The sequence below is a fragment of the Crinia signifera genome, chromosome 6 (genome assembly GCF_055691185.1).
Source record: "Crinia signifera chromosome 6, ASM5569118v1, whole genome shotgun sequence".
NCBI classification, from domain to species: domain Eukaryota; kingdom Metazoa; phylum Chordata; class Amphibia; order Anura; family Myobatrachidae; genus Crinia; species Crinia signifera.
The window spans coordinates 102620678-102677224 of NC_139222.1; the positions used below are offsets into that span (position 1 = coordinate 102620678).

The 56547-nt window shown below is 45.1% G+C and overlaps 2 protein-coding genes and 1 long non-coding RNA gene across 4 annotated transcripts; all 3 read left to right on the forward strand.

Moving 5' to 3' along the window:
• The first annotated feature begins 3535 nt into the window (after positions 1-3535).
• On the forward strand, positions 3536-29797 carry LOC146007879 (bactericidal permeability-increasing protein-like). Its single transcript, XM_083146607.1, has 16 exons — positions 3536-3676; positions 7878-8014; positions 11617-11731; positions 12098-12226; positions 12487-12642; positions 13551-13614; positions 13706-13766; positions 15169-15260; positions 15339-15515; positions 16532-16591; positions 16710-16880; positions 17809-17876; positions 19524-19566; positions 20661-20721; positions 20962-21035; positions 29144-29797. Exons 2-16 carry the CDS (start codon positions 7909-7911, stop codon positions 29204-29206), a joined length of 1440 nt encoding a protein of 479 aa, XP_083002733.1. The 5' UTR covers positions 3536-3676; positions 7878-7908; the 3' UTR covers positions 29207-29797.
• Positions 24871-56340, forward strand: COX4I2 (cytochrome c oxidase subunit 4I2). Of its 2 annotated transcripts, none has more exons than XM_083146609.1 (5): positions 24871-24933; positions 51079-51175; positions 54410-54568; positions 55874-56005; positions 56088-56340. In XM_083146609.1, exons 2-5 carry the CDS (start codon positions 51079-51081, stop codon positions 56222-56224), a joined length of 525 nt encoding a protein of 174 aa, XP_083002735.1. In that variant the 5' UTR covers positions 24871-24933; the 3' UTR covers positions 56225-56340. The 2 variants fall into 2 exon arrangements, with proteins under 2 accessions (XP_083002735.1, XP_083002734.1); XM_083146608.1 differs by lacking the exon at positions 24871-24933 and adding an exon at positions 49878-50032.
• On the forward strand, positions 51559-53965 carry LOC146007882 (uncharacterized). The gene is made up of 2 exons (XR_014444415.1): positions 51559-52617; positions 52956-53965. It is a non-coding gene; the product is annotated as an uncharacterized LOC146007882 (long non-coding RNA).
• Positions 56341-56547: the final 207 nt, after the last annotated feature.

Sequence of the window (56547 nt, forward strand, 5' to 3'; positions counted from 1 at the left end):
TGCCACAGTTTTGCTATTAGGAAACGCTAAAAGGTACTTGTGTATTTTGGCGGCGCCCATCGCATCGCATACCATAACGTCTGCGATGCGACGCGATTTCGTGCCATAGTGTGCGATGGCATACAATTTTCAAATTGTATGCCATTGTACATGGCATACAATGCCATACGATGCGATGCGATTAAACATTGTATAAGCACCCTAATGGGTGCTTATACAATGTTAAGCACCCTAATGGGTGCTTACAATGTTAAATGCACCCCCACGCCACCCCCCACTATAAACGTGAACCCGAAGCGTGGCGAGCGCAGCGTGCCCGCAAGGGGCGGCGGTACGCGTCCTACGACCTTTTCATACCCCCACTATCCACGTCGGCGTGGAGTTTAGAATAGAAAGTGTGGCGAGCGCAGCGAGCCACCGAGCCCGAAGCGTGGCGAGCGGACGCGGATACCTTCACAGGTATCCGCGTCCCCTGGCGGGCTTCACAGGTGTCCGCGTGGCGAGCCACGCGAGGGGACGCGGACACCTGTGAAGCCCGCCAGGAGACGCGTATACCTGTGAAGGTATCCGCGTCCCCTCGCGGGGCACGCTGCGCTCGCCACGCTTCGGGCTCGGGGGCTCGCTGCGCTCGCCACACTTTCTATTCTCAACTCCACGCCGACGTGGATAGTGGGGGTATGAAAAGGTCGTAGGACGCGTACCGCCGCCCCTCGCGGGCTCGCAGCGCTCGCCACGCTTCGGGTTCACGTTTATAGTGGGGGGGGGGTGGCGTGGGGGTGCATTTAACATTGTAAGCACCCATTAGGGTGCTCAAAAGCACCCTTTAGGGTGCTTATACGATTTTTCATTGCATAGGGGGTCAAAATCGTATCGCATCGCATGCCATCGGGTACATGGCATGCGATGCGATGCGATGCGTTCATCGCACGATGCTGAAATCGGGCGCCGCCGAAATACACAAGTACCCTCTAAAACTATTGCAAGGCATGCTGGGATGTGTAGATTTACAACAGCTGTAGGGCCATAGTTTGGACATGCCTGCCTTAACGGTACCCAAAGACATGACAACTATCTCTAGTGCGCCGCCGGATGGCTCCATAGGGAAAAGAACTTACAATTTATACTGGTTGACTTATCAGGCATGAAAGCTGTTTAATCAGGACGTACCATTTCTAGGAACTTCCAGAGAATAGTTTGCCACCTGCTTAATGTATCTACACTAAACAAACATTATCAGGATCAAATATCATATACTGGTTCAACACCAGAGAATGTTTGGTTTTGTCGTTGTGCCCTCTTACTTTCAACAAATAAGTTTCTGCTTCCTTGTATGTGCAGTTACTAGGAATGAAGTGAGCCTTGTGCTTCCTAGCTGTATAATACACAACTGAGAACTGCAGACCATAGAATATAATCATCACTATCATCATCATCATCATCATCATCATCACTATAAGTAACACTGGATGAGTAGTAGTTGCCATACTGAGCCTGATTCAGAAATGGATGCAGATCACACAAACACGGCATCTTTGTACAAAGCAGTTGTGTGGTCATATGCTAATTCGCCAGGAAGTAACTAGTGTGAATGGGCGCCCCTTGCTGGCTTCTATTTGGTTACTCAGGATGGCTGCAAAATGTATTCTGCTGAAACCACTGTTGCTGCATCCAAGGAGGAAGCCACTGCCTTCAGCATGCCCACATAACATGGCCGAAATATCCCCATTTTCAGTAATGCTGCCTGATGCCACCCTCAAATGTCAACCTTTTTATGTGTCTACCTTTTTATGATGTCGAACTTTTGCATGTGCCAACATTTGTCAGTGCCGACCTAGTGCATGTCAAACTTTTGTCAATCTCAGCCTAGTGATTGTTGACCTTTTGCTGTCGACTTGTTGACTGTGTCTACCTAGACATTGTGTGTGAGCTAATCTGCACCCCTCACTAACAGTGCACAGCTGCCCAGGAGCAGTTATAATTCTAACACAATTTTGCTGATATGAAACAATCTTGTTTAATACATTTTATTAGATGGCACAAACATTATACATGATTAAAATGGATCCAGTAAACTAAGGCAAGAAAGTATTACTGAGCAATTGTTCCATATGTCAAATCAAGGACCTACAGTAGTAAAGAGAGATATTGCCATGGACAAATCAGGGTACTGTGCCAGGAAACTAGAGAATGCATTTAGGGGAATATTCAGACCTGATAGCACAGCTGCAAATTCGCAGGCCAGACAATAATCGATAAGACTGTGTGTACGGCTCATAGTACGTGTACGCGAGGCCATCCAGCGATAAAATCCTCTTACTCTTTTTATTGCTGACCATAAACAAGTTGATTGACACTGTGTTTCCTAGGCGTGTCAGGGAAATGCAGCTGTGCCCAGGTGTTTGAAGGGACATCATGTGATATCAGCTCCAGCCCTGGTCAGCCTGTTTCTATCGCGGCCGCTGAGTAAGTCCTGGGCAAAGCACAGACTGCACACACTAGAAAAAACATTTGATGTTGAATGATTGCAAATGGTTTTGCAGGCTTGCATTTGGGAGGGATTTCACTCTGGCTGGGTGGTGTATACCCGATCGGGATGCGGTCATTTGGTCTACTGCATTATGGTAGACAGTCATTAGGTCGAATCCATTAGGTCGACATGCTAAAAGGTCGACATGACTCTAGGTCGACATGGGAAAAGGTCGACATGATTCTAGGTCGAAAGGTCATTAGTTCGACAGGTCATTAGTTCGACAAGGTCATTAGTTCGACATTGTCTATGTCGACATTCACAAGGTCGACATGGAGTTTTTCACTGTTTTTTGAGCCAACATGTGCCGACAGGCGGTATTTCATGCCCTACCATCCACTAGGGCGTGGTGGGAGAATAAAATAGTGTGCCGAGCGTAGCGAGGCACCGTGCCCGACGCATTGCGAGCGCAGCGAGCGATGCGAGGGGATGCAGTGCACTTTAAACTGTGTCCATGTCGACTGTGTTGACATTCAGGTAAAAAAACCAGTGAAAAACCCCATGTCGACCTTGTGAATGTCGACATAGACAATGTCGAACTAATGACCTTGTCGAACTAATGACCTGTCGAACTAATGACCTTTCGACCTAGAATCATGTCGACCTTTTCCCATGTCGACCTAGAATCATGTCGACCTTTTAGCATGTCGACCTAATGGATTCGACCTAATGACTTTCTACCATAATGCAATAGACCAAATGATCCCAACCCACCCGATCGCAGGGGTCTGCAAAGTAGCAGCCATGCGATTAGGTCTGAATAACCCCCTGTGATCGTCTGTCTAGCTCCTTTTGGCACTGTGACTGGTTCACCTTGTTGGGGAGAACAAAGCTTCCGAGTTTGTTTCTGTAGCATGACTGGAGAAACATGTGCATACATTATGTCAACAGTATGAGAACATGGTGATATCTTTGTGGGGGGGTAAAACATTTCTGCCAATATTTTTTAGAATTCATTGGCTGAGTCACACCCTTCCCTCAATCACATAACTTCCTTCTTTCATTTTTAGTATACGTTACCCAGTTTCACTCATACTAGGTTATTTTGCTGTGCTATGCTGTAAAGTGAGATACAAATACTGTGATAACTACTTTTGGATGCAAAGAGAGACTGATAAGCGAATGGTTGGCAGACAGCTCCGCAATCAGGTAAATAATGTCATTTATTGATAACTCCTAGAGTCAGTTTAACTCCTTCATGGTGTCTGTGTTGTGACTAGTTCTCGTCTTTCACTATAATTACTATAATTGTGTAAGTGTTAAAAACTGGTTGGATCACATGAGGAATGGAATATAAGGTGACAGGAGGAGGTTTGGTATATATTGAAGAAAACTATATTCAGGGAAAACATACTGTTCTTAAAGTTGCCAGATTACCACAATTCCTAGCACAAGAGGACATGTGATACTGATACCCCTTTCACACTGCACTTGTTAAACGGTATATTGCCGTTGTTTTCCCACTTTAAAACGTTTAAGGCTGCAATGGGAAAGTGCCAGAGTTGATTTAACGGTTAAAGATAACCGGTGTTTCACAACGTTTAAAAAGCAGAGTCCTACACGTTTCAGAGCCGTTTTTTATGCAGTGAGAATAGCTCTGAAACGGTATTTAGTAAAAATCCCCTGCATTCTGCCTTAAAACGTCTTCAGGGGATTAAACGGGTTGACTGATGGGAACGGTACTTAAACCAGGGTTGCCGACTTTGAGATTCTCCTCTCTGGGAGAAGCCCGGAGAGGAGAGATTCAGCAGACACTCAGGGGGCGGGGCTTGCGAGTGACATCACTAAGCCCCGCCCCATGCTGGTAAAGCAGCTAATTCACGGATCTCCGTGGAGGGGGCGGGGCTAAATGACGCGATTTTGCCGTTTTAGCTCCGCCCCCTCCTCTGAGACCCGAGGATTGCGGCATTTTAATGCCGCGATCCGAGGGTCAGCGGGGGTCCCCCCTGAATCCGGGAGGGTTGCCCACCCTTCCGGGGGGCCGGGAGGGGGACCCGATTTTCGGGAGACTCCCGGAAATTCCGGGAGGGTCGGCAACCCTGACTTAAACGGTATTTAAAACGGTAATCTACTGCAATATGAAGGCTCAGACCCGTTTTCAATACCGTTTAAAAATACAGTTTTTAAAAAAAGTTTTGGCAGCGTGAAAGCGGTATGACTTTGTGAAGGGTATGGGTAAAAACCAGACCAGGAAAAGACCCCTGGACAGCCGGACCGGACACCAAAATCTGTAGTCCGGAGCTTGTAGCGTCCGGTCCGGGCGGTGTCCTGTCCGGGGGTGTCCTTTACGGTGTTCGGGGCTGCCTGTCACACCTGTCACCAGGGGGAGGAGGAGGTGGAGAATAAAGCCTCCCTGTATGGTCCGGGCATGTAGCAAAAACCGGACGGTCCGGACCACACGGGAAGGCTGCAATCTCCACTTCCCCATGTCCCTGATGATAGCTATCACAGGAACCCCCCCAGACAAGACACCCCCCGGATGGGACACCCCCCGGACCGGACACTACAAGCCCCGGACTGCAGATTTTGATGTGCGGTCCGGCGGTCTGGGGTTTAGTCCGGGTCTGGTTTTTACATAGTCCCAAAGTGGAACTTTTATAGTCACCATAGTGATGTGCTTTACTGAATTACTGGACTTTATTAGTTAATTTTCTCACACAATGTACGGGTGACTTATTCCATTCTGTCATGTGTGTAGCCTGTTTAGCCTTGACTGATAACCAGAAGCATTGTTGTAAGCATAATAATTGCCTCCATACAAGATTGGTGTAAGGATAAATACAGTAATTGTCTTTACAAGGTCAGTTATACACCCACTCTCCTAATTCCTTCGTTATTACAAGCACTTTTACTCTTCCCTAGTTTTTCTCATTTGAAGCCCTCAGTGTTTCCTAACAGGTCGTGTTTGCAGGATCTTTGTCTGTGGAAGCATTTTGGATAACTATCGACCTAGCACAATATATTAATTCAGGTGTTAAATATGGTACTTGTATACTATCACGGCTCCCATCGCATGCTATATGTAATGGCATGCGATGGCATGCGATTTTACCGGGTTTTTACGTATTTGTGAAAAATTTGCATGTGATCGCATGCGATCGCATCGCATGCAATGTCATTTTTCACAGAAATCATGTGTTCAAATCATGTAAAATGCACCCCAAATGTCATTTTTCATACTGTATCACCCCCACTATCAACGCACACCCGAAGCGTGGCAAGCGCAGCGAGCCCGCGAGGGGCGACGGTACGCGTCCTACGACCTTTTCATACCCCCACTATCCACGTCGCGTGGAGTTGAGAATAGAAAGTGTGGCGAGAGCACGCGGATACCTTCACAGCTATCCGTGTCCCCTCGCGGGCTTCACAGGTATCCGCGTCCCCTCGCAGGGCTCGCTGCGCTCGCCGTGCTTCGGGCTCAGTGGCTCGCTGCGCTCGCCACACTTTCTATTCTCAACACCACGCCGACGTGGATAGTGGGGGTATCAAAGGGTCGTAGGACGTGTACCGCCGCCCCTCGTGGGCTCGCTGCTCTCGCCACGCTTCGGGTTGGCGTTGATAGTGAGGGTGATACAGTGTAAAAAATGACATTTGGGGTGCATTCTACATGATTTGAACACATGTCCATGATTTCTGTGAAAAATGACATTGCATGCGATCGCATCGCATGCGATGCGATTTTTCCCTGTGCGATGCCCATCGTGGGAGCCGTGATAGTATACAAGTACCTTAAATATTAAAGAAATCCACAAAACATGACCTGTTACTTGAAAAAAAGGATGGTTACTGGCGCTGTACCCCATACACAAATGAAAAAAGTCCACAAAGATGGGCACCACTTTTAAGGTAAGAAATCCTTGACGTTCACTGATCTAGTCTGGTCTGTAGATGCAAACACTGGTGACTGTCTCCTACAAGTATAAATACCTGAGCTGGTGAGTTCATGTTTTACACCTTAAAAAAGGGCTCATAGTAGCCCGAAACGCGTTGGTACTGTTTGATGTTGGACCCACCTGACCAATCATGTGGAGTTTTTGCTGATATCCATCTCAAGCTGTACTCTTTGGAGTTCCGCTATCCGGATAAGGGGGTCCCTGAAGCTCTCCAGGAACAGGTGGTGTGCCTCACCCTTTTTATTCTTGTTTTTAACATTGGACTTTTTAATGTGTATGGATTTTTGCCCATTAAAATCTTTTCATGTGGAGCAGTGCATCGCAGTGTTTTTCTTCACCTATATCCTAAGGGAAGGAAGAACCAAAGATACCTTGCAGTGAACATAGGGGATTGTTCCTTAGTGAGTTGTATATATAAGAGATTCTGTTGCAGGGATCCAGAGCCAGATGGGAAACTGACAGATGTACAGTATATATTATATAGAAGAACAAAGTAACCTGTATGTGCACATAGGGCACAGTGAACAGGTCAGTAAGGTCCTTTCTGTGAGGAGCAGTGGCGTAAGTTCGCCCCAGTTGCCCGGAGGCAAGATAAATATTGGTGTTTCCCCCCCCCCAACCAAACACACACAGCACCTTATATAAATATATGTATGCATGTGTGTAATTATGTATGTATGTTATGTTTAAAATAAAGAGAGTGTGATGTCTATGGTCCTACTAGGAGGGGAAGTCAGCCATAGAAGTGATATTTAAGGCTTTCAATTAACTGATTTAAATTAATTTGCAGTGGAGGAGAGGTGCCCCCTTGGGAGCAGGAGCCCGGTGGCAGATGACTCCATTGCCTCCCAGAGTTACGCCTCTGGTGAGGAGTGAGGTTGCATGCACGCACTGGAACTGGTCCCAGGGTGGATATAGAAGATATCACCCTACAAAGAACCCCCTATATGCATATAGGGCTTTGACCTAAGGTCAGTCACCAATGTTTGCATCTACCGACCAGGCTAGAAGATCAGTGAACGCCAAGGATTTCTTACCTGAAAGTGATGCCCATCTTTGTGGACTTTTTTCAACTGTGTATGGGGTACAGTGCCAGTGACCATCCATTGGTTCTCTGGATGTGTGGTACAGGTGCTGTACCACCTGTGGGCAACAGTATCCTGTGGGGGGCAGTTGCGAGACCCCCTGTCACTCCCTACATGGCTCAGCGGAGCAGTGGTTAATAGATGCTGTGTGTATGGTAGTGGCACACAAGGACTGGGGGCATGACAACGGTGAATAGACGCTGCACCCATGGTGAGGGAACACAGGGACTGGAGGCATGCCAGCAGTTCACAGAGTGCTGGCCATGCCCCCATGGTGATGGAAAAGGTTGGGAACTATGGCTATACTGATTACAGTATATCTTCCCAACATTATTCATGTACATTTTTACTTCCTTTCTTGCCTCCGTACAGTTCCATTACTCCAAGAACCTGTGTTCCAGACATGAAGCTGAGTCTGATCTTTCTCACTTTCGGTTTTATCTTTTCTGAAGCCAAAAATGATGACCCTGGAGTTAAAGTGAGAGTGACCCTGAAAGGATTACAATATGGTAAGTGAGTGCGATGATCTATGCTGGATAAGAATTGGTGTCAGGTGATCACGGCAGATGAAATTAATGTTAGGTAATGCCCAGGGGCGTGCGGTGAGGTAAATGAGTCCCTGGCAAGTGCCAGAGCCAGATTTGCATACAATTTATGAACCCTGGGGTACATGTGGGCATTATACACAGGTGCCGCAGCATAAACTGCCTCACTAGACTATTTACTCCAGAGTTTGGACTATAAAAATGATTAGATGATAAAATAATAAAAATAAGATTTTGTTTATGAATTCTTTGTATTTTTAAATACTTTATAAACTCAAAACTCCGGCATATATGATAGTATGACAGGAAGGGCTTCGCCTCACCTGCCTCACCCTAAGTCACGACACTGGTAATGCCCCACACACTAGACAATTCACTGGTATGTGAGTGATATCATTATCAATATTGTCAGCACTCCCAGGCAATATGATAATAGCGCATACATACTGAACTATATCATTATCATTCATATCCTTACATAGTATAAAAGAAAGTCCCCAAAGCTCATCTGTCTGTCTGACCGCGCTAAGCTCGAAAACAGCCTGATGGATTTTTGCGCAGTTTTCACTATTATGTACTGCTGTTCTCGAGGAAGGTTTACATATGTAAACCATTGGCCTATCCCATATGGAAGCAAAGAATAACAATTTTAGCGAAGTCCAAAAAAAATAATTGTTGCAGGTCAGGCAGTGTGTGTGTAAAGACTCGGCGAGGGTGGTGGCCGTGTGATCTGAGGCTGTGTACTTAGATGCTGCCCTCAGATACTCTCTAGTGCGATCAGGAGGGGTACCGGATGACGCTCCGACAGTAGGGATCCGGACAGACCGTATCCCAACGTCGGAGTCCCGACTGTCGGTGCTTCCGACAGGGGGGATGTCGACTCACAGGGGCTGTCCTCCCTCGTGGGGGTCCACGACTCCCATAGAGGGAGAATAGAACCTGTGGTGAGCATAGAGAGCCACCAGGCCCACTGCGTGGCGGCGCAGTGAGCCCGCAAGGGGCTTCTTTGCACTCGCCCCCCTGTCAGAGCACCAGCAGTCGGGATCCCCACTGTTGGAGACCCATACCACACCCATTAGGAGGCATCTGTCGCTTACCAAAACCTTCTGCTGCATTCAAATTTTGAGTAGACGGTATTTCAAAGCTGCTTCCTTACAGCTGTTTAATTTTAATGTTTCCATTCAGTCATGAATGAGGCCCTGTGTGTAAGACAAATTGGATCAGGTTGGTGGTGGCACAATGTTATAGCTACTGACCAATATTTGTGCCTGAGTTTGCAACCAGTTCAGCAACATTCCAGTAACATTCCCTTAACATGCCCATAAGACGGACCATCTTTGTGCAATGGAATAGCCACCTTCCACGCAGGAACACCCAACACATTCCCAGTACATTTCTAATACCGTGTGTCTCAAAATGTTGCCTTTTTTCACAATGCAACTGAAGTTTAAGTGCTCGCACTGGCGCTCATGCACACATTGTCATTTTCTACTCTGAATTAGGCCTTAACTCTGCAAACTAACTGGCTTTATATTTGTGACAATATGTAGGAGTTTTGGCTCAGAGCTGGTACAACCTGGAGCCAATGCTAACTGCTGTCCATGTGCCAAATAGCAAGATAGAGTGCACATTACTAGAATTATTATGTCACTCACTTCAGGTAACTGTGATTGTTTAGGCTGGCTGCTGGCATTGGGGGCATGGCCTGTATTCTTTAACCATTCCCCTTGGTTCCAGCCATGCCAGATCCAGATGGTCTCTGCTCCTGCGGCATCCTCTGAGCATCATCCTCTTGCTGGTGCTTCCTCCTGTTTGGTCACTAATAACCACCATGTTTGTGGAGCCCATCCAAATAACCTAGGGAGGTATGTCTCTCCATCAGACCAGTGTACTACTCCCCCTACTTAAACCCTTCCATCCCACAGCACATGCCAGAATATTTGCATTTGTAATTGACTGCCTGGCTGCTACAGTCTAATACAGGGGTGTCCAAACTTTTTGCGACGAGGGCCAGATTTGGTGAAGTGTAAATACATTCACTGTATGTCCCACAGCCTGCCCCTCCTTTACTGTATGTCCGCCATTCACTGTATGTTCCCCACTCTGCACCCATTCACTCTGTCCCCCAGCCTGCCCCCCTTCCCTTATTGTCCATCAGTGCCTCCATTCATTGTATGTCCCCAAGCCTGACCCTCCTTAACTGTATGACTCCCATTAACTGTATGACCCCCATTCACTATGTACCCCACTCTGCCCCCATTTACTCTATGTCCTCCAGCCTGCCCCTTCACTGAATTTCCCGCAGACTGCCCCCATTCACTGTATGTCCCCCAGCCTGATCCGCCTTCACTGTATGTCCCCAATTCACTGTATGTTCCCCACTCTGCACCCATTCACTCTATTCCCCAGCCTGCCCCCTTCTCTTAATGTCCATCAGTGCCTCCATTCATTGTATGTCCCCAAGCCTGACCCTCCTTCACTGTATAACTCCCATTCACTTTATGACCCCCATTTACTATGTAACCCACTCTACCCCCATTCACTGTATGTCCCCCAGCCTGCCCCTGCTCCCCCTTCTCTGAATGGCCATCACTGCCTCCATTCACTGTATGTCCCCCAGCCTGACCCTCCTTTACTGTATGTCCCCCACTGTGCCCCCTCTCTTCTCTGTATGTTTCCCAGCCCCTTGTGTGAGCCAGAGGAAGGAGAGGCAAAGCAGGCACTGCAAGGACAGGAGATGGAGGACGGGGCCCAACTTTTAGTGTCCTGTGCTGTGCTTCCCACATCTGATGCTCTGCCTGCTGCCAGCTGGAGGCTGCGGGCCGCTTGAAATGACAGCACGGGCCGCATTTGTCCCCTGGGCCTGACTTTGGACATGCCTGGTCTAGTACCTTGGTTACTTTACCTCCTGTGAATACCCTGCTGGACCTCTTTCTCCCTAACAGTGTGTGCCTTCAAGCTGCCTTGTATAGAGATGGTCTAATTATTATTATTATTTTGCCTAAAGAGCAATTTACAGGCTTCTCCAATGCTGCACTCCATGCTAGTTGCATTTGGGGTTGCACTGTGGACAGGCAACCTACAAGGAGCCCAAATTCCCTTTTTTGACTCATAGCACCCTAACTATCAAAAAAAAAAATTCACAGCACCCATGAGTCAAAAGTTTGTTATTGGGAACTTTAGAAAAAATGAATTAAAATTGGGTTTATATGTCTTCCTTAAGATCAGTTAAGTGATGAGAGACAGGATTTGTTTCTGATTGTCCACATGTTTTTTTTATGGGAAGCCATGAACAATAGTTTTGCTTATTACTTTAGCCACAAATAATTTGAATTGTTCCTGGACCACCATCCCAGGGCACCCCTGCAATTGTCCCAAGGTACCCCAGGATGACACGGCACACGGTTTGGGAACCTATGGTATTGGATTTTTTTTATTTATTTAAATGTCTGATGAGATTAGTTTATGGAGTTATGTATTGTGCACTATTGGGTCTCATCATGGGGGAGAATAATTATATATCTATATTGATGGTTATCGCACTAACATATACTTTTCCTCCCTAGGTTGGCAGGTAGGGTTAGAGGAAATGCAGAAGAGACTGTCAACTGTTAAAATCCCCGATGTCAAAGGTTCTATCTCTGTTGCTGTTTTAGGTCCCATATATTATGATGTCTCACGGTAAGTTGTGGAGAAAATACAAAATAAAAGAGTCGCGAACAACACAGATAAACAATCTTTTTTGTAGACATAAATAGTCGTCTCCATTCCCTAAAGTGGTTTCCAATTCCCAGTTTCCGGTAGATTGTGCAAAGTGATCGGACAGGATCATTTGCCACCAGTTATATGTACATGGTGGAATGTATGGTGTCATTATTAACTTCTTCTTCTAAAGATCCATCTAGTAGATTTAACCATATTCTTGTGGCATCGATGGTGCCATTTTGTGCCATCACTAATCTTGTACCATATAAACATTTTTATTCAGGTATATTTTGTACACAATAAGTGAATATACTTTGTCTAAATGCTGTTTTTTTGCTTTAGGTTACAGATAAAGAACTTGGACATCTCCCATTCAAATGTCTCTTTTACCCCGGACACTGGTGTCACAATTTCAGTTGACAATGGGCAGATTTTGGTTACTGGACTTCTTCATGTAAAAACAGTTCTCTTGTAAGTGCCTGAGAGATGTGGGATAGGAGTCACCACTGGTGTCTGAGAATTACTGGGCGTTATGGCAGAAGCTGGAATGTTTTATATATACTGTATTTGCGATCATGGGTCAAATATTTTATGGGGGGTGAGAAGCCATAAAGCATTTTGTTAGCAAGAAGTTTAAATATATATAATTTGCAAAGTGTAATAACTGAAATACTATAGTTAATCAAATTTAGATATGGCTGTGGTCTCATCCTCCTGTACTCTCTAAATAGCTCAGGAAGTTCCTGGCTAGAATTGAGGGTTCAAGGGTTATCTCTAGCTGGAGTTCTTGGTATTACCTGTGATGACACTGGACATGGCGCGGTATGGAATGCAGGTTGCAGCTCCCATGTCGGACACGTGGATCTTGAGTTCCATGGTGGATCTGGGTGAGTAGCTATTTGTATAATTGCTTCTATTACATAGAGATTTTACATAACAAAACATGTGGGTATAGTAGTATTTTCTGATAGTCTCCTAAAGACAGATTACACCAGTGAAAACAGGATTGGTGGAAAGCTGAAGGAGACAAAAGAACACCCTTCAGTACCTTATCATATGCCTCTAGATCTCTCAGAAGCCTATGGTGAATTGACAAGCCTCTACGGTGAATGGACAGGAAAGGAAGACATTGATACCTCAAACTCTCTGCTTTGTAATTCAGCTAGTTTTATGCAGTGAATATAGGGAAATACATTAGTATAATCTGGGTTTGTTTGGTCCATTAGTGCCAGCTGGGATGGGTATGATGAAATATATTTGCAGCAGCATCCCTAACTATTTTGACGCACAGTGGTCTGTGTCTGCATTCTGTGCGGATAAACCCCGCACCAGGAAAAGAGAGGGTGGCCTTGAGGGTAGGGGTATAGTAACCTTGTCGGTTAGGGGAGTGGTCTTGCACCCTGAACCGACGGGTTTTGGTACTGTGGGAGTTCTTGGAATGCAAGATCCAGAGATTGCCTTTGAGCTCATTGACTGGAGCACCATTTAACATATGCATTGATTTATAACAAGAATATAACAAATTGTTAAGTCTGCCCCAGTTGTTTTTGTAAGGAGCTAGTTAACCTAAGCTACAAGTATATTTTTGGAATGTGGGAGGGAACTAGAGTACCAGTAGGACACCTGCATAGGCACGGGGAGAATATACAAACGCCTCACAATTAGGGGCATGGTAGAAATTGAACCCATGACCTCGGTGCTGTGAGGCAGTAATGCTAACCGTTCTAAACTACCTCTTTTATATATGTAAAGTAGTAACATTACTTGTTTTCAAAGATCTATTTTACACTCACAGATGGATCTTCAGCATGTTTAAAAGTGCAATCATGGGACCGTTATACAACGCATTAAATAATGAGGTATGTACAGAACTGGACACTTATAGCAACAGGGTTTTAAAAGGAAGTGAGAATTATAACAACCTCATGTGTTTTTTTTATCTTTCTGTAGATTTGTCCTCAGTTTCAAAATTCAGTGAAACAAATGGAGGAATTACTTAACAGTTTACCAGGTAAATCCTTTCACCATTCCTCTATTTGATTTAACCCATGGAGAATACACAGTATATATACTATAGTCATATAAAGCAGGTGAGGTGCTATGGTGAGAAGACTGCATATCCAATAAAACACATGTTGGTGCGCTGAGGGTTCTCTGACTACATTCTGTAGAGACAAAGAGGGAAATTGTGGGCCTGAGTGGTGGTGGGTGGCCACACCTGCCGGGATGTTTTTCTATATTCATTAATTAGCATTAAATTATGTATCTCTAGCATATTCCATTACGCTTGTTAACAAAACAGTATTATAACAGTAATATATCACATCTGAAAATCACTTGACTGGCACTTTACAGGTCAGCTTTAAGGGGCACTGACAATGGAGGATGCGAGGCAATATTACACTAGAGTAGCTAAATACCTGCCTACTAATACTGTCTCCTCTCAAAGGAGAAAGTAAAAATACAGAGGAGTGGGCAAGGTGTGTGGTTAAATAATATCATTTGCATAATCAAGCTCCGCCTCCTCCATGTAGTGCCTGCGATTGCAGTGCTTTTTCCCATATCCTGCCTACTTTACTAGTAAGTAGATGGGATGCGGGAGGCATGCCTACCCTTCTGGGACTGCAGGGGAGTACCTGTAAAATCGTGAGTCTCCCACAACTTCAGGGAGGGTAGGTAAATATGAGTCTAGCTACCAACAGAGAAATAGCAGCAAACCCACATTTATAATTTGGCCATAAGGGGCAAAGTGGTCTATATATTAACTTCTTTTTTTTTTGGACCACATGGGTAGTTTGATACCTGCCACTTTAATATTATTTCATTAGAATGGCAAAAAAAGAAAAATGCCACCATATTTTTCTTAGTTGGCCCAAAATTAGCCATCCCTCAAGAAATCTTGCCAAAATGATCACAGATTAAAATACCAAGCCAAAACAGATTAGGCATTGGAGAGAGACAAGGTAGAGATAGATAAAATACTTGCCGATCAGCTCCTAAATGCCAGTTAGGGGTCGGTTGGTTCGGACTGTTTGGCTTAGTACATATGGTATGCAGTTAAAATCCCGGCGGTCGGGATCCCGGCGTTCAGAATCCCGACGCCGGAATCCCGACCGCCAAAATGCAGACACATTCTCCCTCCTGGGGTGTCCACGACACCTCTGGAGGGAGAATAAATTAGCGTGCCGAGCGTAGCGAGGCACCGGGCCCGCTGCGTGGCGAGCGCAGCGAGCCCGCAAGGGGGGGCGATCCACGTACCCCCCTTGTCGGCATTTCGGCTGTCGGGATTCCGGCGTCGGGATTCTGAACGCCGGGATCCCGACCGCCGGGATTCAATACTGAATCCGTACATATACCCCATAGTCCCGGTAGTTAACATGCATGTGATATTACTGTATTTTGTGATCCTGCAGTTTCCTGGTCTGTGGATTCTGTTTCCTCTTTGGAGTTCCCTTTGACTGGTCCCCCTCTGATTACAGAGAAGCGTCTTGACCTCCTTATAAAGGTAGGGACAGCTGTGGTGGCATTAGGAGACTGTACACAGAGAGATAGTCAGGATAACTTTCCTTTGATATTACTTTAGGGACAGTTTGTTGGTCGATTGCAACGCTGGGATGTGCCTTATGCTCCAGAAAAACTTCTCCTGCCGGATCTTGACTCCCATATGCTACTACTGGCTCTGTCCGAATTCTCAGCAAACTCTGCAGGATTTGTGCACTATAAAGCTGGGTTTTTGAAGACTAATATCACAGATGATATGGTGAGATTAGATATTTGGGCATAGCTGGATAGAACTCACAAATATTGTGTTTCTACCACAAGGGAGAAAATTGCTTGATACATGACATGACTATAAAAACAGCTAGATAATTGTAGTACTTAAAGATGTGGCCCTGCCCATAGTACTGGCCCCGTCCCCCTCCTGTCTCCCGCACAAACTAACTCTGCCAGTTCACATAGCAGAGTACCAGAGTACATCAAATACTTAACTAAGGCAGGTAGCCATCTATATCCGCTGTGAAATCTGTTAAAGGGACAAGAGTGGGTGCAATCTGGGGGTGATACAGATTCTAGGGTGTTTCTGTGCTTCACTGGGGGAGCGGTGGGGATATTTGTAATATTTAAGGGACTTTGAGTTGTTTATCTGCTTGATTGTGGTCTGTATTTAGACTCAGTGGGAGGGAGGGGGGTATTATGTGAAATGTGGAGGTGAAATGTGGATGTATTAATCCCGCCTATATTGGTGTTGGCTCCGTCAACATGTTATTCGGTGCCGTCCACATGAGGCCTCATCTAGAAATTTTTCCAGGGCCACTTTTAATTAACAATCCATCCAAGACGTGCAAGCCATCTGCCGAAGTGCTAAAAAGAGCTCCTTGGCAAACCACTGTTTTTGGTGTGTCCAAGGACAAAGGACCGGTACTGCACAGGCACATGCCCAGCGCATGCACAAAGTACCAGCCAACCACATATGTATCAGACCCAGTGTGATAAGAATGTATAGTGTGCAGGGAAATGATGGAAAAGACGCCTATCACATGTGGTGGGACGTACCAACCACTTGTGATACATTACGCCAACCATTGTGCCGATACTAGTTGCATATGTGCTAACACCCACGAAAATATGGTTTTTACAGCATTACTGCCTTAGTACATCACGTCCTGTGTCTGAAATGTAACACTGTAGTCATAGATGAGACTAAAGTAAAGGGTGTGTGACTTGTGTACATTTGGCTCTGCTAATGTGACTGAACTAACGTGATGCTTGTTTTAGATCCCCAAGCAGTCGCCCGTGCGTCTAAACACAAAAAGTTTAGGAGTCTTTGTGCCAGAGGTAAGAAAATATTTTGTGAGCCCAGAGACTGTGTATTAAAATGTACCGTGTGAGTGCGGAGTGTTACCAGATAACAATTTAAAGTGTTATTGTGTCTTTCCATTATTTTCCTCTCCAGCTCCCCAGTCGCTTTCCAGACTCACCACCAATACTCCTCCAGGTGTCTGCCCGGTCAGCCCCAACTGTGAACTGCCAGCCTGATTCCTTAACCGTTCAAGCGTCTGCGGACATTGAGGTCTTTGTCATGTATCCTGACCGACCACTGATCTCCATTATCCAGATACAAGCTGTGAGTATGCAGAAGCCAAATTACCAACTGCAACAAAATAATCATCTTTTGTGGTTTAACTAACTGTGAAGTTGGCAATTGGAAATACAGTAAATTGACTTATGGGCCTATTTTTTATTAAACAATATTTGCAGCTGTTTCCCTGAAAACACAATTTTTTTAGGGGGATTGCTGCAAATATTAAGTACACATACCTCCCAACTGTCCTGATTTTTGTGGGACTATCCTGTTTCTTTGGGATGGTCCTACATACCACTTGGTGTCCCTCGGTGGTGGTGGGGGGCATTTGGGAGTCCCCCTGCCTGCCGTCACTGGGGGGTGACATCTAAAGCGCCCTGTCCCTTTAGTAGCACCCAGCTAAAACACCCTGTCTCTGCACTGTGTAAATAGATGCCATGCACTTGGCATCTATTCATATTAAGCGGGGAACTTGGGGGGAAGCCCAGCAGCTTTGAAGGTGCCGGGCACGTCTCCATCAGTGACAGCAGCAGCCTGGTACTCCTCTATTATGATGCCAGCGGGGCTGTACTGCTCACAATAGTTATGTCAGCAGGGCCGCGTCCCCTCCACCAAGTAGAACACGCCTGTGAACGGGGATGGATTCAAAGTGCCATCCCTGGCCTTCAGCAGCTCTGTGGCCTCCTTGCACATTGGTGGTCCCAGGAGCTGAGGGGTGGTGAGTAACTTGTGGAGTGAATCATGGTATTATACCGGGAGGGGGGGGGGGGGATTCTGAGATTTACCTCATAACAGGCATTCAGTCCTATGGGTCATTGCTTCCAAACAACTGTGCATGTCCACTGCAAAGTCACACAAGATACTCTCCACATCATGCCTATTGTATCCATGGGAGAGGACAGAACTGTCTGTCTAATCAGCTTGGTAACTAGTACAAGATACCTCACGTGAACCAATCTTTGTTGCACAGGAAGCCCAGATGGAGGTTAATGTAGTATTGGCTGAAGAGACAATGGGAGCAACATTATCTGTACAAAAGTGAGTCCGTATAACTATTCCTTTTCCTTCCATTATAACCATCACTTCTACTCTCCAACTCCCCACTGCATGTATAAAATTGCTTTTAGGCTTGATGGCCTAAAGATTAGTACAGATTAGTTTGCAAATCAAATGAATCAAGCTACATTTCTTTATCTGCCCTGCGTTACCCACAGTATGTCAGCATATATTTGGGTACTTGTGTAGTTTCACAGCGGCACTTCCCTGCGGATCGCTTTGTATGCAAACCGTATGCAAATATTGCATGCAATTTGCATATGATTTGCATACGATTCCATCCACGGTGCGATTTAGCACACCCCCACTATCCAGTCAGCCCGAAGCGTGGTAAGCGCAGAGAGCCCCGTGAGGGGACGCAGTACGGGATGCAGTTAAAATCCCGGCGGTCGGGATCCCGGCGTTCAGAATCCCGACAGCCGAAATCCCGACACATTCTCCCTCCTGGGGTGTCCACGACACCCCTGGAGGGAGAATAAATTAGTGTGCCGAGCGTAGCGAGGCACCAGGCCCGCTGCGTGGCGAGCGCAGCGAGCCCGCAAGGGGGGGCGATCCACGTCCCCCCCTTGTCGGCATTTCGGCTGTCGGGATTCCGGCGTCGGGATTCTGAACGCCGGTATCCCGACCGCCGGGATTCAATACTGAATCCCGCAGTACACGTCCTCGCGACCTGTTCATACCACCACTATCCACGTTGGTTTGGAGTTGATTCTATAAACTGTGCCGAGCCCGAAGCGTGGCGAGCATAGCGAGCCCCGCGAGGGGACAGGGAAAACGAGCCTGATGCGTGAGGAGCGCACACGGATTACTTGACGTGTTTTCCGCGTCCCCTCACCGTGCTTCGGGCTAACGTGGATAGTGGGGGTGTGCTAAATCGCATCGCATATCGAATCATATGCAAATCGTTGGCAAATCGTATGCAAATATCACATGCGATTTGCATACAAATTGCATACGATCCGCTGGGAAATGCCGCCGTGAAACTACACAAGTACCGATATTTGTTGTCTACTGTGGTGGGCTGGGGCCAGCCAGCCTTTGTTTAAGAATAGCTACTTGCCCCCCTTGCTAAAGAAGCACATCAGGCCATACAAACTGACTGTGAGTGACTTTTACATTTTCAGCTTCAACCAGCAACTTACAAAATTGGCCACTTCGTAAATAAAGCCCTAAAGGCCCCATTATGAGCCGGTCCCGTGCGCATCAAACCTGTGTGGGGTGGTCGGACCCGCTGGCCGTCCAACCACCCGACCTTGGATCCTCCCTCCTGGCGGCGAGACGGGCAGGGAGCAGGGACGCATGTAATCCGTCACAATAAATTGTGATGGATCGCATGCGTTCCTGCCGCCTGGGAAGGTCCCGGGTGTCTCGTAGGGTATCGGGTGTCCGTACACTGCTGCGAGGCATCGCAGCATTGTTTGGGCTCCTTAAGAGTTTAATATAAACTAGTTTATCCAGCCCAAGCATTCACCTACAGTATGCAGCCTTATATATCTATTTTGAGCTGTGCATATGTTAAGCACCACAGAGCTGTTACCTTCTGTCTGCATGTTCCCATTTCTCATGCACTTAATGTTGTACACCTGAAATTTCCTGTCATTTGACTCTTCATATATTATATTGCCACAGTTTCTCGCTCAACTTGGTTCACTCTGATGTGGGACCTGTAAAGGTGAGTTTGTCATTCTTAACATTTCACACAGCCATTTCTTCCCATTATTCTATTTTTTTAATTACATATATGGGGTAATTTAAACTATTTGTGATTTGTGGTTGCGATGTGTGAACATGAATTATGATGGGAGAGTAATGTCACTCATCGTAATGAGCATCCCTAGAGTGTGCCAGGTCAAATTAGATATTTTGTGGGCTTGATGTACAGAGACATTTCTACTCATTTCGTATGCTGTTCAAAAAAGGTGTGCACTTCAGTTATTATGAACACCTATAGGTATCCCTGACTTGGTGTGAAAGCATGTACAGCAGTGGTGTCAAACTCATGGCCCTCCAGCTGTTGTGGAACTACACATCCCAGCATGCCCTGCCACAGATTTTATATAATGGATTACTAAAACTGTGGCAGGGCTGCTGGGACACATAGTTTCACAACAGCTGGAGGGCCATGAGTTTGACACTACTGATGTACAGAATACAGTGAATGTTTAATGGCAGTATAATTAGAGGTAGAAGCATCCACAAATACATCTGTGAATGGCCATATCTGCTGCTGGCGTTTCCATGCTGGTGATAATAATCGGCAAGGACCATTGCAGTTTTAAAAGTCTTATGCTAGGGATTTTCCAGCAAAGGCTGCAATAAGACCCAAGCTATGGCAGGTTGGACTGTAACATTGTAACAGGGATACCCGCAGCAAGGGATTGCCATGTTATAGGTGTTTAGCATAGTGCTGAATACCATAGAATCAGGGCTGCCAAAAAATGACATCCACTCCCGAGTCCGCTATGAAAGACCAGCCTTTGCTGCAGCTTCTCCCCTGGCTGGTGTGTATTGGGTACTACATTTCAGAGGGACCTGAATTTGCCCTGAGGGTTACTCAGATAACCACACAGATGATCATTTAGCAAAGGATCACAGAAGCCTGCAATGGGTGTTTTTTTTATATTTTTACTACAGACGACTCCTGTAGCTTTTGTATATTTATGTAAATACTGTTTCGTACAATTATTACCATCTCTGTCTATTTTTGTTTTTAACTATAAGTACTAAGCAAAAATGTTTTCCCTTTGTCTTTGTTTATTTTACTAGGTGGATTCCATGCAGAAAACTCTGGGTTTCAGCCTAAAGATCTTTCTTCCAGTCCTGAATGGTATTATTTTATTAATGACACATTAGAGCATGGGTCTTCAAACTGTGGCCCTCCAAACTACAAATCCCAGCATGCCTTGCCACAGTTTTGCTATAAGGGAGTGTTAAAACTGTGGCAAGGCATGCTGGGATTTGTAGTTTCATAACATCTGGAGGGCCACAGTTTGAAGACCCATGCATTGGAGGATCGCTGTGATTTATGTGCAATGACTTCTACTGTTTCTTATTCATCTCTCTACAGAGCGACTCAAGACACTGGTCCAACTGCCAACCAACCTTCTCCGTCTCCAGGACCCTGTGGTGCGAGTGCTGAAGGTGATGATATTATATTTGCTGTACTGTTACAGTATGTAGCTATTCCTAAGCCGGGGCTCACTTAGGGCCTGGTTCTGAGTCACAACAGTGTATATGGGCCCCCTAGTTGTCCACCCTCCAATACCTCCACTCATTTTATCAATACTTATCCCTCCCTAGTTCCATGTTAAAATTTTGCCAGCTTTTTATGCGCATGTGCGGTAGGAAAATGGCTTATGCTCCATTTTCCTGGAGACCTACACATGCACACTAGACTCGAGAGCACTAGGGTCTCATAGGCGTTGTCGGACTGGGAGAGTTAAGGTGGCCATACATCAGAAAGACCGGTCAATCATGATTGTGTCCAATTTCCCTTCAACTCCCTGGCAGTCCTTGGTGGTTTTTGGACACACAATGTACTCACAATCTGTCCTACAATCCATCATACAATCCATCTGCTGCATGATTGTATGATTGAAGCTTCATTTAAATAGGGGGCTGACCTACTAGGATCAAAAGGATACGAGTACCAAAAATCCCTTTTTTTATTTTTATTTTTTATTCACAGGTTGCCACAACTACCTATCTGCTCACATCTGCTGTGTTATGCCATTATTAAATAGGATGTGTGCTGCAACCGTCTGGTGGGGAACCAGGGGATAAAGTGTCAGCCAGTCCCCGACCACCTCAAAAAGTGGACGGGGTAAAAAATAACAGGGGCCTACTGGTGAATATGAGCCTGCTCATAGGGACCCTAGTGCTCAGAGATTAAAGAGCGTAGAAGTAATATATCACTAGGTCCCACCTAAGTTATTTTCACACACTATTCTAGTTCACTCTTTCTGACAATATCCTTCTTAGATGGACAAAACCATGTGCACTGCAGGGGGGCAGATGTAAAATGTGCAGAGAGAATTAGATTTGGGTGAGTAATTTTGTTTCTGTGCAGGGTAAATACTGCTTTATTTTTACACTGCAATATACAGTAGATGATCTCACTTTGAAGTAAAACCCCACCCAAATCTAATTCTCTCTGCACAAGTTACATCTGTCCCACGTGCAGTGCATATGGTTTTGTCCATCTAAAACCCCGTACACACGGGGGGATATATCGCTGAGCGATATATCGCTTGCGATGAACTATATATCGCTCAGTGTCCCGTTTGCATCAGCGACCAGAGATGGTTGCTGATGAAAAAGAAACTGCCGGGGGAGCCCGGCAGTGGGAATCAACTGGTCTCAGGAGCATGTTCCTGCGACCAGCGATCACTACGGGGGAGAAAGGGGAGCGTGCACCCGGCAATATATCGCCAGTGCACACTCCCATCGCGGGCAATATTAGACATAATGCCGGCGATACTAGACAAAATCTCCCCTTGTGTACACAGCCTAAGAAGGATTTTGTCAGAAAGAGTGAACTAGAATAAGGCCCTAGATTCTGAATAGAAGCTGGCCTACATGCATGGTAAATAACAGCAAAAGTGAAGAACTGGTCTACAGAATGAAAACCTTTAGAAAAAAAAAGCAAATATTTGTATTTGAAAAGCTTTCCCACAGATATATCTAAATGAGCTATGAAGAAATATTAACATGTGTACAGAAAAGATTTCTGTAAATTCACTTAGAGATGCCTGTGGGTATGTATGCCCATGGTCTGGAACATGCTGGCTCTTTAATGGTGTGCACATAATGGTCATTAGGTAGACCCTATTTAGGTCAACATGTATTGGGTTGACCACTGAGCCGACATGTGCCGACAGGCAATATTTTATGTCCTACCATCCACTACTGTCTGCTGGGAGAATAAAATAGTGTGCCGAGCATAGCAAGGCACCGTGTCCGCAGTATGGCCGGCGCAGGGAGCCATTTAAGGGGACGCGGTACACTATTGACCTTCCCATTATTGACATGCCTGTGTCGATCTTCCAATCCTGTCTACCTTAGCCATGTCAACCTACTTCATGTATTGACCTAAGCCATGTCGACCTTCAGTGGTTGACCCAATGCACGTCGACCCTATATGGGTGGACCCAATGGCCCATACTCCTTTCATGCTCTAAAGCAAAATAAATCAAAATGGGGGCTCATCAACTCCAGACCCAAGTGGCATAAAAGAGAATATTGCATCCCTTTGGGACCCTGCATCCAGCAGTGATGACCATTGATATAAACCACCTAAGGCACAACTGACCGAGACCATTGATGATAGGTCTGTTGATGGTTATCCTTCAGTTATGGCTGTTACAGGCCCCATAGCTAGATAATATATAGGTAATAATTTCACATTTCATTTCCTGTACACTACACAGTTACAGAGAGTAAAATATTGATGTCAGTGTTTCTATAAATTAGCAGTTTGAATTAAGGTTACTTTGACACATTCATCTTATGGGTGGTAATCAGTGTTACACCACCAATGGTTTCTGCTGTTGATACAGGTCCCTGAATCCCATGCATTTTCTCTGCTGGGAGATAGAGACCACACCCACAGACAGGACCGCCGAGAGGGGGGGGGGTACTAATTACCCAGGCCCTGGCTTGCTGGAGGGGCCCGAGGGGGCCCTTCTCTGCCCCCCCTTCCCATCTGTCCCTACCAGGCAGCAGCACACACCTGAATAGTACAAGCTGTAGGTGTGTGCTGCTGTTGCTGCTGCTAAGGTGGTGGTGGTGGTGGTGGGGGGGGGGGCACACCTCCCTGCTTAGGCCACCCCCTCAAAAAACATCGTCAAGCGAGCCAGTGGAATCGATGGTGTGAAAATAGTTGGTTCACTACCATCAACTATGTTACATCAGGTGATGACCATTGATGATTTCTAATCTAATCAATGACCATCCCAAATTCATTTCTAAAGTGATGTTTTGCATATATCAGCTGAGTCTCAGATGGACCTCTAATGCTGTGTACACACGGGGGCGATAGGGGCTGAAATCGCTGGAAATATGGTCGCTGGCGACCATATTGCCAGTGATTGGAGTGCGCACCAGCGATAAATCGCCGGGTGCGCGCTCCCGTTTTTAGCCCCCTTATGATCGCTGGTCGCAGGAGCTTGCTCCTGCGACCAGCTGATTACCTCTGCTGCTTCCCCGGCAGAGGTTCCCTTTCATCAGCGACCATCTCTTGTCGCTGCTGAAAAGGAGAAACTGAGAAATATATCTCCCCCGTGTGTACGGGGCTTCAGAGCCACAAATCACAGTATTTAAATGGTGGAGCGGGGGAGATGTGGGTTCCGGGGGGCCAGGAGGCAAACCCAATTTTCCGCAGCCTCCCGCCCATTCCAAGAGGGTAGGCAAATATGACATGAAGCTGCAGGGATTTTCCACAGACTGATAGATGCTGCATTACCATCTCTTCACATGCCATCCGTGCACCATCAAAACTTGCACCAGCACTTTTGTAGGTGCAGTTTCTCCCTTATGGTCACCTATGTGAGCGATAGAAGGTCTTTGTGCTCAACCATTATCAGTGATGCTCCTGTAATGCTGCGCATATTTAAAGCCATCCCCTCTTATCTCCCAGTCACTGTCCAGGAACACCCCTGAACATATGGGTACACATGTGAGCTGCAACTCAGATGCATGCGCAGACAAAAAAAATTGTCCCACTGTGTCTGACAAGGTCACTGTGTCTGACTCAGAAACAACCCCTTAGTTGCAGTTAGCCCAGACTTGGCTTTCTGAGATTTGTAGTCTTAAATGATATAATATCAGTTAAACAAACTACATCTCCCAGAAGTCCATGCATAGGTCATGTGGTGATTTGGGGCAAATCAATGAGCACAAGAGACTGATCTCCTCAGAAAGAGACAGCTGTTGTCACTGGTGGCCAACGATATAAGAGGGAAACTTGCCTGAGAGCAGGGCTTTGTATGCTTTAGCATTATCAGTGTTTCTGGCCTGTAGGGAGTCTTAATTCAGGAGGGTAAGTTTGTAACTTATTCTTTATTGTGTTAATTGTCACATATGTGATTATCTGTATGTGTGGTTTGCCATACATTGCTATGGTGGGTGCGTAAATCTGTGCTGATTTTGGGAATTTTTGTGATTTATATTATTTGATACAAAATTCCTGTGGTGGACTAGAATGATACAAAAATGATGTAACACTATATACCATCAAAATGTTATTTAGCTCAGCCAAAGACCTATATGGTATTGGCATTTATTGCAGTGATGTGTGAGCCTTTTGTTCTGTAGTTTATTAAAACTGCAGTTGTATGATTTCTGTGCCCTGGTTCTGCCCTTTTTCTTGGAACTTTAGGAATAACATAACTCCTAACATTGACCTTTCCTGAAGGGAGAAAATGCTCTGTTCCTGGACTTCCCTCTTAATGTATGATTGCCATCACCTGCACTAGTTACAAAAAAGAAAGGCAATTGATGCCTCTAAGGCCCCCTTCTCTCTCTTTTTTTACTTTCTCAAAAAGGTATTTTCATACATCTCTTCCTAATATAGTGCCAACATAATGCCACTTCACCTGAAATACCTGAGCTTATCGAATGTTAATTTTTTGGGGGGCTTCTCTTCCCCAGCACGGGTACACACCTAAAGATTTATCTGTCCAATCTATCTGGTGAGAACAAATATCTGGAAATGTGTGGGAGCACAGGACCATGACAATTTCCAATATTTGTAGGCAAATATTTCATTCAGGCATAATGATTTAAAGCGGTTTGATTGAACAAATGTGTCCAAATTATTTTTATCCATTTCCAGTGTATGGGAACAAATGATTAACTGTATTTGCTCCCATACATTGCCAGATTTTTGTTCCTACCAGACAGATGGAACAGGAGTCTTTAGGTATGTACCCAGCTTATACAAAGCAGGGTAATTTAGAGAAACTGTTCGTGCAAACAGGACACAATAGTCCTGACATGTTTTATCCTAAAGCTATGTACACATTAGAACGATGGGATAAGATTTCCCTTGCTCTCTTGGCCATGTGATATCTTATGTACACGCACTTTTACAATGTTACTTAAGATTTTAAGTCCTAAACCTCACACTATACAATATGTGCAGAGCATCACCCGATAGCTCACCATTAAGCCTGCATGCGGGACTATCAGCCGATGACTCATAAGATGTACGGGAGTGCGCACCTTACAACTGATCAAGTGTACACATTATACCCTACTCTACTGAACTAAATAGTATACAAAAGTGCATAATGTGTATGGGCCCTTAAGTTGCTAATTTTTGTATATAGAAGAAATTATAAAAGCAGATTTTGTGGTTTCTATGTATATTTTAATTTTAAACATTGAACCCATACCTCCCAACTTTGCTGGTCCCTGAAGAGAGACCGACGCAAGCCTGAAAATTAGGGGGTGTGGCCTATACGTGCGTCTTCCCGTGAGGCCACGACCCCGTTTTGCTGCTGTGGGGCATGGCCCAGAGGCTCTGTAAACCTCTAGCCATGCCCCCAGCCACACTGGCTGCGAGAATAGATGCTGTGCACATGCGCACAGTGTTTATTCACCGCTGCTCAGCAGCTGACGGGAGACTCCCAACAGCCCCCCCCTCACCGCAGGACACTGCCGGACGCGGGAATGTCCCCAAAAACCGAGACGTTCCCGTGTTAATTGGGACTGTTGGGTGGTATGCATACCTCCCAACTGTCACGATTCCGTCGGGAGAGTCCCAATTTTCGGGTCCTGTCCCGCTGTCCCACCCGCGGCAGGCATTGTCCCGCTGCGGGGGGTGGCAGTTGGGAGACCCCCCAATCTAGTAGGATAGACGCTGTGCGCATGCGCACAGCGTCCATTCTCGTATGAAAATGAGGTCGCGGCTAATTAGCATAAGCCGCGCCCTCATTTGCATACGCCCCGCCCCCTTTTCGGGCGCTCGTGCGGCTTTGCCGCGCGAGTGTCCCTATTTCCTCCGGACGGAAGTTGGGAGGTATGGGTATGCAAACCTGGGTTTGCCCAGTTGTTGCAGCAGCTTCAAAACCCATGTGGATCCTTATTTTAATTTACTGTTTTTGTTTACAATAACCCTTTGCTGGACAGCAATAAACTCTTCTGAGATGTCCTAGTGAATACAAACACTCATGCTTCATTTAATTAGCTTTTTACCAATAGAAGTGGAGACCTGCACCAGCCTATGGATAAATATACTTTTAAAGTGTAAGTTGGTGAGACACCAGTGTGAGAAATAAAGTACCAGCCAATCAGCTCCTGTCACATTTATATATCCTGTAGAATAGATTGTGAGCTTGCAGCAGGGCCCTCCTACCTCCAAGTCTGTCTCTTACCCAGTTCGTTTTATCACTGTCTACAATTGTAAAGCGCAACGGAATCTTCTGCGCTATAAGAAACTGTAAATAAATAAAAATATATATATTCACTTGCATCCAGGACTTCAAGGAGTACACACCTATAGAGACAGAAAGGGGAACAATAATTCCTGTTCTACCAATGTCCAAATTGTAGTTAAATCTGAAAGTATATTCTGATGCAAGGTTTACAGCTTTTATCCATATTGGAGGAGGTATATAATCCTGATTCGGGATCATTTGTTTAAGTGAAGACTACAACAAACTAATATACGGTTTAACAATAACATACTGTATATGTATATGAAGTCATGCTAGGGGAGAAGTACTTCTTTTATCGGTACAATCTACTAGAAGATATTAAAAATTCCTTTTTTAGCCTATGAAAGGCAATCATACTTTTGAGATCAAAAATAACCCCTGATGAAGTTCCTAACCAGAAAGAAACACGTTGGGTATTGATCATTATTTCTGAAAATAAAAAGGAAATTATCACAAAGTATCAAACTACAAGCATATTCTTTCATATTTTATTGAATTATTTTATGGACATTGCACATTGTATTTAGGGTGCTTCTGACACTATTGTGGGTATGTGATAAAATTGTTAGTTCTTGCTGGTAGAGAACTAAGTGTCTAAGTAGCGACCACTACTTCTGTATAGAGCGCAATTTTGGAGTGTTATATCTATATCACACTCCAAAATTGTACTCTATACAGAAGAGTATATTTAAATATAAAAAAAAAAATTGTATTGTCCCCCACTTGTTTAAGGCACAAATTATTATTTCGCTCCAGTCTGACATTCCTCCCAAGCAGACATTATTAGGTCTCCCGTTATGCAGCAACAGCACAAGCCGCCACATCCTGATAGCTTTCTGTAGCAGGGCGGTTAATCTGAAGTTAAACCAGCTCTGAAAATCCTGGGTTACAATATCCTACAACAGTCAATTGCTAAATGGCTCTTTCCTGGTTTATATTCGAAAGGCCCATATGCACTGGGTGACTATGAGCTGAAAGCGGCTCAGCTCGAAAGCCACCAAGTGTTTAAGGGGCATTGATGAACAGTGAGCAGTGGTGTAGCTAGAAATTTTTCTCCCCCCTCCCAAAATGGGGCAAGGCAATGGACTACGGGCACCGCTGACAGGCGACCCAGGCAGCAGTGAGCGCTGAGCTGGTCACGCTCTGTGCATATCTAATGATTGGGGACCCAGCCAAGTGCATATTTAATGAGTGTGTCCCCACCCCGTGCATATGTAAGGAGTGGGACCCGCTCATTACATATGTACGGGGTGGAGACCCGATCATTCAATATGCACTGCACTGGGTCCCCGCTCATTAGATATGTACAGGGTGGGACCAGCTCAGCGCTCACTGCTGCCTGTCAGCTCAGCCAGCGTAGCCTGGATTTTTTATTTTTGTTGTCGTTCAGCCAGCGGCGCCCACCACAGACACCGCTCCCCCAAGCTGCTGCAGGGTCTGCCACATGTAGCTACGTCACTGACAGTGAGCACTGATGCACACTCACATCATTGCTGGCCTGGCTGGTCATCTGCTGGTATTACCAGCAGATGAGTGAGGGGTGGGCGGGTTTCTATAGCGTCCTGCTATAAATCAAAAGCTAATCTGCTACCTTTTGATTGCCTCTGTGTTTATGCATATGTGACTAGTTTGACTCGCTGCCAACAGATGGAAATGTTTTGGAGTCACACAATCAGACAAATATGGGTAACATTTTTTTATTTTTGTCTTCCTCATCATTGGTCAGCATACATGCTGGGCAAAATTGCCCGGTGTGTATGGATTGTAACATCAACTGTATCCTGACATAAACATTATCTCTTCCTTTAGGGATATTTAGTCATTGTTACAGATCTGCAGGTGTCTCCACCTTACCCAAGGCTTGAAGAATGAAACCTGCTTGTAACCAGATGTCTGAGCACTGAAGTGACCACATCGGGAGCACAAAACAGAAAATTCTGTATTTACCAAATCTACATGTCTTTAAGAACTTTCAATACCAGGCAAACAATACTAATGAGATTGCTAAAGGTCCTGTTTTTCCCAGCCCACTATGCCTTGGTGACAGTCTTGCCCCCCTTTGGCACTGAACCCTGCACTTGCTGCCACTGCAGCCAAAGATCTAGTAACTAGGCCAGGTGAGGGAAGCTAGCCACACTGGTAAGAACTGATGCATTGGACTCTGAGAGCTGCACAGACTGCATTGCTAGTGCCTAATATCACATCAGGCAGTGAGAAGGTTAATTGTGCAAGCATGCTGCTTATATCCATTGTAGTTGTGCCTTACCAGGGTAGTCAATGTCCTTCCATTGTGTATATTGTACCCTACAAGGCTTATTTTGCCAGTCTTGCCCCTGTAGAATATATATATATATATATATATCTATATCCCAACTTCTCCCTTTGTTGTGAAAATGACTTGTTACTATTTTTGTATTGTATCTATACAGAAATCAATCAATAAAAAACAAAGTTGGAAACTGAGCATTTTGTGTTATGTGAGAGTATGGGGCATATATGTCTCCACGTCATTTGTACTAACCTTTTCCTTAACCCCCCCCCCCCCCCCCCAATGTCTTCATATAAACATGATTACATAAACCCAGGTGACCTGGTGGTGAGGTAATCAGAAGATGAGGAGGATATTGCACGAATAAACCACCTCTTCCTTGGGTTCTCTGTATAAAAAGCATCTAGTGACATTTTTTGATTTGGCTGAATCCAGGATAAGAATTACCTTGTGGAGTTGATGGAGGAGAGTGCCCTGTGCCTTAGTGGGGGTTCAGAAGTGACAACATGGGCTGCTGCTCTAAGAAATTGCCACAAACTCAAAGGAGATGTTACATGGCCCTGGAACTGAATACATACGGATGACTGGCGGATGATACAGGCGTTGCCAATACAGATGTTGTCATCACAATGGTGGATATACTAACAGGGGTCAAGTAAGTATACTTGCCCTAACCACTATACAGCGCCCCCTAGCCCACCCTCCCTACAAACTAACCTAAACACCCCTTCCCTGGCATATTTGCCTACGGCAGCGAGGATTACAGTGTTGGCACCCTCGTTGACATTGGGATGCCAGTCTGTTGGTTAATGTAGGCATCCTGTAGATTTGGATGGAACATTGAAGATTGTGAAGCTCAACAGAAGAGGCGGAGGCTATCACCACCCCTTGACCTCTTCCTTTGGTAAAAGCATGGTCCAGGCTTAATAAAGTAGGTGAAGTGAATCGACCTGGGTGTCTATTACCTCTATGATGCTTGTTCTGTATACAAGGGACAGAAATGTTGCAAAGCTACAGAGGATCACATTGTTGTATATACCATCACTTTGGCTAGATGTATTAAGCCCCTGCAGGGACAGGAACACCTGCAATGTGCTGAGTGGGGTGCTGGGCTGATATGCATGTGCAGTACCACTGATCACACTTGTACAGTGGTTACTTTTGGGGAGGGTTCCAGGGGAGCCATCTGCTGGCTAGCCATGCAGCATATAGCTCATAGGCTAAAATGGGCTACCATTATCTTCAGATTGCAACTGCAATTTTAGGATTGCATTCTCAAAAAATTTTATTCCCCATAGGAACCTATAAGGAATGGTGGATTGCAGCATATATTGGCGATAACTGCGGTGGTCTCGCCTACATACATTTGGGAGCTATTTACTCCGAAAATGCCTGTTTTGGGGTATAGCCACAAACATCTGCTAAATGTGGCCCTAATTGACTGTAAATACCTCCATTAGATGATATACAATGATGCAAGGGTCAAAAGCAGAGAGATGTATGCAACCAGGTATAATCCATGTTTTCTTTGAGGCACAAAACTCTGCATTCCTCTGTGGCTTCTGTTACAAAAAGGTTCTGAAGAATCTAATGCATAATTTGCCATTCTTAACAAAGAGGCGAAGAAAGCTGTACAGGAGCTGTTTCGAAGAGAAGTGACTGAGCACCAGAGGGTATGGGTAAAAGCTGGACTGACAAGCTCCATTCATAAAATTGTCATTCCATCATGCTTAAATATAAAATACTTAACTAAAAAAACTAAAAAAAAAAAATTAACTTATTTTGGGCCCTAGTTGAAAACAGTTGAATCTCCTTTCTTAAATGCAGTTATTTAAAAAATAAAAAATAAATCTGAAACCCATATTTCAGATAAATCTGTGCAACACGGTTTTGCCCAGGTGCAAAGTTGCCAGCGCTTTGCTTTATTTCCAACTTGGAATAAAGCTTTTGAATATCAAGCAGCCATCATCAGAATGTGCTTTATTAGCCAAGTATACTTGCATATACCAGGGCCGGATTAAACTTTCAGGGGGCCCGGGTCACTTTAGACAGGGTTCAAAAAGTTTAGTTAATAATAAGTGCATAAGAGTGCTTATACAATGAAATATCGCATGGGATCGCACGGCACCATACACACTGTGCAATGTAATATTTCATTGTATGGCCACCCATGCTATGAGATATGATGGGTGCTTCATTGTGGAAGCACCCATGCAATTTTTGGGGGTTTGTTTTTGCACACCCACACTATCCACGCCACCCTGAAGCGTGGCGGAACGCTTCCTCCCGACCTTTTCATACCCACACTATCCACGTCGGCCTGGAGTTGATTTTATATAGTGTGGCAAGCCACCAAGCCCGCGGGGCTCGCCACGCTTCGGACGCGGTGGCTTGCTCTGCTAGCCACACTATAAAATCAACTCCATGCAGACGTGGATAGTGGGGGTACGAAAAGGTCTGGAAAACGCGTTCCACCACCCCTCGTGGGGCTCGCCACGCTTCAGGGTGGGGGGCTTTAGGAACACATTCACATCAGCCATACATACATCTGACACCGTAAATTGGACGTGTTAACGTTAAACTGTGAATTTACTTTGTAATGATTTATAAATTAAAGATAATAAGTAATAACATATATGAACAATAAGAAAGATGATTACGAATAATAAGGATAATTCATCACATATATGAGTAATAATAAAAAGATAATGAACAATAATAAAAGACTAAAGAAGTATAAAAAGCAGTCACTGAGGGCACTGAAGTAGCCTTTGGCAGTAGAGTCAGGGCGTGAAGAATTCTTGCGAATGGATTGTCAGCTCCCAAACTCCACCACATGAATTCCTCTAAATATGATTCCAAGTGGTGTCTTGCGGTGCCTCTGCCTTTTTATTTCTCCATTTGCAGGCCCCCCACAGCCGCTCAATATTTTGGGTGTGGGCCCCAAAATTGAACCTGTGATTTACCCTGGAATGTGCATAGCCTGCCTGCTGCAGTTCCTGGATATTATACGCCCTTCAGCAGTCCAAATATATAACCGACCTGGGAGCGACATGAGCGTTTATAGCAGCCATCAGGGTAGTGGTGTCTCTCCTTTCAACAGCGGTCAGGAAGCAGGCCCCTGTCTCCCTGCATATACCACCAAATACCCATTGCTGGGGCAGCATCCTCCCAACATTGTAATAGAGCTTCACAAAGCTGTGAAGCAGGGCCGGATTAACAATGGGCCTGATGGAGCTACAGCTCCAGGCCCACTCTTCAAATAGGCCCATTTTGTAGCTGAGGGTCAGGGCTTTCCAACGAGCCCAGCCCCGTGTCACTAGCCCCCCGGGAACCAGAGATACCGCCAGGCAAACCTGGAACGTTGTCCCCATAGGATTACATGGGACCCGCTAATTCCGACCTCCACCCGGTTCCACCGGCTGTCAGTTCCCACTCCGGCGTTACAGAAGCTCAAGGTTGATCTCAGTCAAACCCAAATCGCTGGGCCTTCAATCTGATAACTGGTCCATATGGGTTCATTGGTTCTAGAGATATTGTGGGTAAACCAAAAAAAATTTTCATTTCTAAAATGTAATTTCATGGCTGTTCATGTTTGAGGTCAGAATTCTCTGGAACCAAACGGCCCAGTTTCACGGGACCAAAATCATTCGAAAGCCTACATTTAAATGGGTCAGTTGGTTCCGAAGATATAGCTGTTTGTTTAAAGGGGGCGGCGGTGGTTTTCTCTCCTCCCTCACACCAGAAAATGCAGGGATTAGGCTGGTGTAAAAGGGGCCAGTCCGAGAATGTCCTTGCATGATCCTGGGATCATATTCCCGGGTAAGTCCCTGCATTTTCTGGTGTGAAAGGGGTATTATTTCAAATAGCCGGGACATGCAGTGCTCTGAATACAGCCGGGCAGCCCCCTGCTCTCTGCCCGGCTGTCAATCAGTGCCAGATTAAGCCTTCGGGGGTCCCGGGGAACTTTAGAGAGGGGGATCCCCTTGCACTTGTCATTACTGGCCACAAATTGCATGAGAGAATATTATACTGTCAAAACACAGAGTAAAGACAGTATAAACTTGGTCAATGGGTAACTGCTTACTCTGTAGGACTGTAGGAGACCTCAGTGTCAGTGCCTCTGCTTAAAAACCCTCCCATGACTAGGCTGCTGCTGCTGTCCTCCATAGGCCTGAGAAGCATGTAATGAGCTCCACCAATCAGAGCTCAGCATAAACCTCTCAGCCTCTGCCTTCTTGTGCAAAGTGTCATGGGACTTGGTCAACTCCCAGTAATGCACTGCACACTTGTGCAGTCAGTGTGCCTTGGCTCCCGATGCTCAGCACCATTAATCAATGTCACATTGGCAGATAGGTGAAGCTGCAGCACTACCCCACTCCCATGCACAAAACCTGTAGCTAAAAAAAATAATAATAATGTTTTTGTTAAAAATACATGCCAACCACAGGGGACCCCTAGCTAGAGGGGGCCCATGGGTACTGACCCCTTTTGCCCCTGCTTTAATCTGGCCCTGCTGTCAATGGCAGTCATTTCTGCCCCATGGTGGCTGTCCCCCAGTTACCGTGAGCATGAATTCCCCCTTGGCAATGAGCATGTAATCCCACATGGCAATGAGCATTGAACCCCTGGCAATGAACATGTAGGTAAGCAACACTTATGTAGCATCATTTTTAATAGGCATTATGGTGTGTGGCTTAACATGTAATGGGCATTATGGTGTCAATTTTTAATGCACGCCAAATGCCCCTGTTTATGGAGCATATTGTGCATTATTGCTCAATCTGTTTGGTATAGTGCAGGCATGTCCAAACTATGGCCCTCCAGCTGTTGTGAAACTACAAGTCCCACCATGCATTTCCACAGTTTTGCTATTAGGGAATGCTAAAACTATGTCAAGGCATGCTGGGACGTGTAGTTTCACAGCAGGAGGGCCACTGTTTGGACATGCCTGGTATAGTGTGCATTTTGGCTCAATCCATGTGGCAAAATGTGAATTTTGCCTTAATCTGTGTGGCATAACGTGAATTTTGACTCAATCGGTGTGAATTTTGGCTCATTCCATATGTCATAATATGTAAGAGGCAAGTACAGTATAAGGGGGTTACTATTGTGTTACATGATTTGTATAAGGGGTATACGGTGTGGTAACTTTAGGTGATCACATAAAAGGTGCTGAAATGTTGTCTACCAAGTTTCGGCTTTCAGTATTTTTTTATGACTGGAGTGCCGTCTCACCCCGCAAGTATCTGAGGACATCGGCATTCTGCGGGTGTACCTTTGGAGGGCACCTGCCAATATATCTCCATGCATTTTTCTTATGCCAGCCCCCTGCCTTTTCCAGGCATATATAATTAGTTGAAAGCATTTACACAAATAAAGACACACCCATGAGCAGACCACCCAACCAGAACACTGGTCACGCCCCCCACATTATTGCGCATAATAGGCCCTTGATCATTTTCAGCTCCAGGCCCATTTAGACCTTAATCTGGCTCTGCAAAGAGGCTCTCATCTACCTCCACCACCATGCCAGGGCCTCCAATTTGTGTCTGTGGCTGGGACAAGAGATCCACGGTGCAGGCCTCCCTCATGAGGGTGTTATACTGCACTGTTGTCTTGATAGACATGTGCAGCTCCCTCTCGCAGTACTGCACACTCGTCAGCTCCTGTGCCCAAGAATAGACAAAACTGACCAGGGTCAGAAACGGTAACCGGCACCCGGGGAACCAGTGGTCCGCTCAAATGCTGACCTTCTTCTGGCAAGACTTAATGTGGCAGCGCCACGTCCCTTTCTTCAGAGATGGCCTTATCAGATGGCCGTTCACGCAAGTCTGCGTAACGGGCAGCAATTGCTTTTGCTGAAAAAACAGCACAGCCTCCTCCTCTGATGTATGCAGGGTGGACATTTGCTCACCTGCCATGCCTGCACCTTGCACGCCGGTTACTGTCACACAGAGAACTCTTAGAAGCATCCATCACTGTCAGCTAATCACCTCAGAGTGAGTGACCGGGAGCACTTACGCAAGTTCTGACTGACTACGCTATTTCTGTAGCTTACGCTTATTCATAAAGCATAGCTACGGTAACTGACAAACTTCTATCAGTACTCTATTCATATAAACTAGTGGGATTGCATCGAATGCCACTAAAATGGGACATGCGATTTCCTTCCGCAAGCGTACGTATGTTAATTGGGCACCCGGCTACTACATAAGTACCGATAGGCTTCTGGTGGGAATGGCCCTGTAGCGTCTGCCAGATGGCAGCAGGTTAAACAAGCCATGGCCAGGATGGAGTCGGTCCTCGACTATCTTTGTTGCCCGCTTTTTTGCTCTGGACAGGTACAGGTCCTATACAGAGGAACACCAACAGACTTCTTCCTAAAGTCCACTACCATCTCAACGGTTTTGAAAGGGTTGAGCTGTAGATGGATCAACTGTGACCAGTCGCCAGTACTATTAAATTGGTTATCCTGTGAGTACTCCAGCTCTTTCTGCCTACAAGGGGGTTAAGGCAGTGGGTGCGAGGGTCAGTGAGGGTCCCAGCCCCTGAACATGCTAAAAGCTGTCCTATATAAATATATAATATACAGTATATATCTCAAGTTTAGGGACTAGCTGTTAAAATTGTGACTGCTCTCCTCCTGAACCTGTTTCACAAATCTGTGGCTGAAATACATTGAATCCATGCAAACTATAACATTTGTCGCCATCTTCAGCTCAATACTGGTATTACTTGATATTAAATGTATGTACCTTTATGAGATGAATGTTGAACACATAAATACGGATGCCGATATCAGAATATAGCCAGCCAGTATCCTAATCAGAAAGTATGCGGCATACTTGCCTACTTTTGGAAACTAGTTTCAGGGAGATTATAGTTGGTGGTAGAATTTTGCAAAGTGCCTCATTGAGGGTGCATGTCATGCTCCTCCCAAAGGGCATGTCTAGCTCCATATATGGAGAGATTGTGAACGTGGCACCTAGAAGTGTGTGTTTGTGTGTACGGCTACATCTTAAAGGAATCTTTTAAAATGACATATCCAAATGTAGATGAGCCGCAAAGCAGTTGTTAAGAGTTACTATACTTGGTAAAGTGTAGGGAAATGGTGCTGATGATTCAATGTAACTATTGCTCATTTCATCCCCCCCCCCCACAAAAAAAAAAAAAGATGTAACCATAGACTGTGGACTAGCCTAGGTAAAATTAGGGAGATTGCTGCTCTTTTGTGCAGTCCTCTGCAGAATGCAGGAGGGTAGGCAGCTATGGTATGCGGGGCTAGCTAGCATGTGCCCAGGGAGGGGTTAGTGTTCGAGACCAGCAGGGAGGGTTGGGTCAGACCCTGGCTGGGATTCCCTCCAACTGGCCCTGCCCCCTCAAGTGTTGCTGATTGTCTCCCCTCTGGCCTGCTCCCAGAGAGGGTACCCTAAAAAGTAGGTAAGCCTCGTGTACCATAATGGGTAGAACTACTAGGATAACAGCTGCTCCCAGAAGTTTACTACTGCAGGCCTTTGTAGGCCCAGAATGCAGTTTTCACATCCTGGTATTTTATGGCCCTAGTCTCAATGTTGCTGTTTATTTAGACTGAAACTGTATCCAAACACTACACACAAGTGAATTGGAGCGGAATACTTTTTACTTGAGGCTTTTAAACCCTTTTCTCTCCATTATAGCTCATACCTGTCACATAGTAGAATATAAAAATACAAAATAAGCCTTCCAACAGCTTAAGGATTTTGACCAAATAAATGTCCTTACTAGAAATTGGGAAATGACCCAGTAAGCTGGCAGTAATGGTATGCTCTGCAGAAGTGAAAAGTTTTTTTTTTTTTTTTTTTAAATAAAGTTTTTTATTAAGGATTGAGCAAATTTACATTCTTACACTTTTTCAGCAAGGCATTGCGTTCGAAAAATATTTGACAAATAACATTGTTACACATACATAGATAGAATATATGTACATTATGACAATACAAAGTCGGGTGGACGCGGCCGAAAAGGCGCCTTCACTGAGCCGGAAGGTCTATTGGACTAGTCCCCATGAGGGCACGAGTTTCGTACCACTGAGTAGAGCGGAAACATTTATAAATCTGTGTTTTTAACTCATTGGACAGTGAATCGATAAAGCCTTCCCAGATTTGAAAAAATGCCTCTGTGCGCTCTTCTTTTTGGAGTGATGTTTCCACCCACTCCATATGGAATATGTAGAACAGTTTAGCCCTAAATAAAGACATGGAAGGGGGTTCTTTATGTATCCATTGGTGTAGAATACATTTGCGGGCCACGGCCGATATAATTAGCATCATCTTTTTGCTGTCACGTAGGATCGGCATCCCAGAGGGAAAGACGCCTAATATCCCCCACTCTGCTGACAATGGGAGGTGGCTAAGTAGGAATGTAGTGGAAAATCCCTGAACCTGTTTCCAGAAGCGTTTTATTGCTGGACAGTCCCACATTAAGTGTTGGAATGTTGCATTGGGGCTATCACATTTAGGGCAAGTGTCAGTATCAGAGATGCCCATAGCATAACGTCGGTGTGGAGAGAGGTATCCGTTGTGGTAAATGTTATAGAACATCTCTCTGTACATCGAGGCTGGCATGGTCTTCCAGGAATATTGAAAAGAGCGCATTAGGTGTTTTGAAGTGAGTTGGGGGAATGTGTGTAGCCATGTGGAAAAGCCTGTGCGAACTGCGGACAAATCTATCGGTACATGTATGGTCTGGTAGTAAGTGGATATTGCTTTTCTGCCAGATGTTGGTTCGGATAATAGTGTGTCCAAGTTGTTTTTGCGGTCTAAAGGTGATAAGTGCCTAAGCACTGCGCTAGCATAATGTTGGGCCTGGTATACAGCCAGGGCCTGTGAGGATGGGAGTTTGAATTTGTCTACTATAGTCTGCGCTGGCAACGGGGCGGTCGCCGTACTATCAACCAGAGCTCCCACGTGTGAAATACCCTTGGATTTCCATGAGAGGAATGGGTTCCCTGCCTGTCCGTCCTGGAAATCCGGGTTTCCAAGAAGTGGTAGAAACAGTGAATGGTGGCTATTTAGGTTGTGTTTGTGTCTTGTATGATGCCAGACGGTCCATGTCACCATCAATAAAGGATTTTGTTTAGTTGAGTCCGCGATCTCCGACTTGTGACAATGTAAAAAAGAGAGTAGATGTTGGTCAGGGAGAAATGATTGGTCAATGTCAGTGTTGGTGTGGTTCGCTGTGGTGTGGATCCAGTCCCGAATATATCTAAGTACCCCGGCCTGGTTATAGAGTTTTAGGTCTGGGAGATTAACTCCTCCGTTGGAAACGGGTTGTTGTAATTTTAGGTAACTGATTCTCGCTCGTTTGCTTTGCCAAATGAAGTTTCGGAATGTGGTGTTTATAAGTTTTACGTCAGAGACAGTTAAGAGGACCGGCAACATCTGGAGCGGGTACAGTTGTTTAGGGAACGTGATCATTTTTAGTAGGTGAATACGCCCCAGATATGAGAGCATAAGATGCTTCCAGTTGTCTAATTCCATCAGGGTTGGTTTTAATAATTTGGTGATGTTAAGGCTATAAAGGTCTTGGATACGTTTTGGGATATAGACCCCCAGGTATTTAATTGCACTCGGGGCCCACCGTATGTGACTGTCTGCTGCCCAACGGGGACGAGTCTGCGGACCCAGGTACAGTCCTTGGGACTTCTCCTGGTTTATAGAGAAACCCGACACCGTTCCATATTCCTCAATTTTACTAAGGATGGGACGGAGGGTGGTTTCGGGATGTGCAATGTACAGAAGCAAATCGTCTGCAAAGGCAATGGCTTTGGTTTCGTGTGAACCCATGAGAAGACCCTGGAAAGCAGGGCAGGATTGGAGAAGCCTTAGAAGGGGGTCTAGTGCGATACTAAATAGTAGCGGGGAAAGGGGGCACCCCTGTCGTGTCCCTCTGTGGATCGTGATAGGGTGGCCGCATCTCCCATTGATCAGCAGTGACGTGCTGGGGGAAGTATATAGATATCTAAACAATTGTATAAAGTCGGTTCCAAACGCGCGGATTGTTAGGATTTTTTGGAGATGTAGCCAGGAAACAGTATCAAATGCTTTCTCAGCGTCCAGGCTGAGGAGCATTGATGGTGGGGCCTTTTTGTCTAAGGAGGTCTTCAACACTGCGGCCAGGGCCGTGCGGACCCCCTTCACTGAATACCTATCGCGTGTGAATCCTAACTGGTTAGGGGTTAATATTGTGGGCAAGAGGAGATGTAGTCGGTTGGCCATAATTTTGGATAGAATTTTCAGGTCCTGGTTAAGAAGGGTGATTGGTCTATAAGAAGTTACCAGTTCTAAATCCTTGTCTGGTTTTGGAAGGAGTATGGTATGGGATTCTGTGAATCCCGGAAACGGTAACTGTTCGCGGTGGATTTTTCTAAACAAAAGTGTCAGTATGGGGACTATGTGTGGCTTTAACATTTTGTAATATTCCCCTGTAAAACCGTCCGGGCCCGGGGACTTTCCGTTGGGGAGTTGCGAGATTACGGTTGAGACCTCAATCTCTTCTATGTCCCTATCAAGACATGTTTGTTGTTCTTCCGTGAGTCTGGGCAGGTTGGCCTGTTCTAGTAACCGATCATGGAGGCGGTCATCTGTGGTAGGTGAGGTGTAGAGGGTGCTGAAGTAGGAGTGAAATTTAGATAGAATAGCTGTTGTCGTATGTTCCCTGTGTGTTGCGCCAAGGTCCCTGATGAGTTTGATATGGTGTTTACTTTTGTGCCCCCTGGTCATATTGGCCAGTAGTCGGCCAGCTTTGTTGCCCCACCTATAATAACGGTTGGACGTGAAGCTTACCTGTCTCTTAGCATCCGCCAATAGGAAGCTTTCCATTAGTTGGCGCTTTTGCTTGTAATCTAGGAAGGTGGCATCGGACGGGTGTCCCACATAGGTGTGATAGGCCTCCGATACAGAATTGTGCAAAGAGTTATATTTTTCTCTGTGTTCCCTGCGTTTTTTGGATTGGTAGGCCAGAATATGGCCCCTCAGGACAGCCTTTGAGGTAGCCCAGAATAAGGCAGGGTCTTCCCAATGTTCAAGGTTGTCATCTGTGTATTCTTGCCATCTGTTGTGTAAGAATTGAGTGAACTGCTCTGATTTGGATAACTAGGAGGGGAACCTCCAAAACCTAGTTATGGTTTCCGGGTTTGGTTTCTGAAGGGTCACTGAGATGGGGGCGTGGTCTGAAATTAAGATATCATGTATGTCTACTGTGAGAACTCTAGGAAACAGTGGGTTTGAGAGAAGTAGATAGTCTATTCTAGAGAATGAGTGGTGGACATGAGAATGAAAGGTGTATGTTTTGGCATTAGGGTTTAGGATTCTCCACGCATCGTGTAGGTTATGTGTAGTCTGAAGGAGATGGAGGCCCTTATCCCCTGTGGGAGAGTGAGGTAGGTGTTGGGACGACCTGTCCAGAAGTGTCCAGAAGTGTATCAGCCACACAATTAAAGTCCCCCCCTATTATCAGGTTATGAGTGGTGCGTTGTAGCAGCAGGTTCGAGAGAGCCTGGTAGAAGGTGTAATTTGGGGGCGACGGGGCGTACAGATTTAATAGGGTGTAAGGTGTGTCATGTATAAGCACATCCATCAGTAGAAACCTACCCTCTTCATCTTTTATGGTATCTACTATTGTGTACCGTAGGCGTTTGTGGAAAAGAATAGCTACCCCTCGTCTCTTAGAGCTGTAAGAGGCAGAGATACAGTCTCTTATCCAAGCGTCCCTTAGCGATATGTCCTGAGAGAGTGCCCAATGTGTCTCTTGTAGGAATACTATGTCAGGGGAAAAGCGCTTCAGATGGGTGGAAATCTTTTTGCGCTTGATCGGTGAGTTTAGGCCGTGCACATTCCATGAAACTATGTGGAGTGTGTCATTTGTAGTGATTGTGGCAGTGTTGTGTTGTGGTTGAGCCATTATCCTATACCTTGTTTCAGCTTAAGCTTAGCAGTAGGTAAAGCGAGTGTTGTGGTTGGTTCCCCAGCCCAGCCCCCGGGGAGCCAATCCAGAATCATCAGCTTAGTGTTCCAGCCGCGTCCACTCGCAGCATGGCACTGCAATGCAGACAATAATAAACATTTAAATAGTAAACAGTAGTAATTTGCACAATCGCTCCAATCCTTATCATTTTCAACATTTTCCAACAAGAAATACAAAGAACCTGGGGCTTCAAGCACCCAGGTAATTGGTCCAAAAACCATGAACATAAAAGTACATGAACATAACTTTACATTAAATCTTAATCTATAGTGATTAAACAGGGGTAAGAGTAGCAAGAGGAAGAGTAGTGGGTACGGGGGCATTGGCTCCCCCCTCTCTTTTCCCCTCCTCAAGAGCGCAACGTATCTCTCCTTTATAAAGGGGTTTGCCTCTGGGGTTAATCCCGGCCGGCCTGAAGTGGAGATCGTGGTGGAGAATTTTCGGCCAGTGCCAGCGATGACACAAAAGATCTCGCTGAGTGAGGGTCTTCAAAAAGATGGACTGTGCCATTTACGGTAACTTTTAGTTTTGCCGGGAATAGTAGTGCAAATTGGTAGTGGCGGTCGAATAGCATTTTGCATATTGGGGAGAATTCCCTACGTTTCTGAGAAACCAACGCCGAGAAGTCCTGAAATATCAGAATCTTCCGGCTGTCTACGGATACCGAGCCCGCCCTACGGTATGCACGGAGTATGGATTCCTTGTCTCTATAATTCAGGTACTTTGCTATGACCGGTCTGGGCCGATCTCCGGCCTGGGATCGCTCCGGGCCTAATCTGTGGGCCCTCTCTATGATGACTGTTCCCAAGGTTGTGAGGCCCAGGGCGTGGGTAAGGTCGGATTGAAGGTATTGCAGCAGAGTTTGGCCAGTGATTGATTCGGGAATACCCAGGAATCGCAAATTATTGCGGCGATTCCGGTTTTCTAGCTCGTCAATTTTGTCTGAAAGCGATTTTATTGTCGCTTCATGGCGGTCAACAGAGGATTGAACCGTCACCAATGTGTCGTCTTGGTCACTAACCCTCTGTTCAAGGGACGAGATACGTTTAGAATTTGTATCAAGTTGGGAGACCACTGAGGCCAATGCATTTTTTAATTCTAGAAATTGTTGATCCATGACTGGTTTAAGGACTAGAAGCATTTCTTGGGCCGCCTCTGTCGCTGAGGGGGCCGCCAGGGGGGTGGACGAGGATGGAGGCTGCAAAGCCAGTTGGGAAAAATGGGGGGTTGGCGGAGGTGTCACTGGTTTAGGAGGGGGGCTTTGGGAGGGAGTGGGGGTGGGCTGTGGGGCCTTTGCCCCCTGGGGTTTGCCTTTTGCCATGGTAGCAGAGGGGTAAGGTTCAAAAAACCTGTGCATAACCAATAGAGGTCAAGTTAAAAGGTGGGAGAGTGCTCTCCCGATTTCAGAGAGATACGTGATGCAATAAATTCAAAACATTGCTAAACCAGCATACATTGAAAAAAAAAAAAAAAAAAAAGGAGAAAGGTTACACGATAACATACAATGCAATAGGATATATAATCTCAACAAGTAGCGTATTTTTTAAGCAAGATATGACAACGATGCCTAGATGATCTCACAGATCCCACCTGGCATAAGTGGAGGGACAAGGCGATGAGAGCCCACAGTCACGGTCGTTCACAAGGGGACTAAGAGGCTGTGGCTGTATGGTGGGTCTTGAGTGAGGATAACAAGTGTTCTGTGAGGTGTCGACGGTTCGTGGCGCAGCCACTGAGGTTGGGTCTGTCCAGGGATTGGAGCCAATTTGTTCAAGGGATTACATCACCAGCGTCCATGGTGTGTCTTGAGACAGAAGAAGACGGCTCGCCAAGGATGCTGGAGAGGGCGTGCTCCTATGTATGGAGCAAGGTGTGGGAGTGGCTTATTATAAGCTCTGTCGGTGTGGGATAAGTTATTGTTCAATCCAGTGGGTCCAGGTGGGATGCCCGCGGTTGGCAGGCATGAGTTGTGGGTCGCTCAAGCAGTGGTGGGTGGAGGGCAATAGGCCAGGGAATGGAAGAGCTACCCTGCGGCAGCTTCTTGTGAGATGTTGGGATATGCCAGGGGCCACGCACCAGAGTCACAGCTACTGCGGTATAGGGGCAGGGTGGCCTCCAGAAAGGACACCTGTACGCCTTGTGGGAGGCGGTATCAATGTGCGTTTGGCCAGGTGTGGCGGGGTAGGGACCAATCGGAAAATAAATGAGTGAAGATTAAGGACAACCAGGAAAAAAAAAAAAAAAAAAAAAAGGGGGGGGGAGAGCCCAATTGAGGCAGGTAAAAGCAGTGGGGGCTGGGGAACTCCCCCTGCAATGAGCCTGCTGGGGCCCCAACACCCGGTCTTGTGTGAGAGCACAGAAGCTCTGGAGGGTCTGCTGGGTAGCAAAGTGTGCCAGGGGCCAAGCAGAAGGGTCACCCGGAGGCCCCGTGTCAGTGGGAGGCAGTTAGTCACTGTGAGGGTGCCCGGGTGTGGAGGGCTAAGGTCCAACAGGGGGGGGCTGGGAGAATAGTGACAGCTCCAATAGGGGCAAGTAGTTTCAGTGGGGGCTGGAGGGGTCTCCCGGGCAGTGAGCCAGCAGAGCCTGAGTACCTGATCTGGTGATGATGTCCTGGGATTGCGGAGGGCCCGCTAGGTGAGTGCAGGCAGGGACGTCAGCCAGCCTCAGACATCAGGGGGTCCCGGGAGCAGCGCGTGCCGATTCCTTCGTCTGTGCCGTCGCATGTGTTGATCTGTGGAGGCGGCTGTCAGCGCTGGGACATGCTGAGCGGCGATGAGTTGGTGGTGTGCGCGGCGGACAGCCGCTCCTAAGGATGCCTGGGGATCCGCTCCGCACAGCCGTGGATCTTATGCCCGCCGGAATGTATCTCCGCCTCAGCACGATGGGGAGTCTAGCGGGCGGGAGCCGCACATATCTCCACTGTCGCTCCGGATCAGGTGGGTCCGTGCCCGGCGGGGGGGTTCAGGAGGGCGGGTGTTCGGCCTCACGAAATCTCCAGGGAGGTCACGGGTGGCAGTCTCGGCTAGGCCTCCAATGGAAAATGGCGGCCGCGCCTTGTGCTCCACTCTTGTGGAGCTCAACTCCGGTGTCTGGGGGATGTGCGGGAGCCGGTCCCGGTGCGGGACTCTTGCCTGTACTTATCCCCAGCTGTTGGGGTGTCGTGGGGGGTGCACAGGGCCACAGGAGAGGCCACAGGTAACCCCTTGCAATCCACGGTCTGGGAGCTCAGATTAAAAGCGTCCTCCTCAGAGCCACGCCCACCGGAAGTCCAAAAGTTTTATTTTTAATACAACTTTATTATCTGGTTTCTGTTTGGCACAGAGGCAGAACTCAGGGAGGCAATGGAGTCATCTGCCGCCGGGCTCCTGCTCTCAAGGGGGCACATCTCCACCACTGCCAGTTTGAAACCAGTAATTGAAAACCATCAATATCGCTTCTGTGGCTGAGTTCTTAAAAGTGTGGTGTATGTATGTCAGACTATATATATATATATATATATATATATATATATATATATATATATATATATATATATATATATATATATATATATATATATATCTCTATCTATATATATATATATATATATATATATATATATATATATATATATATATCTCTATCTATATATATATATATATCTCTATCTATATATATATATATATATATATCTCTATCTATATATATATATATATATATATATATATATATCTCTATCTATCTATATATATATATATCTCTATCTATCTATATATATATATATATATATATATATATATATATATATATATATATATATATATATATATATATATATATATATATATATATATATATATATATATCTATATCAATTTTGAATAACATTGTGTGTGGGGGGGGGCACCAATATTAATCTTGCCTCCGGGCAACTGGGACAAACTTATGCCACTGGTTTGGCAGATGCACTGGTACTTGCAAGGCTTCATGCGATTAATATATTTGTGAAATAGCTGCGGTTCCCAAACTGGGTACCATGAGTTGGGCGTGCAGGACCAAATTAATGATGGTCCATGTAATGGGCAAAGCCACTGTTGGTTATAAGGTATGTAGACTAATACGCAACCTGTCCATCAACCCCCCCCCCCCCCCCTTAAAATTCCTCAAACTCTTGGCCTTGGGCTTTGAGGGAAAAAATGCTGAAACAATAGGGTACTATATCTGAGATGCATATGTCTAATCAGCAGGATACCATTATGCCGGAAGAGCTGTGCCATAGCCCACTCATACAAAAGCGACAAATACAAATCCTCTGTAAGGGCTACAGATTAATTTGAAATGAGCAAGTGTGTGTGACACCTGATGTATCTGGGAGCTAGCTGCAGGGACATCCGTTATTGCTGTCAGGGCCGCCGAGAGGTATGCCGGGCCAAAGTAAAATTTTGGAGGTTTGGCCACCTCCTGCTATTAGGCCCACGCCTCCATGAAAAAACACATTCATGTTGATGGGGGAGTGTTATTGTCACCCCCCCCCCTCAGCAGAAGCACACACCTACAGCATGTGCTGTGCTGACAGCAGGCTCAGCATGAGTGTCTCATGCTGAGCCTGCTGTTAGCACAGCACATACTGTAGGTAGGTGTGCGCTGCTGCTGCCTGTGATGGATGGGGGATGGTCAGACTGGGGCCCCTCCAGCAGGCCCGGGTAATTAGTGCCGCCCCCCCCCCCCTCCTCTTGGCGGCCCTGATTGTTGACACTGTCCTTGCAAGTTACTCTGCATCCCATGCACAAATCAAAGATTCAGTGCTGTCCCACTTCACTGAAATGAGCTCCCTCACTTGGGGAACCATTTAAGAAGGAATGCATATACATTGTGATCTGGAGCTGACTATTACCATTTGGGATCGCATTGTAATATCTAGAAAGGAGCCCCTACCTGTAAATGTGCCCATAGAAACCTATGGGGGATGCGGCAGCCAGGTGGGCAGAATGGATCACAGTAGTGGATTTCTACATTCGGGTATACTTAATATTTGTGTCTAGCTCACTACCCACTGCCTCATGCCTTGGCCATTCCTGCCATGCTCACTTCCTGCCGTCAGACCACCTTACATGTCACCAGCCTCTTCTCTTCCATCTAGTTTGTAAGCTTGAAGGAGGGCCGTGCTCCAACCTCATGTTATCACCGCTCCTTCTCTTGCACTTCAAATTAGAACTCTCACCTACTCGGAGACAGTCTATACCTGCATTTCCTCACATAAAACAGGTTCTCTTTTAATGGCTATCTGCCCCTAGCAGTATGCACACAACGCCTTTCTCTTCCTTACATCTCAGACCATAGCTACCAATCGGCATGACCATTGTCGTACACAATACAGCTGTTTTTAGTTTTCCAGTTATTGTAATGTTAAGTTCTGTGTAACCTGTTTTCTGAGGTGTCACATGTATAGTGCTATGAACCAATTGTGGCACATTATAAATAAAATGTCATCACAGCAGAGCTAATTTCATAAAACCTAAATGCAGGCTGTTCATCGTGCCTGTGCTGCGATTAATAAAGTCCCCTATGTTCTGAATATTATTAATTTTTTTTTTTTTTTTTAAATAAAGGAAAGTGACGACCCAGAGTAAGGAAACCAATGCAAATTATTAACAAAACACTTCAATATCAAACCCTGACCTCACAAGTCACCAACAATACAGGTCTTTAAGGCTGCACTACCAGTTAGCCTGGAGCATGAATTGTTCTCCATTTAAATTAGTGCCTGAATGTGGTTTTGGCTGCAGGCTCTGTTTACAGGCTTGAATCGACCCGTGCAACACAATCCTTTCTCTACAATGTGACACAGCAATGAGTCTCGACCTCTTTCTCTTATACAGAGTAATATAGCAATAAAGCAATAACCTCTTACAATGGTTTAAACATAATTTCCTACTTTTTCTTGAGTAGGCATCTCCGAGTGTGAAAGGAACACCTGTAAGTGTGGCATTATGGTGGATTTGCAGTTTTACTCGGTACGATCTACTTGTTGCCAAAGGCAATGGGGCAAATGTATTAAGGGCCTAATTCAGGTTGGTTTGCAAAATCCTTCATTAATGGGCAAAACCATGTGCACTGCAGGTGGGGCATATGTAACATGTGCAGAGAGAGAGTTAGATTTGGGTGGGGTGTGTTCAAACTGAAATCTATATTGCAGTGTAAAAATAAAGCCGCCAGTATTTACTCTGCACAGATACAAAAGAATACCCAAATGTAACTCTGCCCCACCTGCAGTGCACATGGTTTTGGCCGTTGAATTTTGCATTTGCAAACCAACCTGAATCACCCCCTAAGTGTGAAGTGATAATGCAGCAGCCAATCAGCTCCTATCTGTCCGCTGTGTTAGTTTTCCACTGTTAACACCATTTAATCACTCCACCAGGCCTAATACATCTGACACATTTCAGGGCTTGTTAAGGTCTTGTTTTACACTTTGATGTGGTGCTACATACATGGTGATGGGGAAACCTTACCTGAAAATGCATGTAGCCGTAAGGAACATTGTGGCAGATGCACAAAGCCTGGTAGAGTGATAGTGGAAGGTAACACAACAGCCAATCAATGATGTTTGAAAAATAAACGGTGGTGATTAGCTGATGGGGCTGGCACACAACCTCCCTGCAACATATAAACTAAATAAGAAGTTCCCAAACGCAGTCCTTTAGCCACCTAACCATCCATGTTTTAAGTATATCCATGGCTCAGCACAGATGGTTAAATCAAAATTACTGAGGTCACCTATGGCCAAGCATGGATCTAGTTAAAAACATGGACTGTTGTGATGCCGTTTGGAAGCCATTGCAGTAAAGGAAAGACCAGTTGACTACTGTATGTTAGTGTGGAGGTTTGGTGATAGAGCAGTGAAGTAGGTACTAGTGTATTAGTACGGTGCCCACTATATAATATCAACTCCACTCCGACATGGATAGTGGGGGTATGAAAAGGTCGGAGGACGCGTACTGCCGCCCCTCGCGGGCTCGCCACGCTTCGGGTTGGCGTTGATAGTGGGAGTGCATTTAACATTGTAAGCACCCATTAGGGTGCTTATACAATTAAAAATCTTATATGGGGGCCAATTAACATTGAAAGCAACCATTAGTGTGCTTATACAATTTAAAATCTCATCTCATTGTATGCAATATACAATTTAAAATTGTATAAGGATCGGGTCCCATTGCATCTCATTGCATACCATATTAAGCCTTATGGTATGCGATGGGCGCCGTGATAATACACAAGTACCGTGAAGTATCTTGGCCTTATCTTCCTGGAAGCTAATAAACCTCACTCATGCCCTGATCATTTCCTTCTTTGATTACTGTAACATGCGTTCTCCAGCCTTCATAAATATTACCGCACCCTCTTGTGTGTCTTTAACTCTACCGCCAAACTCCTTTTTGCTCTTTGGCCTTTAACACATCTGTCAGGCCTCATATTTCCTTAACTAAAACTTCTCAACTTCACTACTACTACTTTTTACTACATCTCCAAGCCTGATGTCCAAACAACCTCCTTCAATGCTCTACTAATCACCACAATGCACATTCAGAAATTTCCCAGGCTGCTCTCCAGCGATGGACTTCCAAGATGTCAAGAACACTTTCATGCAGCTTACCAGGCTTCAAACATGTCCTTTATTTAAACTCCTTTTCCCATGTACCTTACTGACTGTAAGCTCCTGAGCAGGATTTGTTTCCCCTTAGTCTTCACAATAATATATGCTCACTGTTATTATGTATCTGACTTTATAGATGTCCTGTATGATATTAGATATAGATTTATATATAGATGTGTATGTATGTATGTATGTATGTATGTATGTGTGTGTGTGTGTATATGTATATATATATATATATATTCTGAGCATTTCTGCTTTGAGTGTATATTATTGCACCAACATGATATGCAACTGTAAAGCCAGGATTGTGTCACACTAAATTGTCTAATAGAGCTTGTACTTTTCCATGGACATTAAAAGCACTGTTTCATGTAAAATGAACCAATTAGTTACACAAATGAATGAATTAGATCATGACTGAATGCAGAGTGAATTTACTTAACAGTCTAGAGCTCGCCATCTCATCTGAATATACAAATTCTCCAATTAACCTTTTTGTTCGGAGAACATTGGTAGAATTCGGGAACACTGAGCAAATTGGGACGAAGACTGTGAATCTGACTATAGAACGGCTTTGTGTGAGCAGGAGAGCATGAAATCACAAGTGAGAAAGTGGTCTTAACGTGCACGAACATCCAACTCTGATTTCCTGCAACTAGCAGGTTAAATGGGGTGGATTAAGACGTCCTTTGCTCTCTCTATCCCAGAATGCCCTGCGTCTGGCTGTGCTCCCAGATATTCAGTCTTTCTCCATTTTACAAACTGTGCAGCTCGGATCTCTGTTACTGTGAGTACTCTGGTGTAAGGCCTAGGGGCTTCTGCTTGCTGATCTTTAAATGTGGGGTGAAGATGGACCATTATCTGTATGTGGGGTGGAGGGTTTGGATGAGCTTAGTGTGACATCTGCAGCACTGTTTAAGACCCTCTGCTCAGTTCCTCTGTGGTCTGCTGGTTACACAAATGGCCTTCTGTTTCTGTGCTGCAAAACCTTTTCTTCCTATAATCTCTGCCAAAGGAGAGGCCCCAAAGCGATAAACTTGCTACGTCACAATGCTCCCTACAACATTTTTTTTTGTCTACACGAGACAGTATTGTCAACCTTTTATGCAATACCGAAGAGAAAGTTGTTGCATACAATATCTAATGTGACAATAGGTATGTATCCCCATTATAGAAGACTTGCATAAAATGCAAATACATAAGGGAAGAAAGTAATGCCTCAGGGAGCTTAGTGTGACTGACTAAGTTTGCAAAAATTAGACTATTAAAATTGCTCAAAATATAGAACTTTTATCGTTTAACATACAGAGGTTAAGCAAGACATGCTGTCCTTTCTCTGCTCCCAGAGGTCATAGCAACACATTTACGAACAGGTGGCAACTGTTCCGCACAGTGCATACACAGCGCCACTCTCTGGCAGAGTTCGGTCTTCTGGCACACAAGCTGCCTGCATTACTTAGTCCCAAACTCACTAGTAAATTGGGACAACCACTTTGTTATAGACCAGATTCAAAGGCGTAACTACCATAGGTGCAAGGGGTGCAGCTGCTATGGGGCCCAGAGCTGAAGGGGGCCCATCTTTCCTGTCTAAGTAATATGTTTTACATACATTTATCACCATCAGTTGCTAAATAGGGGGCCCTTACAAACTTTTACTATGGGGCCCACGAATATGTAGTTACGCCCCTGACCAGATTGTGAAAATGTAGCTATATATATATATATATATATATATAACAAAATTTCTCGTAATTATGTGCCATTGCCTTAGGTGTTCAATTATTTCAGTATGACTTGTGTAATACACTGAGCAATTTTTTTTTTTTTTTTTAGATGTTATCAGTTCTCACTCAAAGGTCGCCACTCTTGGCTAAAATAAGGATTCTGGGAGCAGTTAGCGCCAGAGCAGCCCACAGCCATGGGGACCACGGTAGGTAATCAAATGATATTGATAACTCACAGCTTATGATTTATAAGACTGAACTAGAGGAGGATAACAGATTAAAGAACACTGAATGACATCATGGTCCTTTGTAGCTAGGCTCTGGTAGGGAGGATTAGGAGTGAGAAGAGTGTAATTTGAAATTACATACAGGATGAAGGTAATCTGTAAATAAAACAAATGGGGTATAGAAGGTACAAACGGAGATGCTTGTAGGAAGATACAGGAAGTGAGCACACTGAGGGGTAGATGTAACAAGCAGTGATGAGGGAGGAGTGATAAAGAGCCTGGTACTTTATCCCTGGCCAATCAGCTTCTGACTGTTCAGTTACCGTTGGGAACCGATTGGCCGGTAATAAAGTACCAGACACTTTATCACTTCTCCTCCCTTATCACTGCTTCATATGTCTACCTCTGAGTGTCATAGTAGTGAGGGAAGGAGGACCTTGTACAAAGTTAGTGTAACCTGTGTCATAAGTGTTTTTTTTTTTTAAACCTGAAACCACCTACTACCGCATGTGTAGTAAGAAATTGCATCTCACGGTGTTGGTATCCTGTGCTTTAAGCCCTTGCTCCTACTGCGAGGCTGGATAGGGTAATGGAGAGTAAACTTTGCTTAGGGTCACGTATGACTGTATGCCAATTGGGCCACATGTGCAGAGTGTGCTACACTCTCCTAGATGTGTTTTTTTTTTTTTGGCCAGTACCTGTTATGGCAGTTGTAGGCCTGGTTTAAAGGTCAGGAAACGGTTTCATAGCATATTTGAGGGTAGCACAACACAGTGGTAAAGATCAGTGTTGGTAACCTTAAGTTATTTTGCGTATCCATGAATTGCCCAATACATGTAACAGCAATGTGTGCAATTATGGACCTTACTCTGTAGAACTGACATGTTGGTTTCCTAAGAGTACAGTTCAAGCTAGGTCATTTTGAAGCTAGGTCATTTTGTACTTCTGTAAAGGTATAAACACTCAGCCTAAATAAAGATAGTTATATTCATATAGTGTTCAGAGACCCCCCCACAGTAGGTCCCCCTAATGGTTCACAATTAGGTGGTGTGTTAATGCCGAAGTAAACTGTAGTCTGACTGATCAGCCCTCACTTCTGTGCTGCACTGTAGCTTATGAGTAGTCTTACTTGGCTATTATATGTACTGGGACAGGTGTAAACCCTGCAGGATAATGGAATACCCCTCATAATGTTGAAGTTTGAGGGTTCTTTGTATTTCTAGGAAGGTATACATTTCCTATAACACACTGGATGAAGTTGGGTACGCACCCTATTTGACGGCCCGATCACCTAATATCTGGTCATCGGGCTGACTACAATAGAGGTTTATGTAGAAGTGTTTAGCCAATAGACTACTGACAATGTTCCTGCAACAGTCTGGTTAGGATGTCCCACACACAAGGGACACACAATGAATTAGGTCAGTGGTTCCCAAACGTTTTGAATCATGGCACCCTAAAGTATCAGAATATTTTTCACGGCACCCCTAGGCCAAAAGTTGGTTACTAATTTCAGGAAAAATATTAAATTAGTTGTGATTTAAATGTTTTCCTTAGGTCCACTTATGTGGTGAGAAACATGATTCACTTCTGTTTACCCACATATTCTTAATTGGAAGCAACAAGCACTGATTTTGCCTATTTCATTGGCCATAAATAACTTGGAATTGGTTCTGGGCCACCAACCTGAGGCACCCCTGCAAGTGCTCCAAGGCACCCCAGGGAGCCTAGGCACACAGTTTGGGAACCACTGAATTAGGTGAAAGACCTGCAATAAATTGACTTGGCACTGAATTACACAGCTGAAAACAGGGGGGGTCAGAGAGAATGAAAGTTAGAAAATGAAGGGGAAGAAGACAAGTGACTCTATATAAGAGTGTAGACAGAAAATATGAGGTAAATGATGCAATGCGACTAGATTCTACAACAATGAGTGAGGGGAGTATAATGCAGAAGACCATTGTTCAGGAGGGTATCTGGTGTGTACAGGGACTAAACTCAACATTTTAACCTAGTGTAAAAGGTTGACATTGAAACCATATGGATTAGGCTGCAGGGGGACAGTTAGGCTTAAATGACCTAAAACAATCTTGTGTGGTGAACCTCCACCTGAAGCACATCCTGCCAGCAGAGGAACCATCTGAGGCAACCAGCTGGTGTGCACTGCGTAGGTCACTGCTGGCAGGGTGTGCAACCTGTGGAGGTATAATAAATTACAGGGATAGCACATTGGGGCAGATGTTTGAAGCCTGGGGGAAGAGAGAAGTGGAAGAGGAAATCGCCAGGCAATCAACTGTTTCGAAAATGACAGTTGGGAGTTGGTTTGGCTGGTGCGTAATCTCCTTGCACTTTAACTTCACTAGGCTTAATACATATGCCCCAATGTGATGTAGGAATACATTGTTGTGGTGGAAAAAAAAAAAAAAAGAGAACACCATTTGCAGGGGACCACGAAAGGGGAGTCCTTATTTTGATAGTCATAAATGCCTTAGTCTCATGGGAGCAGAACAGCTATGAGAAAGTGGGGAGCACAGTCAAGTACACATAGGGGCAGATTTATTAAGCTTGGAGAAGAGAGAAACTGGAGATAAGGCAAAAGGAGATAAAGTGCCAGCCAATGAACTGTTTGAAAATGACAGTTGGGAGTTGATTGGCTGGTGCTTTATCTCCAGTTTATCTCTTCTCCAAAGGGTCTAGTGTCCAAACCTATACTGATTAAATAAGGTTATAAAAACATTATTCCATCCTGAATACTACCCCACCCAGCAACCCCCCCCCCCACAGCGAAAGGTGTCAATCAAATCTAACAAATGTAAGTAGTAGTTCAAAGTTCTTAACATAGCTCAGATATAAAACCCCAATAACATTTGTTTATAGTTTGACTCATGCAATAAAATCAATTGGGAAGCCGGGGAATTCCATGGTTTGGTTTAGAAGTGTTTGCCAAGTGGAAGGAGATCAAAGGCTTAAATGATCAATAAAGTAGATGGGATTAACTATGAAATATGGCACGGGCTTAAACCATAAGATAGCAGGTTCCTGATTTACAAGTTATTGAATGTCAGACTATTGCATTGCTAGCTGAGCCAACCAGTAGTGAACCAAATATGAAGACTGCTGTTATAAAGCGCATAACACACTGGTTTAACAGAGTCCCCCCCCCCCCCTTTTTTTTTTCCCCTTTCTCTCTCTTTCCACCTCCTCTTTGGACAGATGCCGTACCATATTACACAAAGCCAGTATATTATGACCATCGTACCCTGCCTTTGCCAGAGGTTCCATATCGCGAAGACCTGAGCTCACAAGATGCAGCTCTGAAGGAAAAAGAGAAGGGGCCTTGGAAGCAGCTGAGTCTAGAAGACAAGATTACACGTAATGTACAGTGTGTACAGGGCGAGATGTTCTATTTCCTAATCAACGGATCATATTGCTCTATTTAGAATAGAAGAGCAATAACCTGATCCAATTCAATAAACAAGCTTTTATCTTGTGTTCTGGTACAGTAGTTCCACAAACAGTTAATTTTATTCAGTGGTAACTGATATCTGTGTATGAGATGGAAGGGACCAACTCGGCAACACTCTAGTGGTCTAAAAAGAGAACTGCCTGTATGGCTAGTTTCAGGTGATGGGTGACAAATGTTGAAGTGCAATAGAACTGCTACTTTTTTTTTTAAAGATGTGGGGAGATGGAACCAGCCAATCCGCTCCTGCTGTGCTACAGACTACTTGCAAAATGCCGGGAGCTGATTGGTAGTTTCTCTCCTTAAGGCTTAGTACAGCGTGTGTCCACTGAAAGCATGCTAAGAAACCCATACTTTAGTCTAGCAGACTGCATGTATTTTTTCTTAGGCCCAACTTGGACATAGTTATAGCTGACCTTAGTAATAAGCTTACATGGGAGTGGTGTCCCAGTTAAGGAAATATCTGCCCCTATCTTGTATTACCTAATTTTCACCCTTCCTATGAGGTTTCTCCCTAGAGATCAGGGATGTGTGGTGAGGTAAATGTCTGAGGGGCAGATTTATTAAGCTTGGAGAAGAGATAAACTGGAGATAAAGTGGAGAAAAGGTAAAAGGAGATAAAGCACCAGCCAATCAGCTGTGTTTGAAAAAGACAGTTGGGAGTTGATTGGCTGGTGTTTTATCTCCAGTTTATCTATTCTCCAAGCTTAATATATTTGCCCCCGAGTCCCTAGCTAGTACCAAAGCCAGATTTACACACCATATGAGCCCAAGATTTTATGTGGGAATTATAAACCGGAGCAGCCATATCTACTGCTGAAAATGTGGGGCAGTTTTCAGATATGTGCAGAAAAGGTAGTCAGGTGAGGCACTGCCTCACCTGCCATAGACTCTTACTCTAGAGTTTTGGCTATAAAATACTACAATTTTAACATTCTTTGTGTATTCCATATAATTTATATCTTCAAAACTCCAGCATATACGGGAGTATGCCAGGAAAGGTTCTGCCTCACCCCACTGGTAGAGTGCATTCAGATTATGGTGCTAATGATTTGTTGTTGTGGTAATGAAATTGTTTAGGACAGGAAAGTACCTATAAATACTGAAGATATTACTTCCATGTTGGCATCTTATAACTCCCCCACCCCTACACACAGGGTAGCAGCAGGGAAGGTCACTGTAGCACTCAATCCTAGTTCTCCTGTCTCCTACAGTTTACCACATGAAGTTTAATCAGACATATGCAGATATGAATAAGCCATCAAATGAGTGGAAGACCGTGTTTGGGGCTGTGTTCTTCTTCTTTGGTATCACAGGACTCATTGTGTGGTGGCAGAAGTTACATGGTGAGTGGTAAAGTGGTTCTCTACCTCTGTATACAAGAACTGAAAGAAATGGCATAAAACTAACACTCTTCTATTTATGTAGTGTTCCCACCTATCCCACACACGCTGCAAGATGACTGGAAAGCCATGCAGGTTCGCAGAATGTTGGACATGCATGTGGGGCCTATTGAGGGCTTTTCTTCAAAATGGGATTATGAGAAGAATGATTGGAAGAAATAATGGAAACCAGAGAGAAGAGCTAGCACATCCGTCCCTACCATCTGCATGTGAAACCAGTGTGTCAATGTACTAGTTCACGAGCAGGCCACAATAAAACTGTCAGTGACTCAACTTTACATAGGTGTGAACGTGTCCTGACGCTACATCCAATCGGCACAATCTTGCACCTGTACATATCCCATATACTTTCCACATGTAAAAGCAGCATGGCAACAAGTATAATATGAGATAAGCATTTTTGCAAGCAGCTCTAGACACATTTTTAATGTTGACTGTTAGTGTCCATAGGGTGGATAAACCAATGTTAAAGGCTGAACAACCAA

Bases quoted from the DNA above. Each gene is read 5' to 3' on its own strand.
- COX4I2 (XM_083146608.1), top strand. From the start codon at position 49,913: ATGGGGTGGATTAAGACGTCCTTTGCTCTCTCTATCCCAGAATGCCCT. The intron at 51,176-54,409 runs GTAGGTAATCAA...CTCTTTGGACAG, and splicing joins CCACAGCCATGGGGACCACG to ATGCCGTACCATATTACACA. The intron at 56,006-56,087 runs GTGAGTGGTAAA...CTATTTATGTAG, and splicing joins GTGGTGGCAGAAGTTACATG to TGTTCCCACCTATCCCACAC.
- LOC146007879 (XM_083146607.1), top strand. From the start codon at position 7,909: ATGAAGCTGAGTCTGATCTTTCTCACTTTCGGTTTTATCTTTTCTGAA. The intron at 12,643-13,550 runs GTGAGTAGCTAT...TTACACTCACAG, and splicing joins GAGTTCCATGGTGGATCTGG to ATGGATCTTCAGCATGTTTA. The intron at 15,516-16,531 runs GTGAGATTAGAT...TGCTTGTTTTAG, and splicing joins CTAATATCACAGATGATATG to ATCCCCAAGCAGTCGCCCGT.